Here is a 61,311-nt window from a genome sequence, read left to right as displayed (position 1 = left end):
TCACAGTCACTCAACATCAGGTGAGTTTTGTTTCGTTTTGAGCATTACCTTTTGCATGCCTATAATATCATTGTGCAACACATGCTGGTGTATGTCGTTGATATAACACTAATTGGGTGGTATGATTAAAATATTAGTCTAAACGTCTTTAAACAATAAACTTGTAGTCAAGAAAATACTTTTTATTCCTATTTCAATTTTACCCACTGATCACTCCAAAATGTACCGATTTTGAATGGATAGTGCCAACCATTTAAATAAAACTATCTGTTGAAGAGGAATCAAGTGTCTATTACGTACGTAATTTGGCGTTCTAAACTAAAAGCTTATATTTGTCAGATCTGGCTCATGATCTCTTTGCTACTAGGAAACCATGCTTGGAATTGGTCACGTGTGCCTATAATTCAATTGCCGTATTTTGCATTTACTTGATAAAGTAGAAGCTATTTCTTCTATTGATCGAAAAGCAACGATTTCGTTTACTTCCATGAACTATGAAAGCCAGTTAGGAATTTGAGGCATTCTTGCGATCCTCTGATGGTGTATCATTTACAGGGGATACTGACGGGGCAGTGGGCGGGAAAACATTGAAGAAGGATAAAGAAAATGAGGACACGCGTTTGCCGCATAGTCGGACATCGCCAGGTACGGCCCGCGAACGATTTATGATAAATATGGCCATCAGCAGTTATTAATGCTTGTTTAAATTTTCGTTAAAAGCAATATATATTACAAATAAATAGTGTGCAATTATACTGACCTTACATCAGATAGATAAACAAATTAACGACATTGATAACACATAAAAACCTACACTGTGCATCAAGTACGGTCGACCTTGCACTGCCGCCACACAACATTTTTAGCTAGCAGCTCACAATACATAAAACGCATGAAAACTACCATGTTGTGACAAAAGATATTGATTGCATGTGACTGCGGGATGTTGCATTTCGATTTCTATTGATACTTGAAATCAAGGGATAACACATTATTCTAATGTAAACTCTAATTGGCAAATTAAAGAAATTCTCACATTAATTTTTCCATAATTTAACCCAAAAATCACATTTTGCACCATGTATTTTTTCTATACTTTTAGTATGCTAAATGTGATCGCTGCTATGACAAAAATCCAAAAGTATTTTGGAATAAATTGGACAGAGATTTTGCTTTAACATGGTATAATATAATTTCGCCTTTAATACGCTGAATTATAATCATTTTAGGTCGGCCAGAAATAACAACACTTGATATTGAAAAATCGTTATCAGGTGTTTTCCTTATAAATAAATAAAAAAAAATAATCAATGCTGCTCATTCAATACAAAACCCAATGAAGCCTCAAACAAGGACTGTGAGCGCAACATCCAAAAATATTCGATGCCATTCATAACATGTTAGTGGCTTTGAGAGCCCTTTAATGCGCAAGACGAATCTAGAGGAAATGGGGACATTGCATGATAAAGTTGGTAAACATTGAGCACAAAGACCGAAAAAAATTAGGAATTTCTTACGGATAAATGAACACTGTTTAGAAGTAATGTCTACAAACTCTTTCAAATGAGTAACAATTCGTTTTTATAGAAATGATTATCATACGACATGTTTTAAACAATAACAACTATTCAATAATAACTACAGGGACAAGCCCAGGCGCTCAATTATGTCTTTTTATCGAACTTACGTGTAATTTACTGTATCCAAAAAGCCTCTAGACATTAGGAAGCACGATCTCCGGCTAAATGATCCCCTTAACCTCACCATTCAGAATGCATTGAATGAATGCCCCGACCTAACCCGTCAGTATGCATTGAATGATCGCCCCGACCTCACCCGCAGGCAAACTTTGAATGAACGCCCCGATCTTACCCGCAAGAACACCAATCAGAATGCTTTGAATGAACGCCCCGATCCCACCCGTCAGAATGCATTGAATGAACGCCCCGACCCCACCCGTCAGAATGCATTGAATGAAAGACCTGACCTTACCCGTGAACCTTAATTGATAATGTTATTTCAATATATTTATTTACTGTGTTTCGTGTCATTGTGTCTCTCAAATTATAATGCTTTGGCTTTTGTTTTTTTTTACCAATAAAATCACATTTGACTGTTTGACTGCTGGGTTACCTGTAATTTCCTTTGTATATGTTTATATGTCGATGTATCAAAAAGTTTTAAATCTTGAATTTTGTACATGTATATTGTTTCTAGTAACACAACCCGTCTATGCTATCACAGAATTATTTGATGGGGAGGTAGGTGGGAAAACCTTGAACAAGGAGAAGGATAATGATGTGAGCTCACTTCATTGTCCCTCAACACCAGGTGAGTTTTGTTTCATTTGACCATTACCTTTTGCATGCTTATAATGATATTGTGTAAGACATGCTGGCGTATGTCGTTGATATAACAATTATTGTGCTGTATGATTAGAAATATGAGTTTAAAATACTTGACACAATAAACTAGTAGTCAAGAAAATACTTTTTATTACAATTCTAATTTTACCCACTGTATTTTCTAAAATGTACCCATTTTAAATTGATAGTGCCAACAATGATAAAATATGTATTTGTTGAGGGGAAATTAAGTGTCTATTACGGATGTCAATTGATTGGCGTTCTGAACAAAAAGAGATGTTCATATTTGTCAGATATGGCTCATGATATTTGTGCTACTAAGAAACCATGCTCGGGTTTTTAGTCTATGAATTATAAAACCAAAACAGTTAGGAACTTGAGGCATTCTTGCGATCCTCTGATAATGTATCATTTACAGGGGGAACTGATGGGGCAGTGGGCGGAAAAATGATGAAGAAGGATAAAGAAAATGAGGACACGCGCTTGTCGCGTAGTCAGAACTCGCCAGGTACGACCCGCGAAAGATTTATGATAAATATGGCCAGCAGTTGTTATTGCCTGTTTTAAATTCAGTCTATTGTAAATTATATATTTGACAAACAAAGTTCATGCAATTATAGTAACCATACATCAGATATACACATTAACGATATATCTATGAACTATGTAGATACTAGTTTAAACAGAATAGGTTTCAGAAGAGAAACAAACTTGTGGTTTTACATGTTCTTATTTTCATTTTGTGTTTTTCATTCTTTGTTTTCAGATTTATCTTACGGTCGTCGATACATTACTGGATATGAAAGTGAGTTTTTGAAAAAAAAGTTTTATATATATCATTTATGATAACAATGTTTTAGCATGGATTTCAAATTAATTGTATACGTGATAATATTTTATAGTCTTTATGAGGTGGTCAAATTTGAATTTGTGTTGTTTTGGTAATAGTCGATTTTGATGAATCGGAAATAGGATCAGGGTCGAAATAATTAACATCAAAAGTATAAAAACAGCAGCTTCGGTTTGAGTGAGACTTGCTTCAGATGAAGCATTTTTATATTTTCTTGAATCATTGAGACATATTTAAGGAACCCGATGGATAACACATTCAAATCTACACTGTGCACTAAGTACGGTCGATTTTACTTCTAAAGAAAACTTTCGAAGACCTGAACATGATCACCTTGATTTCAGATTGCCTGCTGGTATAAATTATACACTTATATGTAACAAGCATTTTGTTTGAGTGAGTCCAGTTTACACCAACCTTTATCATTCTCTCATCTAGTGACATGCATACAACTTTGGTATTAATTTACTTTTCTATTGAAAATTTACAATATACAAAATAAAACGCAAAAACTATTAATTCCTTCAGCTCAACGACTATTGGAACGCCAGAAGGCTTGTTCTTTTCCAGAAGCTTACTTTACGACGGTTGGTTATTGACAGCTATTACTGTTATTTATATTTCGGCTGTAGTTGAAGATTATCAAAACAATTAAACAATTCATAAATGACACAGAGCGTATTCATTTTACTTGTATCTGGACATTTTAATCAGTGTGTTTAAGACTGAAATATGCACATTTCATTACCATTCGTACTGTCTGTGTTAGAATTAAAGTAAATATATGTCCTTCAGTGTTTGTTCCTTTGTCACACTGTTTGAATTTATCGAACATAAATCGATTTCAAAATAACATACGGAGTTTTAAAAATAGGCCACAAACATATAACGTTAAATATATGTGAGTCTCATAAATGGGTTTATGCCCGCTTGATTCACACCCTCGCATTTACTTATTTTTGGGCATCCGTAGATGTATTATCCCTATAATATCTGTCTCGTATGTACAAAATTAACACAAAATCTAAATTCACTGTTATTCAGCAAACAGTTTACAAACGAAAGGATTTTGCCCTTGTCTGCGCTGCAATTAACTTCGGAACCACTTACATCGGGTACGCGTACTCATTTAAGGCAACGCCGAAGGAGATCATTATCAACTATTGGTACGGACATGAAACTAAGGTACAACTTCCATGGTATACTTATCTTGGAACTATATTTTTCGGCATATTAATTGCTTTATAGATTAAGGTTACCGTAGCTGATTCCACTCATCGTTTAGAGCAAAGGAAGAAAGAAAACAATTTTTTAAATAATCTGTGTTTTTTTAGAAGCTCTAAATATTTAAGTAAATGTAAATATATGTATAAAAAATCGACAGTTTGCATTTCTATTTTGAACAGCCCCATCGCATACCATACACCAATAAAATGCAAAAATGTGATTTTTTATCCTTAATTGAATACCGTTCTACAACATCGATGTTTTCTTCAGACTCCTACAGTGGTCCTACTAAAACCAGACAAATCAATTCACTCATTTGGGAAGGAGGCTAGGGACAAGTACGAAGCATTGATGAAAACAAAGTCCCACAAACAATGGTACCTGTTCGAACGGTTCAAGGTAAAGCTATACACCAAAGAAGGGGTCAGTTTGCAATCAATCGATGTTTAACTTTAGGCTAGTAACTATTTTTCCAGGCACATTATTATTGTATTCTTTCCTCAGCACTGCAGTATTTTTTCATTTTGTAATATGGTTCTTCGGTTGTATTTATTTGTGTTAATGATTCATGTAAACAACGTATCGCTTAGTCGGTGCTAGCGCATGGGCATTGACAATGATGTGTTTCAATCAAACTGCTGTTTTCTTGCTTTGGATACATGTTATGTTAGCCATTGATTGCTGGTCAAGAATGTATCCTGTAAGCTATATGTTACTGTACTTGTTAGCCGCTCGAAATTGACATGGAAATTGAAGACATACTTGGTAAACGCATGAAAGCAATCGATATCTTCACGATGGTGATCAGATACATCATGGAGCACATGATGGAGGGGTTGACGAAAAGGGAACAGATGAAAGATATGGAAATCAGAAGTGAGGATGATATTCACTGGTTGTTCACTGTGCCCGCCATCTGGGATGACCTATCCAAGCGCTTCCTGAACACAGCCGCAAATGATGTGAATATTACATTTAAATACTTACAATAATGCAATGCATGTGCATGAATCATATAGATGTTTCTATGTACTATTAATCGTCTTTGGCTATCTTCCACTATAAATCGTACTTGATTTTAGCCGTAAATTGAAATTATATCATTGTGACATTGTTTAATTTTTTTTTAAACTTTAGCCATACTTAAAAAACGGACACAACGTTGAGGATATAAAAAATAAATATGTTGCATTTTAATGTTTATACAGATTTAAGATAAGATATAAAAAACAATATTTTACTGAAACGGCCCAGAACCACAACAAAAAGAGATGGGTCATTTACCATGTTAAATATTTCCAACCATATTTTTATATTATGTCCATAAAAGAAACATTACCTACTTTTTAATAACCATGGATCTTTAAAATATATCACACTGTTTACGCCCCCCCCCCATATGAAACTGTGACGTTAAACTAACAACACGATCAGACGATACGACCTGATGTAAGTAATGGCGATTAAAGATTCAGTACCACTTAAGATAAAAAAATTAGAGAGAAAAAATAAAAGTGAGTATATAACTTTAATAACGTTTCATATGTTAGATAAATTCCCGAGGTCCACGGGATCTTTTATTAAAATATTTTGGAAATACCAACGAAATACAAAACTGGTCCACTGACCTTCTATATGCTAATGAGGCAGATAACTGGGCGGAGCATAACATCAATGTTGTTTAGTGAAAACACTCGGTTAGATACTCGCTCTTGTTTTTTTTTTGTAAATTGCACTTCTTTTGCATGCCGAAATAAAGTGCGGTTAATTAAGTGTGTTAAAACAAAGATACTAAAAGCTGGAACCCTTCTGCAAATGTTGATATTTGCTGAATTATCGTCATTGAAGAACACAATGTTCATGGTTTGTTGTTGCATGATTGGTTGATTTTCATCATCACGTGATAGTATGAACATTTTTTTATATAATATCGCTGACATGTATTGAAGTCCTCGTGGTCTAGCGGATTTTTTTCTTGACTTTACCGGGTTCGCACAAAATATTTTATATACTATAACCGTATTGTTTTGCAATTTTTATATCATTGAGCAAGAAGGGATAAAAAGTAGTGTTATTTATAGAAAAATACATGGTTGACCATGGCTTTTGGTTGGTAATTGCCCCAGTTGAATGAATAAGTGCCCCGAGGGTAATTATTTTCACTGGGGCAATTATCAAAATCAAAAAGCAAACCTTTTCGTTCGTGTTTTCAGAATAAGCCTGCAATTGTTTCATTCTTCAAATATTTCCTGTTTTACATCGGCTGATTGTGATGTTCATTTCAATAGGTGAGCACAGCTAGGGTCGATCAAGCCTAGGAGCAGTTTTATAAGAATCTCGGCTTGAATGACCCTAGCCATTCGCTGGAATATTTAAGATTTTTCAGCGAATAAAGTAAAAGAAAACGTTACAACAAAACATTTCCTTGTCTCACTGCTTTATGACCTTTACCGAAGGTAAACATCCGGTACGGTTTCGGGTAGTACTCGTTACTGAAACACGGAACGTGTCATTATTGGTAAAACTAATTTCACTATTATTTTACCGACAGTTTCCATTTAATCCCTTTAAAGATTTTAATAATGTTTAAATGTTTGCCTACCAAGCATACGTAGGCCATTTTCGTGAAAATGACGCCAGTGTGCACGTTCTCGTCTTTGTCAGGCAATTATGCCATAATCGCCCTGACGTGCCGTGATAATCTCACGGGTGGAGACGATAATCATTATTGCGGGAGCGAATTTCTTTAGAAAAATGTTACTATTTATCGTAACATGTGTATTATACCTATATTAACAGAAACTGTTTAAACCAAATCTTATTTAAAAATGTAGATTTAAGTTAACATAAAATTTATTTATTCAGAAAAACACGTGATATGCAAATTTGGAAATCACGTAGTGCGCGCTAAATTCAGATTATTCTTGGATATTCTTTCCGTTTTTTTTTTTGTAATTTGTAATTTCTATCTTGCTCGGAGTTTAAAGTGTTAAAAAGTGAAGAGAAGCCATTTGTATATGCATGCAAAAAGTATGTTTTCATCACTGAACTATAATGGGACTTTACCGCGTTTTGACTGACAACTATATCTGGAATCCATGTTTAGACGTTATGCTGTTAAACGGCGTGAATAAACCAATTATCGTCATTGGCAAAACTGTATAAAATATATTACTAAGAATTTATAGCTGCAATATTTTTAATTAATACGACATTGAACTGTGTTAATGTGAAATTTTACAGGCCGGTATTCCGGATGGGATGTTGAGCTTACCACTTGAATCAGAAGCCGCATTAGTGTATTGTTTGGAGGAGGGAATGATAACTGCTCATGTTGGCTGTCGTTACATGGTTCTTGACCTCGGTGGTAAGGAAAATGGTTTAAACATTTTTATAGTATCCCGGGCTATATTTTTTTCTCTGGATTAACTTAACAACATACTTGTTCCGTTGTATTTTACTCTACTATTGGACTTTATGTTAACAGGTGACACATGCAATATAATAGTGTATGAGGTAAAACATGATGGAAGTCTGGAAGTACTTCACCAGCCAACTGGTGGAGATTTTGGAGGCACCAATGTTGACAACAAGTTCATAGACGTACTTGTAAGAATCTTCGGAGCAGATATAGTAAAGCACTTTAAGTGCTACCACATGCAGGCATATTGGGAACTGATGAATGATTTTAAGGAAAAGATAAAGAAGTTTGATGGCACTGGAAGGATGATACTAAGGTTCCCGACTAGTTTGCTCGAGATTTATGAAGAAGAGGTAGGCTTTAAACTTGAAGCAAGCTTGTTGCATACTGGTTTCGAAGGTAAACTTGAGTTTAAGCTCGGAAAAATGTTTATCACTGAGACACAGGTCAAAGAGTTTTTTCAGGAAGCTGCAACAAAGGTACGTGAATTCACACAAGACATTTTGGACAGAGTTGAGAAAATTAGTAATATTATCATGGTCGGTGAATTTTCAGTATCACCTTATCTACAAAGTGAGATGAGAGGGAATTTTGATAACTTGATTGTACTTCCTGAAGAACCATTTGATGCGATGCTTGAAGGTGCTGTATTGTACGGACACGATCCGCGAAAAATATCTCCTCCCATATGCAAGAAAACATGGGATGATGAAGTTTAAGCAACATCATTCACTACACAAGAAGATCACAATCGACTATTGTGATGACCTCTTCAATAACCACATAGTTATCGGAACGAAGGTAAATATTGATAGCGAAAAGGACGCGAAAGAACATTCCGTCCCCTGCTGACATTAAGCAAGCGGTGTTGGAAGTCTATGCCTGTTCAAAGAGAAAACCCAATATCGTTATCGAGGATGGTTGTGAACTTGATAGCTTGATTAAGATATTGATCCACATGTCGATTTTGGGTCCAAAAGTATGGTGAAATACTTTTTGATGTCACAGAACAAAGATTCAAATGGCGAGATGTTAAACATGTACCTACTGCAGCTGTTAACTTTCTTGGTTGATGGGTTTCTTATACACTGGCTTTATCCGAATGCAAGCATTTCTGTTTGATGTTAAAATTGTGTTTATTTGTATGTCTTATAAGTACTGTTTGTTTTCTGTATTCAACAATCCATTTGAACGTATTTTAAATGTATTTTGTCTTTTTATTTAATAAAACATTTCTTATTATGTAATTTGCCAACCTCATTTATAATAACATTGTGTGAATATACAATATTTAAGTATAAAAAAAACGTTTCATATAACGGCTTACGCACTTTATGTTCAATGTATGTGTTGTATATTTGTTCCTTTTTTCAAATGGTTACTTTTCTTTATATTATGCAATATTCATGTCATCTAAATAAATCTTTATCTTTGCGGTTAGTTTTATTCGCACAATATATACGTCCCTATCCAAACACAAATCATGCAAACGTTGCATTGTCTTGGGAGTGTTTTGATGCGCAAATTCAAAGGTATATTATGACTAAAAAACTTGTAAGCAAATAAAGACGCATGAAGGCAAGCTGTACCGACCATGTGCACACGCTCTCAATGTCAATGGTTGCACTTGGCACTAAGCTGAGCAACTCTTATCAACATCCGTTGCACGAGTCCTGTTAAGATACATTGTGGTATTTAGTTTTAAAGGGGTGCATACGAGACTCGTCTGCAAAGACTGTTACAACTTAAAAAAAGTTATAGACAAAGAGACACGATTTAAATATGTATTGTACAAAATGTAGACGAAATCAAATGCACTTCGAGGCGATCATAGAAAACCTATTAACTGTTCTCAATAAGGTGTATTCGGAGTCATTATCGTATGCGTTTGACATAATTATAAGTCTTAACAACAAAATGTCCATGCCACTCGATTTTTTTAACATACAATGACTTTACCAAATGGAAACTGCCAAACAGGTAGTCTCGTCCTGTGCTAGATCGTTAAAAGATTTTGCATTTATTTAATTTACTTATGCAGGGTATTATCGCTTAAGTTTTTCTTATTTGCCGAAACTTGTTTTGTGTGCCCGTCACCAATGCATTATCGAAATCTAAAGGGATATGCTAGTTTTGAAAAAAAACGTTGAAAACATAGGCATAACATATATAGTATTTGTGTTTGAGGAATATGGATACTCCACAAACATATTTTATAATTCAGTACTCGTTATCCTATGAAATTGATACAACATATTTTCAATGTCAACTTCATTGGACAAATCCTGTAGCTAAACAATAATATAGACTCTGTTAAAAATACACAACGATTAGGCATAGAAAACGAGAAACACACAGCGTGCAAACATAACATACCATGGACTCGCTTAAGACGATACATGGCAAAATGTCAGATCGAAGATTTGTCATCCCGCTTAATAGATAAAGCGATCGTCAGTTCTGTCTCTCACATACATTGGTCATAATTCTTACAGACAATATTCGATTATTTAAAATATCTGAGCGAAATATTGCTGACGATTCGGATGAAAAGATGCTACTGTGGTAAGCGATTTTCTAAATTTTTTTTCAATAAAACTCTAACAAAAACGTTCGAGGTAATGAAAGCATACTTGTGTGTATAAGATTTACTACATTTTCAGGGTTGGAATAAAGACCCATAATGTAATACATATGTTGTAAATCGTGGAACTCGAAATGATCCAAGAACACGGTATATAATATTTTCACTCGTATTTCATTGTGTAAAGTACTGAGATAAATGTTGAAAAATGAAAAAAAGAGTACATAGTTTGACGGGCAACAACTATACTCATTTTAAACAAAATATTCAATATGCATTATCTAAAGTATAATTCTTTTTAGTTGTAGTATTTTTCCATCATTGTGTACGTTGAGTAAATATAACTGCACGCAGGTTGGATTTTTTGTTGATGTCAAAGTCCATTGCAATGTGCAACCAGTCGCTAGTTAACACTCAACCGCCATAGTGTTCTGAACGTAAACACCAAAAATACTAATAATCGAGGAAGAAGAAACTGTTTGAAAAGTTTAAAAGAATGATTTTACAATAAATATATATATATATATACATATATATATATATATATATATATATATATATATATATACATACGTTGAAGATTGAATGTTGATGTTCTTATTTAAGAAAATGAATTCATCATGACAACCCGTTAGATACTTTCTACGATAAGGACTTATATTTAAAACTTAAAAGTATGCAGGGAAACAATGAATAACACTCAGCTATCTAAGTTCAACATACTCAGAAGTTGATAAGAAGTTCATGTTTTTGAATGCATTTCAAAATGACTTGTTATTTATTTGCAAAATGTATCGCAAAGTTCGACGTTATCGTATACACAATGAAAAAAAATGTATAAAAATCATCCTTAAACAATCAGTTCGTGTTATCAACCTGATTTCAATACAAGCCACTTTAGAGATAGAGGTTTTGCATCATGAAATCAAGGAAGTTCAATTTGAGAATTTGTTAAACAAACTTGTAAGAATAAATAATCTTTTACATCACATAAAGACATGGTTTAAATTACCAACTGATAACAGTTCTATTTATTGCTCCTTACCGTATCAAAGTAAAGAATATGTATATAAAGCGCCTATTTCAAGTGTGTGTATACCACGTGATAAATTACGTCACAAATGCTACGTCGGAAGGCAAGATTTAACTTCGAATGAAGACTAAAAACAAAGATAGTTTTTTTTTTACAATTTCAAATGAAACAACGGGCAGTTAATTCCCCTGAAAGAGTTCCGCCTTCGTTTTATTACTAGAGTTTGATAAGTTGATTAGTTTCCTTCGACAAACATGTTTACAAAATAACGTTTTGACAGTGCGTCATCAGGCGGTGGTTTTGTGAAAAGGTTTGACGAAGTGTTTTAAGAAGCTTAACTCGTAGTCAAACTCTAGTAGTAGACCGAATGCAATGCTATGTAGGCGGCGTAGATTGCGCCATGTTGCATCTAATATGATGAAGAAATAGTAAATTTATCTTGGTTAAAAAATTTCAGTTGAAGCAAAATATTGCCTTTCGACGAAGAATTTATGACGCAATTTATCACGTTGTATACACGCACTGATTTCGGCAATGCCTTTTGCTGATTCCGTAAACAATTACCAATGAAAGTCACCTTAAACATTTCAAACAGTAACGAGAGTAACGACAATCAGCATGGGCGGAGTTTGCTGCCACAAGAAATCAGGTGAGAGTGAAAAGGCGATCTTTTATAGTTTTAACGTTCAATACTCCTATCATTTAATAATAAACGATGAAGATTTATATCTCATATGTGTCGAAACTATGTTTTTCTCAATGATATGGGAGTGTCATTCAAAACTAAGCTTGATTTATTTTGGGAAATCAGCAGTCAACCGTTATTGATTTTAATCACATGAAGCAGTAGATTTAAACAGGGGTTGGGCCAGTAGATAACATATAATCTCGACCACAAAGCTGGTAAAAGGGTTATAAGAATGCATTTAAAAATAGATAGTAATGCGGCAGGCGTTGCACTTACCCACTTAATTTAGTAAATACGTAAAAATAACCTTAAACCATTACAACACGTCAGATTGTTAAAGAAAATATTTCAATAAGAATGATCTGTTTTCTTCATGTGTTCTGTTTTAGACTGTGAATGTGTAAAATATAAAGTGATGTACGACAACGTACATGCTACTTATTTAATTGTTATTCTATTTTGTTGTGCAAAGCATTATAGTTGAAGGGAAATAATCCCGTTTAAAATATTTGATATGCTTGTATAAACATCCCATTAGTACAACTTCTCATGCTTCGTATGCCCATTTATGCTTTTTGCTGTGTATTTTGGTGCGGCGGCTTTTTATTACCAATTTAACAATTTCCTTGACTTGACTATTATGGAATTTGCAACATTTCAGAGACGCCACAGCGTGAGCTTGTGTCAGGTAAGATTTTCATGAAATGCATATAGTTTTCAGAGTTTATTATTATTTGTTTCCTTATGCGAACATCTGTTACACTTACTCAAGTAAACGCTCAAGTTAAATGATTCATTAAAACTTAATTTAAATTAACAAAGGTACGTCAATATATGTTTTAGATGACCATTATGATGTGCTGCATTTTAAAAATGGTGTATCGGGTGAAGTTGGAGGTAAGAATGAAGAGCTTAATGTCAGCAATAAAAACAATATAACTTTAATATGTTAGAAGACATACAAGTTTTAATGATCATCAAGTTCGTGCATCATTATGTATTTTCAACAATAAGAATTATCATTATTTATCGCCAAATAAACTCTAGCATTTTCTTTAAGTACTTCATTGATCTGTTTTCTATGTTTTCGGTCTTTAGACAGCCACATATCTTCCTGGAGGACAAAAGGATGATTTTATTTTAAAAGCATTGCTTTCGAGAATGACATCGTTTGTAAAAAAATGCTTTATTTCTGAGAAGTATTTCCTTTAAAAAAAACAGTAGGTCATTGAATCCACCATATATTCGGACTTTTCTTATTTGATAACGCATTTTTCAGTTGCTTATGAACAAGGAGGAGCCAATCTTTACACAAGTTTGTCCAGCCCTGAACAGACAAGTAAATGCTTAACAGACCCCATTATTTTTTACCAAAATTAAGTCCTTAATACATTTGTGTTGTGACATAATTTGTGTATTTTTTCAAGAATGTTGAGACATTTAAAGGAGTTTATCTAAAAGAAAAAAAATATATTAGGTTGTTATGCAAATCATATAATTAGGCTTAATATAATAAGTTACCTTAGCCTGTTATGCTTAAGATATTTCGAGAAAAGCGGCTCTAGTTTAAACGAAAACTTATTTATAATATAAAAAACCACTGTAGTATGAAATTGAATTTCTCTTGATAAATATGCAAGTTGACCATAAAGGAACAAGTACAAACAAACCGATTGAATACAATCAACAAAATTTTGGTGAAAACACTTTTTGTTGTCTTCAGAGATTAACTTTAAATAGTTTGAATTTAAATTTCCACTTATCTTTTGCCTCAATGGCTTTTTAAAAATATGTTGATAAAAAACATTGCTGTTTTGATATTATTTGATGTATGATGCTCTGTCATGCATCTTAACCCTGATGGTTTGTTCCGTAGGCGACGACCAAGGACACAGAGGAGTTCCCTGTGTAAGTACAGTACCGAACATCGGCGATTGTATCATGCATTTACATTTAAAATGTTTAACACAGAATCAAAAAATAAAAGTCCATATGCTGATTGAAATCATTAGAGTCATATCTTCATTCTCATTAACATGTTTATTATGTACTTAATTTCCTCTATATTTTGACCACAAAAAATGAGACCCCCCCCCCCTCAAAAAAAGGTATCCTAAATTACACCATAATTAATCAACACTCTACCGTATGGATGTTGTTTTTTTTAAATTAAGCCATCCGATGCAGAGATAAGCCGAAAGAGATCAGCATTGTTGTGTGCTGCAATAGACTTCGGTACCACGTACACGGGCTATGCATTTTCATCGAGACACGATCAGAAAAGAGTGTTCACAATGACCTCAGAGGAAGGGTCTTCAAAGGTACGTTAGTATCAATACATGTGTAACGGTACAACTCGAATAAAGCTTAAAGCATTTTCAATGTACAGCGGCCTTAAGCATAACCGGCGACTGTATTATACAGAGCATGGGTACTTGGTATTGATAGAACATTCATCATCTTAATGTGTCATCCTCTATTTTATAAGGTAGATTGATAAAATCAAACAATATTCAAAAATAGTTTTGTTGTTTACGAAGTAATCGAATGATAATATTTATACATGGATAAGGAGACGTTCCTAATTAAGCTATTTGATCATTCTTTTGTCAGGTTCCAACAGTGTTACTATTTGACCAGAACAAAACATTTCATTCGTTCGGCTACGACGCTCAAAAAAAGTATCAAGAACTATTAAGCCGGGACAACCATAGGGAATGGTACCTGTTTAAGGAATTCAAAATGACCCTTTTTCAAACAAAGGAGGTATGTCAGATTGTATTCGAGATATATTTGAAACATTTCACAGACAAACTCCGAGTGTCACAAGCGAAGGCAGTACAAGCTTTGAGTATGAACATAATACTATTTGTATGAAATATCATTAATGCATTGCAGTATGAAACATTTCCTTACTAACTAACATACTAGTATTTTTGTATTGGCAGACGGTCATTTGGACCACAGAATGTCGTTATGCGTTAAAATGCTCTAACAAAACACTTAGTTAATACTAGGTGGGAATGGATGTATGTGAATGTGAGTTTTCAAATACCATTCTCACCTTTAACGTTACGTTTCAACTCACTGACAATACAAATGGAAGACGAGTTGAGGCATTTTTAGCGTATAACAATATGTTGTGACTCCAATGATTACCGGCCGTGTTTATAACTGTGTCTATTTTATTCTTTAGCTTAAGGAAAATACACCAGTGAAAGATTTTCAAGACAAAATAGAACTTCCCGCCATTGAACTATTTTCAAGTGCAATACGATTCATTAAAAAGAAGCTCCTAGAAGATCTCGACAAGCAAGGCAATGTCGTTTGCGAGAGTGACATACATTGGGTTCTCACAGTCCCAGCAATATGGAATGATTCCGCAAAACAGTTTATGCGAAATGCAGCTACAAAGGTATCAACATGAACTTAATTTTTCAGACATATTCCCGATTTGAATTTATGCTTGTATTTACAATCAAATATTTCTATATTAAAAACATCAAAGCTGTTGATTTTGTATATATGGAAAAAATATGAGTAGAACATTAGCCTCAGCCTCGGGGTCCCTATGCCATATATATTTGCTTAATTAAAGTCAAATACAGTAAAACTGCGATCGCTCGAGGATGCCCGGGTCCGAACCGATGTTTCGAAAGACCCGAGTTTCAATTTTCCAGCCTGTTATGAAATATCTTTCAGTGTTTTTAAACCGACTGTTTACTACGACACCGATCATGTGTTGCGTTGTGGAAATCGCTCATATGTTCAAAAGCTGTCGTATACAAAGTGTAACAGAAAAAAAATAATTATAGATTAATAAATAGTTATGTTTATTTTTACGAAAAGCACTTTTTCTGAACAAGCCACATTTAAATATGACAGTACATATTATGGCTTTAGTAAGATTTAATATTCGCAAAAAAAACAAGGATTGATGATTGGCGCATCTTGTCTTTCTCGCAAAACTGTTCAAACTTATAATTATCTTCGCAAACGTCCTTATCAACTATCATCGGCCATGCGTAAACATTGATAAATGGTTTGTCACACCTTATCAAATTTACTTTCACCTGCAAACATTTTAACACCTAGCAATTGTTTGTTTATTTTGGAACGCGCGTTCAGGATAAAGTGTGAAATTATGACCTCGAGGGAGCCATAAGGTTTTGTACATGATTTGTGTACTTGGGACCGGCTTTTGTCCTCGACTCCTCGACCTACTTAGGTTTCGATGCAGAGTCAGTATACTTTATATGAAAATAGTAAATAAATGTTCGGGACCAAGCTCCGACCTCGAGGGACCGCCGGTTCTCGAACGACCGCCTGTTCGAACGACCGCAGTTTTACTGTATCAATCTCAATCTGAACTCATTTTGCCTCATAACATTAAAAGGTATCAAAAAGAAAATGAATATGTTTTTACAGTTTTTAAAAGGATATTCTCTGATAGAATGTGTTGATAAATACCTTGATTTGATTTGTCATGAAAACACTTAAAATAGAGTAAAATCACATACTTTTTTAAGAAAAATGAGCTGTACTCAATTACATTAATTGCTGTAGAATAGTTTTGTTTTGGTTCTTGACTAAAGTATTAAATCACCATATTCTATGAGAGAATGTACATTTTAATAGTGTAACACATGAGTTGAGTTGGAGATTGAGACTTGACTGAAGTGTTTTTGTGATATTTGGGACGGAAATCCGGGAATCGATTCTGGATCGCTTGATTGCCGACCCATTGCAATAACCATTAGACAACTGAGACAGTGCCATTTTTACTGCGCATTTTCTATGTTTGTTTCATGGGGCGTGTCTCTTTTTTTATTTTCTGTTTGTTTACCGTCTGCATGATGAATTTAAAATCTATACACGTGCAGGTCATTGACTAATTTGTCGGGGATAAGAGTAAAAATCCAAGTCTAACATATAAAGTCGCGATCTAAATTTAAAACGTCATCTGAAATTACGAGCTAAAAATAGCTCTGCAAATATATTACCTGTGTAGCAGAGAACGTGTCGTAGCAGTAGTATAATGGCTACGGCAAACCGATCCGAGTTCATTTCCCGGTTGCGGTGGCTATTGTTTTACATATAATTTACTATGTATATTTCAGGGAACTCGTCGCCTTCTCGTTTGTCTATATATATGAAATACTGATTTTCAGGCTGGTATATTGGACGAAATGCTTTCTTTAGCGCTGGAACCAGAAGCAGCTTCCGTTTACTGCAGAGAAACATTTTCTTGTGTTGGTAATGTAGGAACGAGATACATTCTTCTTGATCTCGGTGGTAAGTACACGTTTTTTCATATATATAATAATTAATATCGTTAAGATGGTCATTTAACTTCGAAGCCATACTAAATTGACTATCAAAGCTTACCTTTCCGACTGGAAAAACAACAGTACCTTTATTATTTTAATTTTCTATACAACAATTGTGTATAGAAATGTCGATGTCACCAAAGAAAATCATAAAGAAATCAGGTCCATATACAACTAAATTTGAGCTTCTCCCGCTACTCATTACTGTTATACATTTAATCTAAAACCCCCCAAATCTTTCGCCTTTAGATTTTGGTTTAAAAAAGGCCGAAAGCTTAAACTCCCGATGAGGCTTAACATATGAACAAGAAGGCATGCCTCAGTCTTGATATACGTAATGCTTTGTTTAATTCTTCATCATTGAATAATTCTCGAACCATGACGTTATTTTTTACACGTAGCTTGCGTCTCTGAATGAGTTTTATTTCCTAATCCAAAAGTGTTGTTTCCAGGTGGTACGGCGGACATAACATGTCACAAAGTTGTAGATGGTGGGCTAAAGGAGTTAAAAATACCGGAAGGGGGAGGGTTTGGAGGGACGGACGTGGACGCAAAATTTAAAAGACTCCTCGTAGATATTTTTGGTTCAGCAGTTAAAACATTTAAAGAAAAATACTTGAACGAGTATTGGGAAATGTTGGCCGACTTTGAGATGTCCAAACGAAAATTTGATGGGAATGATCAACTGATAGTAAAGTTTCCTGCGCGACTTGATGAAATATATGGAGAACATGAAAGTATCGATGACGTTTTGCAGAGAGCAGGCTGCTCTGAAGACATCAAAATAAAACGCGGCAAAATGCATATTTCAAAAGACAAAGGACAATGGATATTTGATGAAACGATAGATCAAATTATCGAAAGAACGCAATCACTTCTTAACGTGCTTGAAAATGTTGACTATATAGTATTAGTTGGCGGGTTTTCAGAGTCAAAATACCTTCAAACCAGAATGAAAGCGGAATTTGGGGATAAAGTTGTAGCGCCAACAGAACCAAGAACTGCTGTTATGAAAGGTGCCGTGTTGTTTGGTCAGCGTCCTACAGCTATACAAACAAGAGTATCAAAGTATACCTACGGTATCGCAACTATGGAACATTTCAAGCCTGAAATACATTCAGAAAATAAACGTATCGTGATTGATGGGCATGATTATTGCGATGACATCTTTGAAAAGCATGTCACAATTGGACAAGAGATAACTGTCGGACAAAACATGAAAGAGATGACCTATCATCCAACTATAGATGATCAGGCGCATTTTGTCTTGCAAGTGTTCGCGAGCTCTACTGAGAACCCCAAGTACGTGACTGATGAAGAATGTCAGCAGATCGGCTTGTTGCTTGTGGAAATAGACACAGGGGGCAACAGAAACTTTGAAATTAAAGTAAAACTGGTATTTGGTGGAACCGAGATACAGGTGGAAGTTCGGGATGGACTCGGAAACTTGATTAAAGACGCGAGGATGGACTTCTTAGGCTAGTTAAGCCAGTGTAACCTGGGTGAATTATGTGATTCGTAGTGTATTTAGACAGCATTTGATTCCTGATTAATCTCAATATATTTTGAGCATGCTGATACGATTACCTTAATGCAACAAAATTCAAAGCATTTATGTAAATAGTAGCAAAAACACGCATACAAATATAGGTTTATTAGGACTAGATGAACATTTAAGGTCTCAGACAAATTCCACCAAACTGAAAAAAGGCAATACGAGTGCCTCTATTATTAAACAATTATTAGAAAAAAATACTCATGTTATTAAAAATCTGAGATTTGGTACATCGTATGAATAAAAATAAATATTAGATTGCGGGGGTTTCCCGTGCCTTTGTTTCAAAACCCAATGAATTCTTCAATTTCATGCAATTCTGATTTAAGGACGCCGGTTTAATGTTCACCTATAAGCTGTAGTTACTCATACTTCATCTACAATATAGATGTCTACTAAATTGCTATATCTCAAAAACTAGATGTCAGGAACTTAATTGGTAAAGTTGAGCGATATGAGTTATAAACAACAAATATCTGCCCCCTGCATCAAAGAAGTATTATTTCTATATGGTAACCATTCACAAATAGTGCGCATTGCAGTGAAGATTGTTCATCAGGAGCTGGTATTTTCGTTGATCGTAAACGCTTCCTCTTTAAAAACAATGGACAGTATATGCCTTAAGCAATTGACGTTGTCTTAACTTTTGATGATACTGTCATTCAATAAATTTGAGGTTCTTTACCCTACAAGACAATGATTTTTAACTTTCAGTTGATTTTAGGTTCTCGTGTCGTGCATGTACCAAGTAGACAGTAGATATCTTACACATTTTAATGTTTTTTTTAAGAAATATTTCTGATCTTTTTAGTTATCCGATATTTCTTTACAGTAAACTTCAGCTCTCTTTCAGTTAGAAACATACACATCAAACTCAATACCAATGTTTTCCATTGATCAACAAAAGATGTACAAATGACGTTATAATTTTTATGTTTTATTTGTCTGTTTAATATTTACAATAAGTACATGTAGTAAATAATACTTAATATCAAGCTTTCCATTGTCATTAAATCATAGTGATCAGTTGAATATAACAATGTCCTGAAAATATACAAAACAAAAACCTAAATGGTTTTTAACAGGTACATGATATGTTTCTTTAAAAACAAAGCAAATATCGTCTCTAAGCTACTCATGTTATCAATCCTACGCCACTACTGGTAACAATCCCTCTTCCATACATGTAATGTATCTCATTCCACTAGCGGAATCATGGGCGCACTCCCTCCCCTAAAATTGCCCAAGTTTACTTTTTACTTCAATATACGAAGACAAATATTAAAGAATGCCCAAAATGCCACATTTCGGATTAGAACCTGTTGAAACTTTCTTTATGTTGTTCCCCCTTACTCCCTGTCAACGTTTTAAACCAAATTAATTTTGGCTCTGAGGTAGGGGCGCTAGTCAAACGATTCACCCATAAGTAACGCCCCCTCTAACATCAAATCATGGATCCGCATTCAGTGCCATCTTGGTACAACTCAAAAGTGTTTCAGTGGCATGGTAGATTGATCACTGCAGGTTAAACAATAATCTATTTAAACGTCATTCCGAGATCTTACTGCTATCAACGCTGTCGATGATGGTAAGCTGGTCCAAAAGCTGCTAGAGTTTGTCATGGAGGAGCAAATACATTCAACGGATTTGAAAGGCAACATAAATATCAGTGTAATTCCTCTGGTGTAGATGGGGACTTGCCTGAAATTGTCTCCTATCATAATATCAAACAGGCCGTATAATATTCAGTATGGTACATCATCTATAACACAAAGTCGGATAAACCCCCCACAAAGGATAGATAGGAGCGGGTTTAATAAATTATAAACTAGACATGGAATCAATACTTACCAGCGACAACGTATGTTTCGTATCAGAAATCGGTTGATTCTCCTGCATGTTTCTTTCAGTTATAGAGTATTATGATTGCAAATGGTTGCACATGTCACTTAGCTAAGCCAACTTTCATCAACATTCGTTGCATTTGTAAAAAATCGTTTTCACATCACGGTGTATGTAAGGAAATGGAAACATTAAGAAATACAAGTACAATACCCGAACATGAAACCAACCTGTTTAGAGGCACAAGGAGCAAGGACAACCGAAAAAGGAAATATTCTAGTCTATGGTATATCAATATAAAAGTTACATAGCAAGTATCAGTGTGACAAGAATCCAGAAGAACGACACACATACTTTATTTTCCAATTCATCGTCTCTTATCAAAAATATTTATGTATTGACAGGGTATTACGGACATGTCGTATCAGACCGTATCAATCATCCGGTTAGATAAAGCTTATCTTCTTTTACCTTGCCCATAAATATTTTAGACTATGTTTGTTTTGGGCGTTATAATACTGTTTTTTTCGGATGCCGATGTTATCACTTTGGTAAGTCAGTTTTGCTTAAATTTTTATATAAAATGATTAAATATGGCAATGAACATTTTCGTTAACAGTCGAATGTAACATTTAAACACATTATATCCGAACCAGAACCAATTAGACATCGATGTCTGTGGTATATATCTACAAGATAGAAATAGGTGCCTAAGAGTTTTGATACTTTTTAATGTTAACTCCACCAGTTTTTTATTTGCAGGTACTTTTTTCGGAAAACGAAACATATATAGATTCAAATTCAATCGATAGTAAACTAACATCTGATCAAACGTTTGATATCGTCGAGATAGCGGTGTTTCATTGTGTTTCATTTTCTTATCTGTTGTGAACAAGGAAGTCGAATAGGAACAGCTACGTGATAATTAAAGCATGGTTTTGAATTTTGGATAAAATGATATTTATTGAATCTATTCCAAACCATTGTAACTGGACGTGACTATTTTGGTAATGTAATTAACGATAATTAAATATATTTATGTTATATTTAGATATTATATTTAGATACAATAGTTAGCTATATATCACCAGCATTTCGGCTGTGATACCTGTATGTAAGTACAGTATATAATAGTTATTAATTATTACATAAATGTATACATTAGGTACGTAACGGTACTAGTTTTACTTTATGAGCCTGTCTCTGTGAAAACCCTTGATATGTTTGGATAAATCAACCATGTGCCTTAATTAAAGAATTCCGAACTAAAACTATGTTTTTTTTTTCAAATTTATGATTTTAAGCAGTGCGCCTGTCCTTTCACATGCGTATAATGATTTTTTTTCGAAGTATATCACAAAAAAAGTTTTTCAACCCCGAAAGTATTCACATTTATTTATAAATGATAGTTGATAAGCTAAAGGAGTAAACAATGTGTACACCATTCGGACGTTAACAATTTGCGAAATCGAATTTCGGACTTTCCTCATATATATGTACATATGTGACCCTTTTCATTGTCAAAGCAAGAATCCAAACTATCTCAGGATTGATATAACAAAAGCCAAATGTTTGATAGTTTAAATTACGTAAAACGACCTGACGAATAATTGAAAGAGGAATCATGTTTTTTAGGAAAAAGAAAACGATTTTTTGGCATGGTAACGAGTATTAAACAACATACGATAAATGGCAATTTCGATCCCATTTTCTTCGCAGAAGAGCATGCAATAACATCAAACACAATTAAATCGCTTTTACGGCCATACCAAAACTTATGTTTTGACTTAGTTCAAATACTTTTGTTATAGTTGTTGTGAAGTCGACCAGCAGCCCATTGATGGTGCACTCTATTTGATATCTTATTAATGTATTGGTGCATTTTTAAAGCACCGATCATTCATTACCTTGAAAAATTGAAAAGGTAAGTCCACTCGCAAACTCTTTTATTCACATTGGAACCGGGCCAAACGAACGCATTCTTATTTCGATTGGCTGCATGCTATCTTTTAAAAGCTGCCCCTTTTATTTCATCTTTTCAGACAATAAGAAATACCGGCCATGGGTGGATTATGCTGCCGCCAGAAAAGTGAATATGTTACACTAGCTTTTTCATTATTCCTATCAGTGTGTAAATATTTATTTTACAAGTTTAGTGTTATTATAAATAGTATTGTTATATTCTCTTCTTAGAGCAGGCAAGTGTAATGCTTTGAATTTGGCACAATTCTTGTCATAATGTTCCGTCGAGCATTTTTTTTTATAAAAAACGTTCATTACATGCATGCTTCTTTTAAAACACGTATTAATTTCAGAGACGCAAGAACCTTATATTGTGCGAGGTAAGACATTTCTTAGAACAATTGTAAACAGTTCCACGAGTATCGGCAGTAAATGACGTATTATAAGTAAGGCATATATTCTCAGATAAACTTAAAAAACACTCAATTATGTTTGGTTCATACATAAGAACAATCACTAAATGACTATTTATTCGGTCAGCTAATATAACACTTTCATTTGAGAGACGGCGCAACATATTATCTTGCGTTAGGTTAAATTTAAGTAATACATATATTATTGATAATAAATTATAATCGGTTTCCATTCATGAACGTGACCAAAGCCGTTTCAGTGTGATGCATATAAAATGTGTTATTGTTTTGGTTCGTGTGATTTTGACCATATGTATGTGTAATGCCCTGGATCCGTTTTGTAGTCATGAATTGAAATGATCTCAGTATGTATACCCATTTATAGATATATCTATCTTGATGCTTTACATAAATGATTTGCCTCTTTCTCGTACAATTGCGTCACTTGAAAATGTTAGTGCCGCATATAGGTTCTTAAAAATGGCACTCATGAAACTGCATAGGAATGTTGGCAAGCGTGTTTTTTATATAACAACAAGTTTTGTGACATTACACTCTGTCTAAAAAAGTTACATCCCTTGACTATGCAACAGAAATGCAAGTGATATTTGTATTTGGCCGTTTAGTACTTAAAGTAAGTTGATTAGTTCCCATTAAGCCTTTTAAGCAATTCCATTGTCTTGAAGTTGATGCAAGCTCCAGTTATGCATACATGTGTTTTCGGTGTTTCCATTGACCGTTCAAAGGCATTACCTAAACATTTATAAGCATTTGCTTCGTATGTACATGACGTTCTCGTTTGTGTCCATGGTGATCGTAAACAAATCGTGACAAATGTTGGGACCGGGTTAGGTTGGATATTGAGAGTCTACAAGGTCTTAACCATGTGCTTCTAAACAGTGTTTTCGTTTACAATGCTAGGCGTGTCCCTGTCGTTTTCATTGCATTATAACTTTATAAGCAACAATGGTCTAAACACATTGTGTTGCGGGCTGCGCATTATTGACCTACAGCCATGAAACTTTATTGTGTCTATTAAGTCTTAATAGTATGCTTCTAAACAGTTTATTCGTTTAAAATACTTGCTACTAGGGGTGTCCCTGTCGTTTCCATTGCATTATAACTTTATAAGCAACAACTGAACATATTGTGTCGCGTGCTGCGCATAATTGACCTACAATCATGAAACTTCATTGAGATGTATTAGTTTTGTTATTTTGCTTCATACGCGTGGGTATTGAAATTAAGCCTGTGTTAAAAACAAATTGAAGTAAGGAACAAGATCAGGTTGTTGCCATCTGTGAAAATAAAAAAAATACGTCTAAGATGTTTTATAAAACGAGCCCCTGAAACATAGAATATGATTCACCCTGGTGTTGTTATGACTATGCACAATTATCTTATCTATTTTAGATAATGTATATAGTGAACTGCCTCATGACTCCAGAAGAAATACAGGTAAAACAAATTTGAAACAGGAAATGATATAAAAACCACAACATAATAGCTTTAGTACATCACATATTTTTTTGTTTACCTATTTTAAAGTCATTGTTATGAAAAATCACCGAACCCCCGCCCCGAGAATAATCTACGGGGATTCATTAGAAAAAATAACCTCCATTATGGAAAAAAACACGTAGAATACTGACTCTCTGTAGAACGTTTTGTGTTTGCTTTATATTCGTCCTTTTTTAGCAGGTGCGGCCTTGCCCGAAGAATCATTGTATGAAACAAGTAGGTTGATGTTTCTGCGTAGTATTACAATACCATATGGATCGTGTAGCCGTGCCACGTTAATAGTCAATGGCGTTGTTCTTACCTTGCCTAGAGCATTTCTCATCCAAACATTAGAAACTTTGGTAACAATATATATTATAGTAAAACGAACAGATACATTCTGACGGTATGGCACTTTAATAATCAAAATGTCACTTTGACGGTCGTCACACATTTTACTATATGTAAAAGCAAAAGTCATTTATAATTCAATTATGATCGTTGAATAAAAAAAACAACACTTTTATGAAACATATCATTCGATAAAAAAGTAAAAATGATATGTATGTTCAAACTTATTATATACGAAACACATGCGTTTAACAAGTCGTACTAAAATGTGTTTGTTTTCCAGTTGCCTATGCACCAGAAAGCATCCACTCTCTTCATCCAAGTGCGCCCGGCCTAGAAGAGACAAGTAAGTTTTGCCAGAAATTATTGGGGACATCTTATGAACAAGTGTGCGACAAAATAAAGTAAGATTTAATTAAATTAAAATAATTATATAGTGAGTCTCACAAAATGAATTGAATCTTTTACAAACAAAATGAAATAAATATTTGCCTTAACTGACAAATAAAGTTATTGGTTTGAAACGGACATTACAACTAATCAGATATTTTGCTAACAAAAAGCGACCGTACGATAAGTGCGTAATAAGATGGCCCCATAAAATAATGACCAAACACTACCAACATATCAGTAACATTTATCATTTATAATACAATCTTAACCAGAATAATATACATCGTTAAACCTAAACGAATACCTCATTTTGAAGGTAATAAATAAAATTTGGTCACAAAAGTTTTACGTTGGATGAACATTGTTTGCCTAAAAGGTTTGGTACAAACTGAAAAAAACTGGTAAAATATACTTGCACATTATATAGGGCGCAATAAATTAATACAAAAGGTTTAAGTGCTGATGACACAGATCAACCGTTAATCGTGTGCTTTTTGAGGCTCAATGCCCTCCTTTTTAATATGAACTATTCTCGGGATTTTAGTGAGTACTCGGGACTCCAGTGTTAAATCAAAACCACCGAAATTCAATGCTTCCATCACTGTAATTTAAATGTAGCTAAATACATGAATAAATAAATTATTATTTTTCGCTTTTTGTTAAAGTGACTTATACCTTGACCACAGGTGCACATCTTCACAAGCAGACTATCACCATTTGCAGAGACAAACATCGTACTTTACTTTTGCATGCTTTTGGTAATACTAAATATAATGCTTTATATGCCTAATTTTTGGTATATCAAGGGACATAATTTTGCTGAGCACAGCCAAAAACAAAACCCCAAATGCCCGTTTTCACATGCTGGTATACGTTCCTCTTTAGTTTCATGAATCATTGATAACTAATATATTTATCGAAAATGGAATTGAAACAAAATTTAATGATTTATATGTATTTGTTATGTAAGCAATGACCATGATTCTATTCTGACTTGAGGCAGCAACTCACTATAACCCTGGTCATCAACTGCACATGATGATTAATATTCCTGTGCAGTTTCATAGCTCCAGCTCTCATTCTTTTGAAAATATGAGCAACACCACAGTAGTGCATGCTCTATATAACTCCCTTATAAGTGATGGCATAAAAATATAAAATTTGCAAGGTTATAATTCGTTGTTCTAACTCTAACTCTATGATCTGTTTTGTTGCACAGGTGAAGTCCTTGAAAATAGAACAGTAACATGTGTAAGTATAGGTCTTCAAGTACATATATAGCTGATGGTAAGAATGATGAAACGAATCGCAAACAAAATCAATTGTAATGCAGTGAAAACAACACATTGGTATAAAGGCCGGTTTTAAATGTTCCCAAAATAATTGGAATGTGTTGGATTTCACTTGTCTAACAGCCAGTTCCCGACGATATATCCGATATGGCGCGTGTATAGTGTTATCAAGTTCACACCTCTGGCATTACGGGTCCATCGTTGTAAAAACAAGACAGACGAAGATGACAGTTGTAGGAAAAAAGTTTATTAATTTATTAATTCAACAAAAACATCGAATATTCGAATACCGATTTTGACATTCGAATACCAAACGTTCGATCGAATATTCGAATATTCGAATATTCTTTTGCATCCCTAAGTAATGCATATCTTTTATATATTGATATACAAGCAAGGCATCACTAAGTTTTAATATGAAGTTTAAAATGGAAATTTAATTTTTGAAATCATTACACTTAAAAACAAGTATGCAATTCGCGTCATATTGAAGCTACTACTACCGTTTGTTCATTAACCTGATTGAAGACATCCAATGGAGAGGTCAGCGTGAAGAGATCAGCGTTGTTCTGTGCGGCCATAGACTTTGGTACCACATACACGGGCTATGCATTCTCTTCGAAACACGACCATACAAGAGTGTTCACAATGACCTCAGAGGAAGGGTCTTCAAAGGTACATACAATACTTGATCTTTGCATATTACTTATCACACCATGTGAAAGACAATGTATTATCAATTCGTTACTGCTTCCATAGGAATTTGCACAGGGGTTATTAATCATATCTAAAGTCAGTTTCTATGATAATTTTAGGTTCCAACAGTGTTACTATTTGACCAGAATAAGAAATTTCATTCGTTCGGCTACGAAGCACAGAAAAAGTATAAAGAACTATTAGACCGGGACAACCATAGGGAATGGTACTTATTTAAGGAGTTCAAAATGACGCTTTTTCAATCAAAGGAGGTATAGTTAATATGGATTTATTCTGAATATATTTAGAGCATTTCAATGAAGATATTGTAATGTACCCGTTTGGCAATGTGTCAACTACTATATAGAAATAAAACTTATTATATGAAATATCATCGAATCCAGTGTATAATGATATTTCCCATACTGACATATACGTGGGAACGTCGTCTGATATTTCAGTCCGTTTTATTTTAGCTGAAAGAAAATACACCGCTGAAAGACTTCCAAGACAAAATAGAAATGCCCGCCATTGACATTTTTGCCTGTGCAATACAATTCATCAAAACGAAGCTTCTAGAAGACCTCGCCGAGAGAGGTAGTGGCGTTCTCGAGGGTGACATACATTGGGTTCTTACAGTCCCAGCAATATGGACGGATTCCGCAAAGCAGTTCATGAGGAAAGCAGCTGCTAAGGTCACATAATTAATTCAGAAATTCTGAAGACGTTTCTGCTCTTAACTTTATCATGGTCCATGCATTTAATATCACTTTGCAACAACACCTCGATAGCTCTGTTGTTCATTTTATTCCGACTTTCAGGCTGGGATATTGAACGAAATGCTTTCTTTAGCGCTAGAACCTGAAGCAGCTTCCGTGTATTGCCGAGATGACTTTCCTTGCGTTGGTAAAGTAGGAACGAGGTACATTCTTCTTGATCTTGGTGGTAAGTACGGCTTCTTTAATTCTTCTTGTATAAACATGCATCATGTTTAAGCTATTGATTAACTGTTTTGTGAAATTCTATGACCGTTAATATATTTTGATGCACGTGGGTCGTGTGTCTCTTGTTCAAGTGTCTGTTGGAAAATAGCTTTGTGCCATTAAACAGGACCTTTGTTAATGTTTGGCCACTTGACCTGTAGTTGAAATTGTACATTTACCAGGCTCTCTAGATTATATCCAGTGATGTTGTCCTAGGCTGAACAAAAAAGTCAAAGTGAACACAGGTTGTTTGAGATAATGAAAGCAGGAATGTTAGCTTCTGAAAACAGAACACCACTGAAGTAAAAAACAAACAAACGGGGGTTTGAAATGATGCACTACCCGTAACGTTATTTTTCACGGGCGTGATGTATTGTGATCTGTAAAATTGCCTTTTTTAGTTTCATTGTACAATCTATCAGTGTTGTTTGCAGGAGGTACTGCTGATATAACGTGCCACAGAGTTGAAGATGGTGGATTGAAGGAGTTACACATACCACAAGGGGGAGGGTTTGGAGGGACGGACGTAGAGGAAAAATTTAAAAAGCTCCTCGTTGATATATTTGGTTTGGCAGCAGTTAAATCTTTCAAAGAAAAACATTTGAAAGAGTTTTGGGAGATGTTGGCCGACTTTGAGATATCGAAAAGAAAGTTTGATGGGAATGATCAACTTGTTGTAAATTTTCCTGCGCAATTTAGAGAAAGTTTTGGCGAACAGGAACATATTGATGATGCTTTGCAGAAAGCAGGATGCTGTAAAGATATCGAAATCAAACGCGGCAGAATGTTCATTTCAAAAGACAAAGGACAATGGATCTTTGATAAAACAATAGATCAAGTTATCGAAAGAACACAAATTCTCCTAAAAGTGATTGGCGATGTTGACTATATAGTACTAGTTGGTGGGTTCTCAGAGTCAAAATACCTTCAGACGAGAATGAAAGAAACATTTGGGGACAAAATTGTAGCGCCTATTGAGCCAAGGACCGCCGTTATGAGAGGAGCCGTGTTGTTTGGTCAGAGTCCTGCTGCAATTCAAACTAGAGTATCAAAGTATACCTACGGTATCGCAACAATGAACCGTTTCAAGCCTGAAATACATTTAGAAGAAAAACGAATCGTGATTGACGGACACGAGTATTGTGATGACATATTTGAAAAGCATGTTACCATTGGACAAGAGATAACTGTCGGACAAAACATGAAAGAGATGACCTATCATCCAACTATAGATAACCAGGCACACGCTGTCCTGCAGGTGTTCGCGAGTTCAAAAGAAAGCCCCGAGTACGTGACGGATGAAGACTGTCAGCAGGTCGGCTTGGTGCTTGTGGAATTGAATACAGACCGCAAGAGGGACTTTGAAATCAAAGTAAAACTAATATTTGGTGGAACCGAGATACAGGTGGAAGTCCGGGATGGACACGGAAAGTCTATTAAAGAAGCCAGGATGGACTTCTTAGGCTAGTTCAGCAAATGTGACTTGGTAGACTGTTTTTGTAACTGATGGTATTGTGACAACACTTACAATTCTAAACATTCTTGATATATTTATAGCATGCTAACAGGACCACTTTTACCACAAAAATGTAATGAAATACAACATATACATTTGATATGTAGACAAAAATCACCAACATTCGGAAAAGTGATTGCGAACGAAAATACTTATGGTTGATCAGTTGGAATGAAATAATTTATCTTTCTAGAAATCTAAGATGAGATAGTATTTTGTATAACTTATGAATAATTTTCTTGTGATTTGATATATAGGTACAGTACGTTTTTGTGTATATAATGCCTGTACTAATTTCTTAGTATTCTTTTCCCGGTCGAAAATATTTTGTCCGAACTGTTTTTATTAATGAGTTACCTTTATACATGTAAGTATATTACTTCTGTAATCGGTATTTAATAAAGATTTACAAAAGAAACTCATCTATTCCTTTCCTTTCAAACCTAAAGTTTATGAATCTACCAGTCTAATTTATTATTGCTATAACTTCTGCAAAATAATATCGTACAATCTGTAGTTGCCTGCAGTGTTAAAAACATGTTCCCTAAAAGAATCCTGAACAATGTGAATGCTGTGAAGAAATGAATCAGAATGCTTTGCAATATTGGTACCGAAAAGACAATCAACATCTTTCAATTGCAATTAAGCGAACGTATCTAAATTGTCGGTATAGGGTCTAATCACCACTTTTTTGCCAAAGCGGTGTTATCCATGTCGTTTGAGATAATGACAATTGTTGAAAATAGAACACCACTGATGTCAGTAACTGCCAGGGCGGACGATGAAGAAAAAAAAGCTAATCGTTTTATACGGTTTGACAACGGTTATATCCTTAAAAACAAACCACTTAAAAGAGGTTTGGAAAACGTTGGCTGACTTGAAGATATCTACAAGAAAATTTGATGGAACTGATTAATTGGTAGAACACTTTCCTGCCAAATTTAGTGAAGTTTATATCGATCAGGAACATATTGATGATGTTTTGCAGAAAGCGAGTTGCTCTGAAGATTTCAAAAGCAAACGCGACAGAAAGCTCATTTCAAACAAAAAGGCCAGTGGAGCTTTTACCCCGAAAATGTGATAGATCAAATCAGTCAACAGGTCGGCTTTGAGGGCAAGGAAATAGACACCGAAAACGGATCGATAGTATCAACGGTAAGATGATGTTTAATGGAACCGATATACAGGTGGAAGTCCGATATGGACAGGAAAACCTCATTTAGGATGCCAAGATTGACTTCTTAGTTTTGTTCAGCCATTGTGAATATATTAAAAAAGTATAAATGATAAATTTCGCGCTGAAGTTGTATACCTTAATAAGCCCAAAACTGCTGTATTGAGAGGAGCCGAGCTGTTTGGTCAGAGTCCAGCTACTATAAAAAAAATATTTTAATGGACTCAGACACTTCAAAAAGGACGCTATGATAATTTGTTTTAGGGCAGTTCAGTCAGTGTGATCTTGATGACCGTTTCTAGGCTTATTAGATGAACATTTTATGTGTTTTCACAGAAAAACCTAATTGTCAAGGGAAGCAATTCGAAGTCAATTTATATAAAAAAAAAACATTTCAAAAATCTTATAAGTGCTTCTTGCTTCATGTTGATACCTTCGCTATTTTACTGAGAAATGTGATACACTGTTAGTTCTGGTTCTTGTAGGCTTGTAAACAAAAATGTCAGCCTTGGTCTGAGGCAACCGGGATTAGACACTGCCGTCTTATGAAAGACCATTGGGCTCTGCTATTCGGAGAGGTGGTATAGGAAAGGTTTACAGGTCTGTCACAGATAATATTACCTGTCAGACCTGGCGCCAGACGATATTTAATGCTCTCTAGCTCAAGATCACAGCGTCAATAGCTCTCAATTACAAGGCGCCGGTTCCCAAATAGTGCATATAACTCAAAACACACAACAATAGCGGTATAGCGAATCATCGTGCCGCCGCCTGACACAAATTCAGCAAAGGTAAATGTGCCCGTCCTAAAATGATACCGCGCGATGATTTATTCTTCCCTCAAGCTTCCAAGAGGGTTATTCCTGTCCCGAATCGTGTAAGTGGCATTTGCCTCTGTTTAGTCCAAGTGTAGCCGCCATGTTTAAAGTTTGCAAGGCTTCTTAATTATAGATGGATACTGATATAGATAACATTAACGTTAAAAAAAACAAAAATTAGATTTGCCCGGTTTTAATCACTTTAAGAGTAGACAAAGGTAGACTATGCCCCAGAGATCGAAACCCGGCTATACACCTTTATTTTCTAAAAGAAATATTATGTTCTTTATTACAGTGTACCATATTCTTCAGTCTGCACCTGATAAAACAGTTGATAATATAAGACGCATATTTTTAACCAATATCCCTTTTAAAGGCACAAGGATCGATGCTAAATTAACAAATAAAAAAATGTTAAAAATAATCGGAGCGTCACATGGAGGCGTCTGCTAATGTGTCAGCGGGTGCAGTCACCTTCAAAGATAATAGAAGCGCTCCATGGAATGATACGTAATTGAAGGGCTTGCAGATATCATCAATGCATTCCGTTCACACAGATCAGACAAATGTATCCTAAGGTGTATTAGGACAGTATGTGATTTCTTCAAAATGATGCAATCGGAGACAATTTTAAATGTTAACATACAAAACACATTGAACACTGCGCAAATTTATATATCGCGACCTTCATTACTATACTATAGTTGAATAATAACATTTGCCGTTCAGGACCGCTATCATGATCATATTGAATGCAATGGAAACTCCTTAAACTAAGAGGTTGTTTTGTCCTTGGCAAGATAAAATGTTTACGGTTTTCGCACTTTAGTTCTGCTCCTGACAAAAAAGTTAAGAATTATTCAAGTCTTAATATTTCATCAATGTTAAAACTTGACAAGTATCTAGAAAAATCGACATGCGTATTTTATCTTTCAATTCACTATATCCTGTCAAAAAGATATACATTTTAACTCTTTATCGTACAACATGTCTGATCGAATCTATTTTATCCGGCTAGATAAAGTGATATCTTTTACAAGGGTCATCAATTCTATAGAATATGTTTTGTTTGAGGGAAATTTTACTGGTTATTTGGATGTCGGTGGTGTCAACGTGGTAAGTCAATGTTGAGTAAATGTTTAAAATTTGAACACATAATTTTCATAAACGCTCTCGGTAATACTTAAATATAATGTAATATATACACATTAATTATTCATTAAACAAAGTTCCTAACCAGAATCACTCCTTAAGGATTAGCATCAATGTATAAATCTGAAGTAAAAACAAATCCATTAATAGTTTTAATGTTTTTTAATGTTCATCAAAACAACTTTTTTTTATTTCATATAATATTGTACAAATTGTGTCCTGTTCGGTTAAAACGTAAATTTGATGCTAAATAACCAGTTAAATTCTGTTTCATCAATTCTACACAGACTTTTATACGAATGGCTACGATATATACATAATTTTATGTATGCAATATATTTGCATAATTGTATTCTAGAGTGGTTATAAAACAATGATTCTACTTCCTAATGGGGATATATGTCATTGTTGAAGTAGACCTTACATTTTCTATATTGTTATCAATCCAAGGAACACACCTCTCGTTAGACTGCGTGAAATTTAATGCAAAATCGTAGGTGATTTTAATTTTATATACTGTAAACAAACTAGATACTGTTACTATTAATGTGTATGACATGATAAACAAACGTGGTTTGTTTTATTAATATTAAAATGACACTCTTTCAAAATCAATACATTCACATGTATAAGAAACATTAATTTTGATTGATAAACCTTTAACTACTTACTTAATAATGCATTTCAGGAAAATGTTTATTACTGATAATAGCATAGTTTTTAATAGCAGAAAGCCCAAAGCTATTAAATGATTGGTAAGTGCTAAAAGATTTACTGCGTTCTACTATAGTCTCATAAGGTAGAAATGCCGTGTTTTATGCTCATTTCTTTTAAACTTAACTCGGTGTCTTTCATTAGAACCACTGTTTTCGACATTATATAATCTTTTATATTATTTAAACAATTATATTAATTGTGATAAATCTTGTCTGAGAGTAGGAGTGCATCTTAAACATTCAGCTATGAAAAGTAAGTGTCTGCCATTTTAACATTTAATGTGCACTGTGGCTTTTTATTTGTATTGGCCACAATTTGAACTTTAGAGGAGGAAGTCTTCAAAAATAAAGTTACTAAACTATTGCATATTCTGCGGACAGTTTTTTTGTCATTTCTATATATGATTACAGGGCACAAAAATACGTAAAAAATTAAAATAAAACAATTCATAATTATCAATGTAAAGGTTTTTACAAAAACTACGAAACAAATTATTTAAGCAAATTCACCGGATGGCAGATAACTTATCTGGTAACCTGATAATATATGTGTTTTATCTTAGTAAGAGGCTTGTTCAACGCAATTACTGATAAATTACTCAAATCGGATCATTTTACTCTGACACTGAGTAGGATACGTTTTTATTTTGGTGACATTGCAGTTTTTGTTTATCAACAGTGTCGTAGGCAGATTAAATAAAGTTAAACATTTAAATGACCAGGGCTGATTTTCCGTATAAGTCTGAATTGTATGCAACATATTTGCATAATTGTATTCTAGAGTGGTTATAAAACAATGCTTCGATTTCCTAATGGGGATATATGTCTTTGTTTAAGTAGACCTTACACGTTCTATACTGTTTCAGCTTTGATTGGTAAATACTGTTTTAAGCAGGGCTGAATGACAAAACAAAGCATAGAACACTCCGATGACAACAGTACAAGTCGCTAAAAAAGAAATACTTGTAGGGATAAAGGTTATGTTGTGTTTGTTTTTTATTTTCCAAAATAAATTGATATCGATGAACATACTTTAAATTAGAGGATGTTTCTTTACATCTGTGAATTTTTTTACTTGTATTATTATATAAATGTTTATCATGATTGTGTTATAACAACGAAAATCCTCAATAGCGGATTGTGCACGTGCCTCCGTGGTGGAAATTCCGATCCGCCTTGTAATCACGTGAAAGATACATAACTATATTATAACGTTTATTCGAATATCTATGAAACCTCAGCACGATAATGTGTGCCGCGAACGCCTAAAAGGCCAAATGCTACAACTTGGCCAAATTAGGGACAACCTTGTTTTCTTTATAGTTTTATTCATACCTCATGGTTCTCAAATCCCACTTCGACAATATTTTGACGCCAGTCGCTGTGAAACGCCTCAAGAAAAACACACATTTTTTATATGTGTTTGGTTTAATATTTCCTTTCATACATCTTTGTAAGATTGAGTAAGTAAATAACACGTCGTATCAGGTTCGATCCTCTTACTAAACTATCATGTATACAAAACAACGGAAGTGACGTCGATGTTAAGTCATAACGCTGCGACGTCAAGTTACGTAAGTTCGCACGACATTGTGTAGTTTGAACGACGAAGTTTATCGGTTTTCTTGTTATGCATAACTGACCAATAAAGTGAATTGAGTCAATTATGGATGACCATAAGATTAAGCTAAGGTGTATATTGCATTCCAATCCATGTCGTTTCAGTCCCGTGTGATTTCGACGTTACATATTTGTTTAATACTATTAGATTTAACAAGCGCTTTGAGATTGTCCTGAATTTTATGTTTTATGCAAATGTAACTCTAGAGTTGTAACTGTAGCCACGAACTTTGTTGCACTCGAAAAGCTATTGATGGGAATCTAGTTTTGAAACACAAAATTCACGAAGAAAACAGCGTAGACTTGCAATGTTTCGCCTTCAGTATACTTCTTCTGTTATACACGTTTCTATGCACACTCATTTATCCCTGCGAACACATCTCCTCGGAATGAGTTTTATTTGAGCGTGTGAGCATCTGAATCACGTCCCGTTTTCATACAATATTTGACAAAAAAAAATTGCCAAAAAATTGACTCATTATCTATCAAATCTCATCATATACCTAGTATATAATGATCCTTCCTTGGATCTACGTACGTGACTTTTCTTTGTCTGCAACATATACTACCAGCAGAAGCACATCCTTCGTAAAATACGCTTTGTGTCACAATCCAAGGCCTCTTATTTTTTTAAATACATTTTACGTCGATGATACAAAGAGAAGTTTTTTTGCTACGTGCACATGTTTGTATCCTCCACTAAGGGGTTCTCTTTATTAACGCGAGGCCTACTAAGGATAACATTGATATCAAGTATAAACCAATACATACCATTATACTACATATTTTTTTATCAATCATAACCCATTATCATTTTTTCTCACATGTAACTGTTTACATCGAACCCGAGTCAGTTACTTTTTCTATTGAATTCTGTCACTGCCAAAAAGAAAATGTAGTGTTAAGTAACTTTTATTTAAAAAAGATTTATTGTGTTGTTACTGAAACAAGAAACGGGGCAAAATAAGAATAATAGATTTTTTCTCCTCAATCATTACGATGATACCTGTATAAAATGCACTATATTGTTTGATATAAAAAAATCAGATCCTTATTTGCTGCCTATAGAACCAGTTGCTAATGTGGAGGAATAGATAATACCTCCCACTTGTTCTTCTTAGGCTGATAGCTGTATCATACCCAAAGATGCCATAGGTCCAACCTGATATCTCTTATAAGATATTTGCATCTTCAAATAGTATCGTTTTGATCAAAATATGCCATGTACTAGACCTACAAAATGATATTCAACACTATGTTCAACACTATATTTTTAGGAGCATGCTTGTTACAAAATGTTAGGAATGATATGTATGATGCCCAAGTTTTTGACTTTCAATAAGTAAGATAAATGCAAAGAAAAACAGTAAGAAACAAAATTATTGGGATTTCGAACAAGTAGATGAAATATTTTTTTTATTAAAAGCTTCTATTCATTTATATTCCACTAGGTTTTTTTAGGAGCTCTGTTAATAATTGATAACTGATGGTGTTTAATCATCATATCATGCACATATTGCACAGATCCAATGGAGAGGTCAGTTGGAGGATATCCGATGAAAATCAGCGGAAAGATAACCAATGAAGAAGTCAGCAACAAGAGATCCGATGGAGATGTCAGCGGGAAGAGATCCGATGGAGAAGTCAGCGGCAAGAGATCCGATGGAGAGGTCAGCAGGAAGAGATCCGATGAAGAACTCAGCAATAAGAGATCCGATGGTGATGTCAGCGGGAAGAGATCCGATGGAGAGGTCAGATGGAAGAGATCCGATAAAAAGGTCGTCAGCGGCAAGGGATCCGATGGAGAGGTCAGCGGAAAGAGATCCGATGGAGAGGTTAGCGGGATGAGAGCCGATGGCGAGGTCAGCTGGAAGAGATCCGATGGAAAGGTCAGCGGCAAGGGATCCGATGGAGAGGTCTGCGGGAAGAGATCCGATGGAGATGTCAGCGGGAAGAGATCCAATGGAGAGGTCAGCGGCAAAAGATCCGATGGCGAGATCAGCGGGAAGAGATCCGCCTTGTACTGTGCCGCAATAGATATTGGTACCAAATACACGGGCTATGCATTTTCCTCGAGAGATAATCACAAAAAAGTGCTAACAATGACTTCAGATATGGGCTCCCCAAAGGTACGTTAGTACTCATTAATCTTTGGGCACTTAATTAACTTGTTATACAATAGAAATTACAGGAGACGAATTGATTCCCAACGGTTACAAAAGAAATCAACATAAAACTGACACAAAGAACATATATATTAAAGGTGGTTTACGCAAGCAAAACAACACACTTTCCAACAATGTGTCACTATGTTCTTGTGATATACAGGACTTTAGTGTTTATCCGATGGATGAAAATCATATGAATTAGTCAGTGTCTATTACACACTTCCGAGACACACTTCAAACAAACTTTACACTTTTACTGATAAAGATATTTTTATGCAAAAATTGCCAGTCCGTGTTGTTAGTACGCTTTCGTTCAATATCTGCTACTCCATAACCTCGGCCTTTAGTATGTTCCCTGAAAAAGTAGCTATAGTTGCTGTTAGTTTTTTTGTTTGTTCGTCAGTCATTCCGTCAGTCCTATGAAGGTTTGTTTTCGTGTCCGGGATGTTTGTCAGCAAATACTGGCTTGGATTCAATGAAACTGAATGGAAAACTTTACTTACAAGAGGAGATGCGCATATTCATATTCAAACCGGTAGATACTCTAGAAAACGTAGTGTACGAAGCCAGATAACTATAAGGCATAATTTGTAATTACAAATTTATTGAAAATGAATTTCAGTTTGTATGTGAATGTCTATCTTTGAAAGATGTTAGAAAGAATTATATTATATATTCACTTTTGTTGTATGACGAAATAACGTGTGGCAAATCAATGTGAGTTTTAAAACAAAGATACCAAAAGATGGATTCCTTAAGCAAATGTAGATATCTGATCGTCTTTGAATACCACAATTTAAACTAGTGTTAATGACGCTTGTGGTCACTTACATACGACTTTGTTGTTGCATGATTACTTGATTGAGATTATCACATGATTTTATCAATGGATTGTTAAATGGTCAAATTATTCATGTTTTTATATGTAATTTTGGCCTTGTGGGTTCGCATTTCTCTTATCCGAAATTTCTTTTTAATATGGTATTTGTATTTTTCCTGCATTATCGATACCAAAGTAAAATTATAATGAAATAAGTCCTGGTCCAAAAACATTAGCAAGTACTTTTGAGGCCATTTATTTTCTATATAGTGTGATATATGTAATATAACTGTCCGTGCTACGTCTCAGAAACAAGCAGCGACTTGAATTCAATTAAACTTTATGGGTCGCCTATAGGAGGAGAGGAGACGCGCATATCATCAGCACGTTTCCGCTCAATGGTTTTTCAGAGCGATTTTATCCTGAGTGTCATATATTGTTTCCAATGATAACCGTCTTATTTTGGCTTAAGGACATGTCACTGTAGTTTTCATGATTACCTGTTTCCTTTGAAAATAGTGTTGTTTTTTTATGAAGCTTTAAGGTCTGAAATGCACATGGATTATTTAACATTCCTAATAAAGCCTTTTGGTCATTTTATTGTCAGGTTCCAACAGTGGTTTTATTTGACCAGAACAAAAAATTCAATTCGTTCGGCTACGAAGCAGAGAGCAAGTATAAAGAACTCTTAAGCCAGGACAACCATAGGGAATGGTACTTGTTTAAGGAATTCAAAATGACGCTTTTTCAAACAAAGGAGGTATGTTAAATTGAATTCTAGATACATTTTAAGTATTTTAAACACAACTTCCGAATATAAGCGAAGGTAGTGCAAGTTTTGAGTCTGGAAATAAAATGTTGGTATGAAATATCATCGGATGCTATTCAGAAAGATACATTTTCCATACTGACATGTTTTTTATATTTATATCAATTGTGTTCTTTAGCTTAAAGAAAATACACCGGTGAAAGATTTTCAAGAGAGAAAACAAATGCCCGCCATAGACATTTTTTCCAATGCAATAAGATTCATTAAAGATAAGCTACTAGAAGATCTCAAGAAGAAAGGAAGTGGCATTCGCGACAGAGACATACATTGGGTTTTAACAGTGCCCGCAATATGGAATGATGCCGCAAAGCAGTTTATGCGAAATGCAGCTACAAAGGTCACAGTATGAACTGAAATTAAAGACTTGGCACCAATTTGCTGAAACAAAAGTAATAACAGCCATTGTAGAACAATCCCAATAGCTATGTTGTAATGTAGGAAAAGTAACAGCCGCAGTCTTGAATGGATCCCTGATCGCTGGATTGAAAACCCAGTTTATTTACCATTAGACCGTTGCGACAGCGTAATGTATACTTGAATGTTTCGTTAAATATTCGCTGGGACGTGTCCGCCTCTTATTTAGCTGTTTATCATTCGGGTTAAACTTATATGTTATAAACGAACAGTTCGTTTAATGAGTTGCCGGGAATAAGGGTAGCACTCAGGGTAAAAATTCAACGTCGTGATCTTAATTTGCAAAAGTCAATCGACGTCACGAGCTAATCATAGTTGCCCAATAAGTATAAAAGCAGTAAAGTAGTGAAATTGTCGCTGTCGCAATGGTACATAATATCTGTCCTTATTCTATACCGTTGTATATCCTACCCACATCAATATAAAAACAATAAGAAAACGTATTTTATATAGTATATATATATATTAAATGTATTATAGTAAATATTTGCAGGTAGAAATGTTATAAAAGATGTTCCACGTGACGTCCGTTTTGGGAAATTATGACGTCAAGTCTTTTTTAAAAAATTGCTGATTACATTACTGCACGTTTCTCTGTCAATTGCGCGAATCTCACTCCTGATTGCACTTTTCAGTTCATCAGTATTTGCAAGTATTACACTCTATCTTTCAAATAACCCGACAAGAAAAAGTCTAAGGGATACAAATCAGGCGAGTGTAATGGCCTTTTCTAGGCAGTCCGGAATTATTTAAAATTTCATACAAATGATTTTGATATCCAATCAATTACTGCGCCTGCTGTGTGTGGAGTCGCCCCATCTTGCTGAAACCATGTATCGTCTATATTCACATCTCTCCTCTTCAATGCTGGAATGCATTTTTTTAGAACATTCAGGTAGCGATATCCTTATTTATAGTCTCAGCATTACCCCCATCATCTTCGAGAAAGAAAGGGCCGACAATATCGTCTTTACTTAAGGCGCCCCCGGCGGTTACCTTTTTCCGCATGCAATGGTTTCTCAATGTAAAAGTCAGGTTTCTCAGTACTCCAATATCTACAATCCATCTTGTTGACCTGGGCATTTAGATAGAAATGGGCTTCATCGGAAAACCACAGTTTATCAACGATATCACAACGAGAATTCATCCATCTAACGATATCAGTTGGTTTCAAATGCTGCATTATGGAAATCTTATAAGGCACAAGTTTCAAATCGAATTTCAACATTCTGAAGACACTTGTAGCACTAGTAGAGTTAGAGAAATCTATTCTTCGTACTGACCTTTGTTGGTTTCACCTATCACAGTTTTCACTTGTTCAATATTTTCTTCATTCCTCGCTGATCGCGGGCGTCCAGGATTTGCATGTCGCATATCTTCTACAGAACCGGATTCTTCAAATCGATTTACAATTATCTGTATCTGTTTAGTATTTAACTGTCCGAGGTCGGATTGGGTTTTTTCCATCGTTTTCACAACAGTTTTAAGTGATCTACTTTCGTAGTATAGTTTTACAAATTCACAACACAGGTCTTTGATCGGTCCCATTATGCTAATAAGCTCACAGGAAATGACGTCATTGATGACGTTGCCATTTTCCCGAACTTTTACATTGATGCAAAAATATCATTTAATTGCTTGAAAATGATGCTTATATTGTTTGATTATCATATAAATTGGCAATACAATGACAATTTCTTATAAGGACAGATATTATGAAACACCCTGTATAATGGTTGCTGCAATGGACAAGCGATCGATTTCGGCTACTGAGATTTGTCTATGTATATTTCCTTGGACTGATCTCTTTCTAATTTACCTCTTTAATCTAGTTAACTGATTTTCAGGCTGGTATATTAAACGAAATGCTTTCTATAGCGTTAGAACCAGAAGCAGCTTCGGTTTACTGCAGAGAAACGTTTCCTTGTGTTGGCGATATAGGAACGAGACACATTCTTCTTGATCTCGGCGGTAATTGCATCTTTTTTCATATATATATTATAATATATTATAATCACTGTATGTAAACATCATAGGGTTAATACACGTTTTTTTTCGTTTCCATCTACAAAGGCCCGAAAAATGGTTTACAGCCCGAGTGCGTAGCACGAGTTATGTTAATTATTTTAAGGGCATTTGCAGATGGTTACGACCGCAAAATGGTGTATTATTACTATTATTGCATAAAATACACACCATGAGTAACTTTTGTGTTTGAAGAAGCTGTTAAATGTCCCGAAAATGCAAAAACATTTAGTTAAAAATAACCTCCGTAACAGGTACTTCTGTTACGTCATAAGTGATGTTATTGAAAATGTTTTACAATAGCTCAATAAGGGCCGTAACATTACTCAACAGTTGCATTTTTGTTTCGGCGCCTTTTTTCAGTTTTCAGACGATTCGAAAGTACTGGATTACTTAGAGTATTTACACACACTACCGGCATATTAATGATTGAGTTCAGCATCAGAGAAAAATAATCGTTTGTTCTGAATAAAATCGACAGAAATAACTAAAGACGGGAGGAGTGAAACGTTTTAGACTTAAATTAGATTAAGTGCTTTTAAATCAAATAAAAAGTCAAATTACTGCAGAAAGTACTATCCATCCAGCCATTCGAGAAAAGACAACATAGAAGAAAATCTGTAAGATAAATGTGTTTTGTTTAATTTCTTAAATATTTGTATACAGCTATATATGCTGAAATATGTTTTTGTGCAAAGGTTGCATCGTTGACCCACTATCGGCCAGAAACCAGGTCGCTCAGCGGCCATTGTTAGAATGGACCCTGATAACGCTTATGTAAAACCAAATGCCGGTCATTAACGGCACGTGAATTTACTGAATGGTGCACGTTTTCTACCGATAAAGCCCGGTGTTTGCGTTATAACACACCACGATAACGGACCGGAAAGGCACACTTTATGCAATAATGTGTTTAACTAAGCATCAATGCCAATTTGACTCTATGTCTAGCGTCAGTTTCCATTTTCAAAACCAAAAAGATATAATTATCTTTTGTAAGAAATGTATATACAAATATCAATTGCACCAATGAAAATCCTAAAGACAACATCGCAAAAATACATTTACAGCTCAAAACATGAATATTTCTCGTAAATTGTGTATTTCTTGACTCGCATCATTACTGTTTTACCTTTAATCTAAATAAATGCCTTTCCATTGCTTTTAGATATACACATGCCCAATGATGCTTAACATAGTTATAATAGTGTTAGAATGTCTCAGTATTTATACCGCTTTCAAAGTGTGTTCAGTTATTCAACATAAAGTATCTATTGCGCCAACCGTTACGTGATTTATTTAAAATGTATGATGGAATGACTGCATATCATGAGTTTTATTTTCTTATCCAAAAGTTTTAAATTCCAGGTGGTACGGCGGATATGACGTGCCAACAAGTTGTAGATGGTGGATTAAAAGAGTTAAAACGACCGAATGGTGGAAATCTAGGTGGGACTAACGTAGACAAAAGTTTTATAAAACTTCTCGTAGATATCTTTGGTTTGACAGTGGTTGGGGCTTTCAGAAAAAAACACTTGAATGAGTTTTGGGACATGATGATGGACTTTGAGTTTTCTAAAAGAAAATTTGATGGAACTGGTCAACTGACAGTAAAGTTTCCTGCGCTACTAAGAGAAATATATGAAAAACAAGAAACAAATAATAGTATCGATTATGCTTTGAAGAGAGCAGAACGCACTGAAGACATTCAAATTAAACGCGACAAAATGCATATTTCGAAAGAGAAAGGACAACAGATCTTTGATGAAACAATTGATCGTATAATCGAAGAAACGCAAATTCTTCTTAAAGCGCTAGAGATGCTTGGCAATGTTGACTATATAGTATTAGTTGGTGGGTTTTCAGAGTCAAAATACTTTCAAACTAAAATGAAAGAGAAATTCGGGGATAAAGTTGTAGCCCCTGCAGAACCAAGAACTGCTGTCATGAGAGGTGCCGTGTTGTGTGGCCATAATCCAGCTGCAATACAAACAAGAGTTTCAAAGTATACCTATGGTATCGCAACTATGAAACATTTCAAACGTGGAATACATCCAGAAGAAAAACGCATCGTGCTTGATGGAAAAGTGTATTGCGATGATATCTTTGAAAAGCATGTTACTATTGGACATGAGATAAAGGTCGACCAAACCATGAAAGAAATTACCTATTACCCAATTATAGATGACCAGGCACACGCTGCTCTGCAAGTGTTCGTAAGCTCAAAAGACAACCCCAAGTACGTGACCGATGAAGGTTGTCGGCAGGTTGGCCTCCTGCTTGTCAATATGGACACAGGCGGTAACAGGAACTTTGAAATAAAAGTTAAGCTGATATGTGGTGGAACCGAGATACAAGTGGAAGTCCGGGATGGACATGGAATCTTAATAAAAGAAGCGAGGATGGATTTCTTAGTCTAGTTAGACCAGAATGACTTGGGTGACCGTTATTAAATTGGTTATCATTTGATTACATTTAAATTCCACATCAGTTGCAATTTAATCAAAGCATGCTGACATGACAGCTTTAAAATGCAATAAAATATCGTGAATACAATAAAATGCATTTTATGTAAACAAAAGCAGAAGAAGGACTATACAAATATTGTTTTTTGTTTCGGAAAAAAGTATTTGAGCAATCGTGATTGGGAAGGAAAACAATGTAAAATACGTGTTTGACTGAACACTTCTATAATAAAATAAAATATTTAGCCGGAAGTGTAAATGTGACTGTGTTTATCTTATTCATTTAGTATAGTTTTGTTGCGATTTTAAATGGAGGTTAACCGTACGTATGTTTCACATTATACATGTAATAAGTATTCTTTTGCTACTGGTCTTAAAAATTCTTAACGAATTATTTTTATTGTTATGTTGCCTTTATACATGTAAATACGTGAGTCTTTTGTAATCGGAATTCAATAAAAGTGAGATTTTACAAGAGAAATTCATTTGTTTTTTCGTTTATTCTTTTATTTCCTGTATTTTGTCAGTTGACCAAACGATATGATTTAAGAGCGCGGGTGTATCATTTCATTTCAAATTAATACTATTACGTAGAGTGTCCGGTTCAGCATCACGAGCTGCATGCGTTGGAGCAAGTCGTGCGAAGTTGTTAACGGGCGACAATACATAAGGGGAATGGTGCATAGAGGACCCAAGACAGCGAATGATCCATGGCCGGCGGAATTTTGTGGGTTTTGTTGGCAAGATTATTTTAATGGAAGGATTTCTGATGCCCAGAACAACCCCTTGCCGTATTGGTGGGATCTAGACAACAATTTGTATTAATCCCCGCAGTGTGCTCAACACCCCCCGCCATCGATGGAGCTTAAAGATGATTGATTTATTATTTGCGAAATAATTAGTTTAGTTAAATACTGATATACTGGTAGATAACATATACGAGGTGTTTTTATAATATATGTCCCCTTTTAGAAACGCCTTCATCTTTAATATTACATTCAGCAGAACATTAGTTAAAACACCAACACAAAGTAGAGGGACGAAACGCTTTTTATAAACATATAAGGAGGATAAAACGATGCGGTCATGACGTGATTTCCAGCGGGCAGAGTTTTCCCAGATGGCGCAATCCAGAGATCAAAACATGAAAGTATCAAGATTTAGGAAAATTGAACAAGAAAAAAATACATCGAATTATTCAAAGGTTTAAAGATATAGTGTCTCTAGAAGAAAGGCGGCACAACGACTCATGATGACCAAGGTCCGTCCAAAATGAGGCAGCTTTGATAGGTGAAACACCTCAAAGGTCTGTTCGCTGGGTGTAAGGTGGCATTACCAACTCATTTAGTTAAACAAGTATTTGTGGAATGCTAAGGTACGACTTTAAGTTCACACCATACACTGTTTCCATCATTTAGAGTAAAGACAGTGCAAGCAGACTGCCGTTTTCCAAATGGGTAAATGCAAATAGCTATATTGTTGATAATGTTTGTTTTCAGACGAAGCCCATTTCTATTCCAATGGCAAGGTTAACAAGAATAACTGCAGATATTGGGGAACTGGAAAGCCAAATTATTACAAAGAGAAACCGTAGCTTGCACGTCACAAAGGTTAGCCTGGGCTGCCTTAAAAACTGTAGGAATTATGGTGGATTGAGGGTGATAGTGGAAAAGCGGACACCATTAATCAATTTCAATACCTGAATATTTTAAAGAATAAACAATTGCCAGCATTAGGAAGGAAATCTGTAAATGAACGAACTATGTGGCTTCGGCAAGACGGAGCAGTACCCAATACAGCCGATGGTGCTATTTACAGGTTACAAAAACATTTGACAGACACTTCCTTTTATTAAATACAGAATGTAAATGGCCATCCAACTCTCCAGACTAAAACCCACTTGACGTTTTCCTGTGGGTTTATCTTAAAGATGAGGTGCATTAACCTGTACCAATCACCACAGATGAACTTAAAGCTTTTATCAAAATTATTGCCAAAAGAGAAACATTTGCTGGTGTCATACAAAATTCCAACGAGGCCTTGAGTCATAATTGCAGAAGAGGGATATAATGTGAAACATTTCTTGTCAACCAGACTTATTAACAGGCCCAAGTATCACAAAAAAACTCTTTCGGTTAAATCTCAATCTCAAGTCTAACAAAAAATAATTCAAGCGCAAAAAAATGTACTTGAGTAATTGTTATATTTTTTTTTCTCAAATACATTATTGGCTGTAGAATATTTTTCCCTTGGAATCTTGGCCAAAGGCATAAATCAATAAATTTTATGATAAAATGCTCTTTAAAAGGTGAAAAAACATATGTATGATTTTTAATAATTGTTGATGCTAAAATGACTTGAGCCTGAGATTGAAATTTGCCTTTTATATGTTCATGATATTGGGGCCGAGCCTATTGTTACTGTTAAGGTAAATTATATGTATTACATAACATACACGATTCTGTCTGCTAAAACATGATATGAAAACTATTCATACATAGATATTGTTTTTGTTTTGCCTGTTTACCAAGTATTGACCTTACAAATGGGGAAAAATATCATGAAACACCCTGTACATTCGAAAGATATACCGCTTAGGATGAGCTTAATCGCTAAAATAATAGACCTAGTGAAATTTTCGGGAAAGGCTCTCAATCCATTAGAGTTTAACAAATGTTTTGTTCAAGATAGTCTTCTTATTATTAGTCCATGAGCTCAACCATGAATGTGGATCAAATCGGCCCACTTAAAAACACGGTACAAGAAAGGCCCAATACCAGAAAGGCCCAGTACTAGAAAGGTCCAGAAAGGCCCAGTTTTAATAGCTAACTTCAGTGTTTTTCTTTGGCCCTTCTTGTGGCCGAAATTCGGCCCCATTACCCTGTTGAAAAGTATATATATTCCCTGCCCATGTAAGATAATTCCTTGTAAAAAGGAGCATTGACCTCTCAACATTTAGCAACTGTAGCAATATAGTGCAATTCATCATTTGTACCATACATTGCATGAATCATGTTAGTATACCACTCGACATTAAAAAGAAAACCCAACACAAAACAAATATGATGACACACCTAATAACGGAATCAAACTTCGTCTGAAATGAACAATATCCCACTCTGCCAAAACGGCGGTATTATTTCCCCATCAAATGGTAAAGCCACCAGTACATGAAAAGCATAAAACAACACTTGTCTTTGACACATATTGTTTTCATAAACCTATACACGGCTGCCTATCACGTAATCTTTGTTGTGATAAAGTAGAAAACCTACTTTCTACAAAGTCGACGAGCGCTGGTAAGTTTTCATGTTTTTCACCTTTAATCAGAATATTGTGTCAAATTTTAACAGCCATGTTTTAGGGCCCATTTTTCGCGACATGTTGGTATAAATTTCTTACAGTAATTCCCGTAGTTTGCTTCATTACTTTGCAGAAAGTTTTTAATCGAGAGTAAATTCCTCTGAATTATTTGGTAAAATTGGCGAACCGATATGTTTTTCCACCAATGGGTCACTCCTAGGGCCGTTTGGAAATTGATCATTGAAGTAGAATGCCCACATGGCATTTTAAAAAGTATACAGAAACGGTTTCTCTTTCAGAAAATTTAAAAAAAGTAGAATAAGATAATTATTTAAAAAAATGATATACTAGTAGTAGGCAAACGAAAGTAAGTGGATAAAGTAGGCTTACCTTTTTGTTATTGTACATAGTTACTGATGAAAAGAATAAGTGAATACCTTAAAATGAATATGCGAACCTAATCTTTAAATAGTGAATAAATAAACATTATATGATTTGAAAATCCATTTACAGTTAGAAATATTAAACATTTGGTTTAAACATCTACGTAATCTACTCATTGTTTTAGTGATTATACGAGCAAACGCTAGTTAAAACCTGATTAACTACAAACCATGACGATTATAAGTATAGTGGTTTTACAGATGTTTTAACAGAGGCATTTTCTGTTACAGTGTATGTCCAGAAAGAAACCTTGTTTGCGGAAATACGTACGGCGAAAATGAAGCGTCAAAGCCAACTAAAAAATTGTTCAAAGAGACAGGGAAGCAAAAGACATTAAAACACCACATTAATCACTATTCAAAACGCCAATAGAGGCCATTTAAATCCAAGCTGTATCAAGCATCTCTCGCTTACAAACGGCGCAAAGAAGTGGAAGCAGCTTTGTATGAAACTGATGGAAAATCACAAGAGTGTCAAAAACGTTGAGAATTCTCCAAATAAAATCTGTAATCGAATAGGAATGCCGTTATGAAAAAAGCTTTAGGAATGAGACTCTAGCAGGAGAGACGCAATTATTTAAAGATATTGCCCAATTGAAGAATGGGACTTGACAACAACAACACATAATAACTTGAAAAGGTCGAGTATCGTTTGATTGTTCCGTTAACTGAATTACTTTGAACACGTTTGGTGTTAATCCTGACCTTATTTCTTGGCTATCAATGTTAACATAAATCAGCATTAATAGTGAACTAAAATCTTTAAAAAAAAAACTGCAATAACGTGAACATTAAGGAACTCGAAACAAGTTCTTCCCCTGGTAATAGTCGGTTTACTGTATTGTTCATATTAACTGTTTAACTTTTCACCCCTTCAAATGTTTTGTTTTTCTTATAAAAATACAATACTAAGTATACGAATAATTATAGTTATAAACTTGATTTTTGTTTAGATTGATTATTTTGTTTCACATACTTGTAGAACCAATGTTTTTGTCTAATACTCTCATTTACTGCTCAATATTTCCAAGTAAAATTCGGAAGAAATGTCTATCATTAAACTCACAACTGACAATGTGCGATTTGTCATGTAATTGATGAAAAAAAGATAAACAATTGTCAAATCTCTAAATTAAAGACTGTAATGTTTTTTTTTCTTTATATGTCTTTGAATGTAGTACATGATTGTGTCTACTCTATTTTCAATATATTGACCTGTTTCTTACAATATATGAACATTTTAAACTTCATAATGTGCATCATTTGTTTACTCCTAAATAACAACGTGTACCAAAATCGTTAAGGGATTCAAACCGCATACTAACATCATTTTTCACTTACTTTTACATTTTCCATCGACAAATGTTTTTCTTCGGCAGTTTTAGCAAAACGAAAAATAAAGTCAATGCTTGTTTTTTTTATAATTAAAATAAATGTTTTTCCACATAATAATTAGAGGAAACTCAAGGTTAACGAATCAACGTAACACATCACAGTCACAATCACATATAAATCATCATAAGATCGAAACATGATACAATGTTTAGATCCAGTAATCAAATGAGGAACAAAGAGTGTATAGTAGCAAGAGTAATACCATTTAAGTTTGCTGAATTTTCTCTTATATATTGACTTACATACAGAAAAATACAAGGTAAGCTATGAAAATTGAGATATTTTAATATTAGCAATGCAAGTAAATTGCCTAAAATATTTATCTCGTGACATTAGTCGAACATACTTCACTAAGTACAAAAAGCAAAATGAGATAAAAGTTGAAAATGGAAACATCACACAATTATGGCACTTAATATCTTCCTGATATATGTCAAACGACTAGACTAAGTATGAAACCATCTATATAATCTCTAAAGAGAAGCACATGGGCAAGTTATCTTTTTCAGTTAAGCTTGTGCCAGGGTAAAAATGCAAATGTGTATGCCTTTCCGCTGTCGGAAACATAGCTCTTATGTCCAACATGGAAGTTCAGATGGACTTGAATCGTTCATGAACCATATGATCACAAATGTCGAACTTGACCTCGGGCTTCCGATGTATAGTAAACACATATTTTCCGACTCTGTCACGAAGCGAGATTCACATATCGCACAGGCCACCTCTTTTCTAGCGCAATGGGCGTCGTACCTAAAACATGATGTATAACACATTTAATATTGACATACTAAGGATAGACGAGAAAAAATCATCACATCAAAATATTGTCAAATAAACAGTTCGTTTTAACCACTTCGTGGAATCGATCACGAAATTACCGGGTAGTTTCTATAAGATGAAAATTTCTTAATTCAAACGCAGATAGTTATGAAAAAGTGTTAAAGTAATTATAATGCCAATGATAAATATATATGTCATACAGACAAAGGGTATAGTAATGTTTTATTTTCTTTCACCGGTAACAGAATGCATTTCCCATTGCCATTTTATCGTGATTCTGAATGATATATCTTTCAGCATGTTTATATACATGAGAAGAGTAGAAATATAAATCACACACGCCCTAGTTTTATGCAGATGTCAATGTATAACAATATATACAAAACCGTGTATTGTACATTATTCAAAATAAATGCCAACCAGAGGCGTCTGAAATCGACGACAGTATTACATTATTTGACACAACATTGGTACTTCTCATGCTTTCGATGTCGTCTACGACGGACACTCAATCCTGACTTGCTCCGGAAACCTTTTCAGCTGAACGCGCAAAACATCTGTTCAGCTTTTATGACTGTAATGAAGCGTTAAATATGCAATAGTACTGAAAAAAGACATACGGACCTCCCATCTACTAGGTTTATGAAACAGTTAGCCTGCTTTATCCTTTAATAGTTGTTCGCCTACTATATCATTTTTTCAATAATTATTTTACTCTTCTTTTTTTGAACTTTCTGTGAAAATTAAAGTTTCCGTATACTTTATAAATATCGTCTTGACATTCTACTTGAATAGTCATTATCTAAACTGCCCTAGGGGTGACATATTGGAGGAAAAACACATCGGGTCGCCAATTTTACCATATAAATCAGAGGCACTTGCTCTCGATTGAAAACTTTCTGCAAAGTAATGAAGCAAACTAACTACGGGAAATACTATAAGAAAATGTATACCAACATGTCGAGGAAAATGGGCCCTAAAACATGGCCGTTAAAATTTGACACAATATACTGAATAAAGATGAAAAACTTGAAAACTTACTGTCGCTCATTGACTTCGTAGAAAGTAGGTTTTCTACTTTATCACAACAAAGGTCACGTGATTGGCAGCCGTGCTATAGAAGCGGATTATTGATCATATTTTTTAATATTAATGTGTGAGGTAATCGTTTTAATTAGTTCAGTAATATTTATTTTGTTGCGTATTTGGATACATAAATAACTTAAACAGCGTAAATGAAACATTTTTTAATAGTGTATAAGTGTACATTTTATGTAAATGGTACAACAAAATAACAACAGTTCACAGTTAACATCCGAAGACAATATACACCTAAAACAAAATATAATTATGTATGTGTTGTTCCTGACCAAGTAGGGCTAGCCATGACAAGTTCGGATCAGAATTGGAGACATGAGTAGTTAACCACTATGAGTGGAAAGGACATTTATTCGATTTCTAATTATTCTATATATTCTGAACATGAGATTGACACCCTCGTAATTATTTTTCACGACTGGCATATTGGGCGTTCATCAACGCATTCACTTATTTCTTATTTTTAGCAAATATATATTGTCTTTTTAGTTTTAATAATGTTTTATTTGTTTAATCCCAGAGTGAATAAAATGATACTTTTCATTATGAAACTCTAATATCACAGAGTTTTTAACCTTTTATTTACTTAGGCAGACTGTGGGATTTTTATGGTTTCAAACAATTATTGCATATACCTTTTAATATTTGTTTTAGTTTTGGCGTTTACCCTGTGCCATCAAACGGGGTTTATGTTTAAACTTTCGGCTACTTAGCTTGTCTCTGTAGTTTTTTTTATAAATATTATTATTTTTAAGTTTCCTCATGTTCATGCATACTTTGATAAGATTGAACATTTACATTTTAACTTTAATCGGGATAGTTGGGATAAGAATGAGGTTGTGCACACAAACAAGGTTAAACTCCCAGTAAGTTTACATTTTACTGACCGTTCCAATGCGGTATCTAATAATCCTTTAAAACATCCCTAGCTTTATAAATTAAATATGTAGTGTGTTATTTGTGGAGTTTTGTGCTGTTCCAGGTTTCTGATTGTTGATTGATTGTTTTTTGTGTTCTGTCTTTGGCGTTGACCCTGTCTGATACGGAGTTTATGTTTATAATTTCGACTACAGGATTTGTTTTGAAGATTTTCATATAAATATTCGAATCTTCAACGGTTCAAGTGGGGATATTGAACCTGAGCTGCAACATGGCGGCGAATATTTATAAAAGTTGGATTTATGTTTTCGCCCGGTAAGTTTTATAAATTATTCATTTCCACAACATTTCCGCGCATTCGGCTCTATAATCGCCATGTTACTCTCGCTTTTCTATATCAAGCTATTAGGTTAGGGAATAAGACCAGTCTGATGTTTTACAAATTTGGGAAGTGTGATTTTGATACTTCAAAAGTCATTTTAGCTTAAAACGCATACTCTTTTTGCATTGGTTTCTCTTTCAACAGTATTTGAATGTGGTATCTAAATTTCCTGTCGCTGTACAAGAGCGTTCATGGTATTACTGTTTTGGTTTTATCACCTAAATGTGTGCTGATACCAGTTTAATCACGTTTTGGCATCTGAGCTAAATGAAATTCGACAAGCATTTATGAATAATAGCAAACTTTGTGACACATTGAACGTGTGACCATTTTTTATAATATAATGACACCAACACTTTCTATAAAAGTATATAAAGGTTGGTCTGGTCGATTGTGTTTATACATGTTTGCTCTCCTAAGCTAGTTTGACTCTATGAACAAAATAATTGGTCTGATTAAAATGGTGACTTTATTGGTATTAACCCATTTACAATCACCTTTTGGGTAGATATATGATTCTGAAAGTGTCTGCGCCTGACATATATTAATTCGCACAATTTATAGAATACAATACATGTACTCAACATTAAGCAAATTTAAAGACTCGTCCAAAACTGTTGTCTGCTGGATCTGCTTTAATACATACACAGAGTGCCTCTCACCACAGGTGTTCGGTGTGTTGTTACAAGTGTTTTTTACCAATTCGATGCTCCGAATGGTCTTGTCACACAACCCCTCTACTATCCCTTCTCCTCATAGGCACCCCCATACATCCAAACCCCCTACCCCAAATATAAATAAATAAATTAAATTAAATAAATATCTCGAACATATCCAGATATGTTTTAAACATTATAGTTTGACATTACTTCCAACTTCTGACATTTGCCCATCTGAGACAAACTACAGGAGTGTTCTGAACAAGGTTAAGACCAATTTCATCCTAGCAATTTGAGACAGTAGTTTCGAACACTCCTCATATTAAGGTTCAAAAGCACCCCTGCTTATGGTCAAAGTAATCATACAGTTTATATCAGAATTGATAACACCGAAGCATTCATTTAAGGAAAGCACAAACCATACTTTTTTATGAAAACTACAAAACGCATGGCTACTATGGTAACAAGAACTGGTAGGTAAATGGATAAGATAAAGGGCAATTTCGATCGGATTTTTTCGCAGAAGAGCACAGAATTACAACACATTTAAATTACTTTTGCTTTGACAGACAGACACACAGACAGACATACTGACATACAGACATACAGACAGACGGACGGACGGATGGACGGGATTACCAGACCGAGATGCCCGGCTTCTTTTACCGTCAATGGCGTCGTTTTCTCCGCGCCTATAGCATTTTTCATCCAATCTTTACCAACTTTCGTTACAATATCTATATAAAGATAAAACGACCAGATTCTATGATTCGACATATCTCACAAAGTTCATTAGTAAGTGGCACATTACCAGCACATGTAAAAGCAAAGTTCATTTTTATATTTTTTTATCGTTCAATAAAAAAGCCTTTATGTAAGATATCAAAAATAAGAGAAAATAGTATGTGTCTTCAAATTTATTACATTTAAAACAGATGTTTAGACAAGTCGTATCAAAACAAATCTTTTCCAGTTTCCTTTTTACCAGGAAGAATCCACCTTCACCCTCCAAGTGCGCCCAGCATAGAAGAGACTAGTAAGTTTTGCAAGAATGAAAAATAAACGTGACACATGCACACATTTATAATATATATAGATATAAAAACAAATATATTAAATCAACTCAACTACTAAACTTATATTTATCTCCGCCATGAATGAAATTATTCATTTTTTGTCAAATTAATGATTAAACAGTTATGGCAATGATTTACAAACAAATATGTATCTTTTCATATAATTTAGCGTCTTTTTCTATATCATAGTCTCTTTATCAAATATAAATCACATTTGTAATTTTACTTGTTTCAGATTATTTATTGTGAGGTATTTTACTTTATTAATTAGTTAATTGATGACTGGAATTTCAGGGAAGTTCGTATAACAAAGTCAGACAACTTGAGAAGAGTTTAAATACTATTATTTTTTACATAAAGTAAAGTACTCACATTTCATCAAATGGAAGTTAACACAATTGATTTGAAAAGTAGTTCTTAAACTTTATTATTTTTCTTTAAAAATATCATTATCACAGATGTTATGTAACTGATTATACTCCGTTTTTCTCCGAAAATCTTGAATTGCTATAAATAATTGCAAGAACAGTTTGTTAAAAGCCGAAAAACTGTTAAAATGTACATTATAAGTATGGCGAACGCAATAAATAAACAGCATAGCAACTAAATTTAAGCAAACTCCCACCTATAAATGCTAGTGTGTTGCTGCCATAGTTCTCAAATAAATATTTTAAAATGTGCGACCTTGTACCGTTTCAGATGTGTCTAATGTTGACAGGAAGCATAAAACAATACCAAGTGAGTTAAAAAACTATGAACGTAAATTATTTAAATAAAACCGCATAGATTACCGTGCATTTAGGATAAGCCATTGCAATTAACCGTACGCGGATGCCCTTGAACTCAGTAAGTACTATGGCCAAGGAAATGTAGGAGGAGAGGGATATATTTATGCGTTTTGTATCAAACGATGCCCAAGGTTTTATGCATCTGGTCTTTATGATGAGTAATAACCGTTGATGATCAGCTTTTTAGGCTGAAACCTGTTTTTTTCAAACACTATTACCGGGGTTTACGGAGAACTCTAAACTCAAGAAGGCTATATGCGGTACATCGAAGCTCAATTTTGGCATCACTTATGCAGTAAAAACTTGTTTAGTAACAAAAATTGACATTGAAACCCAGGTGCACAAATGTACACAAAAGACTAACATCACATAAATTTACTCATATTGGCCAAATTTTAAGTATCTTGAGAGCATTAACTTTGCTGGGCATAGCCACAAACGAAACACCAGAAGTACAGCTTCAAATGCTGGTGAACATTCGCTTAAAGTTACATGACCCTGTCTCATATATTTCTTGAAATAGGGGTGACACAATATTCCGTATTTTATTTTTATTTTTTTAACTTAGTCAGTTGCCATGACTCAACTCTTGTAGTGGGCAGTCTCACGTTATACGCCTGGCGCAAATATTGTCATAATGATTAATAGTCCTATAAAGTTTCGTGCATCCGGTCCTCATACCTTTGGACATATGTCCGACTCGATAATAATATATATAATTTTACAGGTACACGGGACGCAATATTTTGTGACCAACGACAGGCCAAGGACGGAAAAATGCAAATCTATAATACATTTATTATATCTCCCAAAGGTTTGTGGTATACAAAGAAACATAGCCTCTATTATTCGAGTTTCTAACTCATGGTATGCGTTATTTATCAGGCAACGGGCTGTGAAATAGAACAGATTCATGTGTAAGTATAGTTTTATGAGCAGATATATAGCATAGGGTAAGAATAGTAAAACGAATTGCAAAAAATATTAACTCTTTTATGAAATCATAACGTTTCAATCGCGGTCACATCAAGGACAGACTGACAAATGAAGATTTATGTACTGTTTATTATTTTTCCGATTGATGACGTCCGCGTTGTTATGTGCTGCCATTGACTTCGGTACCACATACACACTGTACAATGTTCACAATGATCACCGAGGAAGTGTCCACAATGATACGTTAGAACTAGTTATGATGTTGGCACTTAACTTATACTACAGAGGCACGAGGATCAATACCAAACTATCGATAAAGATTGATTCTTTATTTTCCTCCATTAATGGACACACAACGCCAAAATATCAACATACAACATATATTATAGTTTGGTGCAGTTTGATTATATAAATAAGTCAGGGTAAACAGAATACTTACGAAGTTGATAGACTTTAAACAAATATCCAACATAAATATATTTCTTACGTGTGCATGGTTTGTCTGTGTTGTTGGTACGTTGTGCGTCTTTCGTTCTGTGTCTATTAGACCTTAGCATTTTGCCATTATCATTCTCCCAAAAAGAGTTGGATTGAGCTCCACTAATCGTTTCCTCCGTTTGTCCAACCGTCCGTCATTCCGTCAGTCCGTAACACTAATCGTGTCCGGGTTATTTCTCAGCAACTTCAGTCTTGAATTGAATGTAACTTTATTGAATGCTTGACTTACAAGAGTAGATGTTTTATTATCAGCACGTTCCTGTTCGATGATTTTCCCCAGAGTTATGGCCCTTTAATAACTTAATAGTGTGACATTAGTCCAATCGTGTCCAGGCTACTTCTCAGCAACTATATAACAGCAGATGAACCCAATAAAACCTTTTGTGAAGCTTAATTTACAAGAGGACATGCGCATATTATCAGAACATTCCAGCTCAATGATTTTTTTCATGAGTTTTTATCTCGTCGGGAAGCATACATCGTTTCTATTTATAACATTGTTCTTTTTGTTACTGGACATGTTACTATAGTTCCCATTGTACCATTTAAACAATCTGATAGATGACAACGTGTAGGGTTCCTTTGCCAAGAGTGTAAAGTAGTCTTTGAAAATATCCATCACAAAGTCACTTGTTTCCTTTGAAAATAGTTGTGTTTATAATATAATAATTGAGGTTTTAAGATCTAAAATGCACATGATTAATTAAAATTTCTTAATTAAGGTTTTGATCATTATATTGTCAGGTTTCAATATTCGTTTGCCAACGAAGCACAAACAAATATAAAAAAACCTATTGCACCGGGACAACCATAGGTAATGGTACCTGTTTACGGATTTCAAATTGACGTTTTTTCAATAAGAGGTGGTATATTAGGTTGTAGACACATTGGAAGTATTTTACAGATCACTTCCGAATTTCAGCGAAAGCGGTGCAAGAGTCTGTAAATTATACAATTTGAATAAAATGTCATCGGTTGCATTGAAGAATGATAGATATCCGTACTGGCATGTATTTTTACTTTTATCAATTGTATTCTTTAGCTTAAAGAATATACACCGGCGAAAGATATTCAAGAGAGAATAGAAATGCCCGCCATTGATATGTTTGCCAATGCAATAGGATTAATTAAACAGAAGCTACAAGAAGATCTCGACAAGCGAGACAGTGGCATTCGCGAGAGTGATATACATTGGGTTCTTACAATGCCAGCAATATGGAATGATTTCGCAAAGCAGTTTATGCGGTATGCAACTATAAAGGTTATAATATTGATTTAATATTTCAGACATACCACCTTTTTACCTTATTTTTTATTTATAATCATTGCAAAAATAATCCCAATAGCTCTGTTGCATTTTAGTAAATTAACAGCCGCAACCGGGAATCTTTCCCGGATCGCTTGATTGCCGACCAATTGCTTATACCCTCTTAGATTTGCTGGGACAGGACTCCTTCTTGGAAAGTCAATCGACGTAACGAGCTAGTCAAACATACCTTTAAAGTATATAAGCAGTTTTGCAGTGAATATGTCGCAGTAGCAGTGGTATAATGCTACTGCAATGGACAAGCGATCCGAGTTCATTTATCGGCGGCGGCTTATTTACTAGGAGGCTGTTTATTTCTCATTTGTCTATATGTTTAGTAAACTGATTTTCAAGCTGGAATATTGGACGAAATGCTTTTTTAGCACTAGAACCTGAAGCAGCTTCCGTATTATGCAGAGATTTGTTTCCTTGCGTTGGTAAAGTAGGAACGAGATACATTATCCATGATCTCGGCGGTAAGTGCAAATATTACGAGGAATATATATTATTCAGTGTCGATAAGATTGTATTTTAACTTAGCATCCTTGCCAAATCGACACCATTATTTGTCTCCAAAGTGCCAAAGAAAAAAAAATATAATTATCTTTTCAACAAATGTATATACGAATGCCAATTTCACCAATGGAAATCATAAAGAAAACATTTAAAAAATCTTACATGAAACCAAAATTTTGAATTTTCCACGTAAATGGTGGATGTTGGATTTCTTAACTCACGTCATGACGGTTATACATTTAATCTTCAGAAATGAACATTCCTTTGCTTTTAAATTTTGAACAAAACAAATGGCTGACAAACTTCATGCACGATGATGCTTAACATATATTAAAGTTGGCATGCCTCAGTATTCATATACTGTTTTGTTTAATTTTCAACATTGCAATTACCGCGCGTAACGTTATTTTCTTGAAATGTATAATGATGCTTGTGTCTCTGAATGACTACTTTTCATAAGTTTCATTTTCGAATCCAAAGTTTTGTTTTTAGGTGATACGGCGGACATAATGTGCCACATTAGATGGTGGATTAAAATAGTTAAAAGGACCGGAAGGTAGAAGGTTTAGTGGAACGAACGTAGTCGAATATTTTATAAAATTACTCGTAGATATCTTTCATTCGACAGCGGTAAGAACTTTAAAAAAAAATACTTGAAAGAGTTTTGGGAAATGATGGCCGACTCTGAGATGTCCAAAAGAGAATTTGATGGAAATTTTAAACTGATAGTAAAGTTTCCTGCGCGACTTGATGAAATACATGTATATGGAGACTATGAACGTGTCGATGATGTTTTGCAGGAAGCCGGCTGATCAGAAGAAATCAAAATAAAACGCGGCAAAATGCATATTTCAAAAGACAAAGGACAATGGATATTTGATGAACCACTAGATCAAGTTATCGAAAGAACGCAATCACTTATTAACGCGCTTGATAATGTTAACTATATAGTATTAGTTGGCGGATTTTCAGATTTAAAATACCTTCAAAAGAGAGTGAGGGTTAAAGTGGTAGCGCCTACAGAACAAAGAACTGCTGTTTAGAGAGGTGCCGTGTTGTTTTGCCATAATCCAGCTGCTATACAAACAAGAGTATCAAAGTATACCTATGGTTTCGCAATAACAAAACATTTCGAACTGGGATAACATTCAGAACAGAAGCGTTTCTTGATTGGTGGGCGTGCGTATTGCGATGACATATTTGAAAAGCATTTCACATTTGGAGCTCTACTGAGAACCCCAAGTACGTGACAGATGAAGAATGTCAGCAGATCGGCTTGTTGCTTGTGGAAATAGGTAAAGGCGACAACAGAGACTTTGAAATGAATGTACAACTGGCATTTGGTGGAACCGCGATACAGGTGGAAGTCCGGGATGGACACGGAAGATTTGTTGTGATTTGAAATAGTGGTTCCCAGTACCTTTTTGTGTGCATAATGCGTATACTAATTTCTATACAGTATTCTTTTCCCCTCTGAAATATTTTGTGCGAACTGTTTATAATAATGAGTTACCTTTATACATGTAAATACATTACTTCTGTAATCGGTATTTAATAAAGATTTTCAAAAGAAATTCATCCATTCCTTTCCTTTTTTATCCTAAATTTTATGAATTTACCAGACTAAATGATTGATACTTTTACTCTTGCAAAAGATTATCGTACAATCTGTAGTTACCTTCATTTAAAAACATGTTCCCTAAAAGAATCCTGAACAAAGGTTTATGCAAAAAAGAAATGAATCAGAAAGCTTTGCAATATGGTTACCAAAGAGACGATCTAGATTGTCGGTGTAGGGTTTAATCACTGCTTCTATACCAAAGTGGTGTAATATCTAAATGGTTTTCATTTGGAAATGGCACGCTATGCATAAACGTCTACATAACAGTAGCTCATTGCTGAAGGCATATTATCCATGTTGTTTGAGATAATGACAATTGTTTAAAATAGAACACCACTGAAATCAGTAACTACCTGGGCGGACGATGAGGCAAAAATAAAAACGCTAATCGTAAATATATTCGGTTTTGACAGCGGTTATATACTTCCAAAAAAGAACCACTTAAAGAGGTTTGGGAAACGTCGGCTGACTTGAAGATATCTAAAAGAAAATTTGATGGAACTGATCAATTGATATTTAAGTTTCTTGCCCAATTTAGTGAAATGTATGGCGAACAGGAATATATTAATGATGTTTTGCAGAAAGTGAGTTGCTCTGGAGATATCTAAAGAAAACGCGACATAAAGCTCATTTCAAACAACAAAGGTCAATGGAACTTTTACCTCGAATATGTGACAGATAAAGACTGTCAGCAGGTCGGCTTGCTGGGTATAGAAATAGACACCGACCGAAAAGGGATCGATAATATCAACGGTAAGATGATGTTTGGTGGAACCGATACGATATGGACAGGAAAACTTGATTTAAGATGCCAGGATTGTCATATTAGGTTAGTTCAGCCAGTATAAATATATTAAAAACTATGAATGATAAATTGTTGGCTTAAGTTGTACCCCTTATAAAGCCAAAAACTGCTGTATGAGATGAGCTATGCTGTTTGGTCAGAATCTAGCTGCTATAAAAAGCTATTTCAATGCACAGACACTTCACTTCGGACGCTTTGATGAACTTATTATGGTAGTTCAGTCAGCATGATCTTGATAACCGTCATTAGGATAATGATATTAACATTTTATGTGTTTTCACAGGGAAAGTCAATTTCTTAAAAATCATTTCAAAACTTCATCTTATTAGTGCCTCTTGTTTCATGAAATTTCCTTCGCAATTTGCTGAAATGTGATTCACTGTAAGTTCTGGTTCTTGAATGGTTTTAAACAAAAATGCCCGCCTTGGTCAGATACAGTCGAGGTTAGACTCTTCCGTCTCGTGAAAGACCATTTGACTCAGCTATTCGGAGAGGTGGTATAAGGAAGTTTTACAGGTCTGCCGCAGACAAATTACCTGTCAAACCTGGCGGCAGGAGATGCTAAATGCAAATTGACAGCGTTACAAATGTCAATTGGAAGGCCCCCTCTCCAAATAGCACAT

The 61,311-nt window shown here is 34.6% G+C and overlaps 2 protein-coding genes across 4 annotated transcripts; both read left to right on the top strand.

Moving 5' to 3' along the window:
* The first annotated feature begins 12,099 nt into the window (after window positions 1–12,099).
* LOC128226109 (heat shock 70 kDa protein 12A-like) lies at window positions 12,100–19,312 on the top strand. Its single transcript, XM_052936001.1, has 10 exons — window positions 12,100–12,130; window positions 12,831–12,857; window positions 13,013–13,066; window positions 13,449–13,508; window positions 14,046–14,077; window positions 14,344–14,490; window positions 14,783–14,935; window positions 15,366–15,584; window positions 17,341–17,464; window positions 17,952–19,312. Exons 1-10 carry the CDS (start codon window positions 12,100–12,102, stop codon window positions 18,980–18,982), a joined length of 1,878 nt encoding a protein of 625 aa, XP_052791961.1. The 3' UTR covers window positions 18,983–19,312.
* A 2,068-nt stretch (window positions 19,313–21,380) lies between these two features.
* On the top strand, window positions 21,381–30,179 carry LOC128227111 (heat shock 70 kDa protein 12A-like). Of its 3 annotated transcripts, none has more exons than XM_052937324.1 (12): window positions 21,381–21,447; window positions 22,939–22,985; window positions 23,212–23,238; window positions 24,685–24,729; window positions 24,970–25,008; window positions 25,406–25,468; window positions 26,735–26,766; window positions 27,336–27,482; window positions 27,623–27,775; window positions 27,980–28,198; window positions 28,325–28,448; window positions 28,921–30,179. In XM_052937324.1, exons 2-12 carry the CDS (start codon window positions 22,958–22,960, stop codon window positions 29,952–29,954), a joined length of 1,911 nt encoding a protein of 636 aa, XP_052793284.1. In that variant the 5' UTR covers window positions 21,381–21,447; window positions 22,939–22,957; the 3' UTR covers window positions 29,955–30,179. The 3 variants fall into 3 exon arrangements, with proteins under 3 accessions (XP_052793284.1, XP_052793286.1, XP_052793285.1); XM_052937326.1 differs by lacking the exon at window positions 21,381–21,447 and adding an exon at window positions 21,804–21,903 and having other exon boundaries at window positions 24,973–25,008; XM_052937325.1 differs by lacking the exon at window positions 21,381–21,447 and adding an exon at window positions 21,804–21,903.
* The last annotated feature ends 31,132 nt before the right edge of the window (window positions 30,180–61,311 follow it).

This window comes from Mya arenaria, chromosome 3, assembly GCF_026914265.1.
Source record: "Mya arenaria isolate MELC-2E11 chromosome 3, ASM2691426v1".
In the NCBI taxonomy this organism is placed as follows: domain Eukaryota; kingdom Metazoa; phylum Mollusca; class Bivalvia; order Myida; family Myidae; genus Mya; species Mya arenaria.
Note: the sequence above shows the minus strand (reverse complement) of the source record. Positions and strands in the feature narration are given on the sequence as shown.

Coding starts and splice junctions, on each gene's coding strand:
- LOC128226109 (XM_052936001.1), top strand. CDS start 12,100: ATGGGCGGAGTTTGCTGCCACAAGAAATCAG. Junction 13,067..13,448: donor TGTATCGGGTGAAGTTGGAG/GTAAGAATGAAG, acceptor CGCATTTTTCAG/TTGCTTATGAACAAGGAGGA. Junction 14,936..15,365: donor CCCTTTTTCAAACAAAGGAG/GTATGTCAGATT, acceptor TTTATTCTTTAG/CTTAAGGAAAATACACCAGT.
- LOC128227111 (XM_052937324.1), top strand. CDS start 22,958: ATGGGTGGATTATGCTGCCGCCAGAAAA. Junction 24,730..24,969: donor TGACTCCAGAAGAAATACAG/GTAAAACAAATT, acceptor GTCCTTTTTTAG/CAGGTGCGGCCTTGCCCGAA. Junction 27,776..27,979: donor CGCTTTTTCAATCAAAGGAG/GTATAGTTAATA, acceptor GTTTTATTTTAG/CTGAAAGAAAATACACCGCT.